The 72,089-nt window shown below is 38.4% G+C and overlaps 1 protein-coding gene and 1 long non-coding RNA gene across 2 annotated transcripts; both read right to left on the reverse strand.

The window, feature by feature from the left end:
* Positions 1 to 33,251: 33,251 nt before the first annotated feature.
* LOC141656143 (uncharacterized) lies at positions 33,252 to 34,768 on the reverse strand. Its single transcript, XR_012548384.1, has 2 exons — positions 34,371 to 34,768; positions 33,252 to 33,499 (listed from the first exon to the last, which is right to left on the reverse strand). It is a non-coding gene; the product is annotated as an uncharacterized LOC141656143 (long non-coding RNA).
* An 11,863-nt stretch (positions 34,769 to 46,631) lies between these two features.
* LOC141657508 (protein TRANSPORT INHIBITOR RESPONSE 1-like) lies at positions 46,632 to 51,593 on the reverse strand. Its single transcript, XM_074464769.1, has 3 exons — positions 50,962 to 51,593; positions 48,140 to 48,632; positions 46,632 to 47,965 (listed from the first exon to the last, which is right to left on the reverse strand). Exons 1-3 carry the CDS (start codon positions 51,477 to 51,479, stop codon positions 47,156 to 47,158), a joined length of 1,821 nt encoding a protein of 606 aa, XP_074320870.1. The 5' UTR covers positions 51,480 to 51,593; the 3' UTR covers positions 46,632 to 47,155.
* Positions 51,594 to 72,089: the final 20,496 nt, after the last annotated feature.

Here is a 72,089-nt window from a genome sequence, read left to right on the forward strand (position 1 = left end):
GGAGATACCCGTCTATAGTTATAAACGGGTCAAGTATCCACCTATTTTAAGCATAAGATAAGCAACAAGTTGCATGGTAGAACCCAAAAATATCGCCACTTTAAGCATATTTGACCCGTCTTTCACTTTAGACGGATATATCCGTCTATAGTGAGACTAAAGTCCTGTTCTTTTGGACTGAACCGAACCGAACCGAACTGAACTGAACTTAATAGAGCTTAACTGAACTGAACCGAACTGAACTGCAATAATAATAAAAATATTATACTAATAATAATAATACCAATAATAATAAATATTATAATAACAATAATACCAATAATAATAATAATTAATATTATTATAATATTATTCATTAAGAATAATAATATATTAATATAATATAATAATAATAATCTAATAAGATATATAAAAAAATAAAATAGTAATATAACAATAAATACACTAATAATAATAATATATTAATAATATAAATGATACCATTATGAATAATAATAATAATAATAATAACTAAAAATTAAATAATATAATAATAATAATAGGTCTAATATAATAACTTATTAAATATAATAATATTAAATATAATAATAATAAATATGTGATTAATAATATTAATAATAATTAATATATTAATAAAATAATAAATATAATATAATAACATATTTATATAATAATATTATATATATAATAATAATAATAATAATAATAATAATAATAATAATAAATATGTTATGAATATTATTATTAATAATGAATATATAAGAGTAAAAAACAAGAGAGAGAATGACTTCAAGAGAGAGAAAATCCTCTCTAGAAAATTAGGGTTTCAGTTGCAACATGGCAAAGAAACCTCGATCTAAATCTTCTCTTAACAAAATTAAAAAATCCAAAGCTAAATTGCGACTTTCTTTTTCGAATCTAGAAAATTTACGACTTGATAATAGTGAGGAATCGATGGAACCTACTCATTTGGAGATGGCGGCATCCAGTTCACAATTAGCAACTATTCCGCAATCTGCTGATGCGAAGACTACGAGGCCGGTCAGTGAGATTGTGGGGATTCCTGTTATTAACTTGGATACTGTTGTGGAAGATGATGGTAAGTCAGTCGCGGAGGATGCCCCAGTAGTGGAAGATGATGTAGACTCAGTTGAGGAGGAAATCCCAGTTGTGGAGGTTGAAGAAGCAGCTTCTGATGAGGATAACCCTGTTGCTGGGGAAGCGGGATGGACTCAGGTTTCTGGTAAGTCTCTTCCTCGTTCTCCTACTAAAGACCAAAAAGAGTTACTTCAGATAACGCCTGAGGAAGTCCAACCTGAAATTGACTACTGGTCTACGGCCGTTATATGTTATGTTTTAGTGGGTAATCCTCCATGGGCGCGTCTGTTTGGGTTTATTAACACCTTGTGGGAGAAATATAAATATGAAAAAGTATCCTTTTTACCTAATGGCGCTTTTCTAGTACATTTTCCCACAATGGAGTGTCGAAACCTAGTCCTGAAACAAGGGTTCCCCATGTTTGACAACAAGCCTCTTGTTGTTAAACCCTGGTCTGAGAATGCTTCTCTCGCCAAAGAACCTGTCAAAGCTGTGCCTGTGTGAATCCGTTTGTGTGGTTTGGGACTGAAATTCTGGGGAGAGAAGACACTGGAAAAACTTGCTTCACTGATTGGGAAATACATGAGAGCTGACAGTGCTACACTTGAGAAAACCAGGATTGGCTATGCTAGACTTATGGTAGAAGTGCAAGTGGGGCAAGATTTCCCTGAGAGAATTTATTTTAAGAATGAAAAAGGCTTTGAAGTGAATGTTGGTGTGGAATACGAATGGAAACCATTGGTGTGTGGGTCTTGTAAAGGTATTGGCCATTCAAAGGTGGATTGTAAGAAGAAAGTGGCAGTTCCTAGACAAGTTCAGGTTTACAGGCCAGTGAGTAAACCCACTGGGAACAATGTAAAACCTACTCAAACTCAACCAGTGGTAGCACCTCCTGCTACTCCTCCTTTTGGTGGGATTACTATCCATAATTCTGCCAACATACCTACACCAGTGAGTCCAATTATACAGTTAGTCAGGCAGGAACATGCTCCAGTCTCACATCTTAGACCTCGTACTTCATATTTGGCAGCTGTTTCACCAGAACGTACTGCAAGCAAGGAACCTATTCCAGGCAAACAGGGGAGTGGAGTGCCTGTTACTAATGATAATGGATAAATTGGGGTTTTGGAATGTCAGGGGTATGAATAATCCAAATAAACAGCTAGATATTAAGCAGTTTCTCTATTACAATAAAGTAGGTTTATTTGGTTTGGTGGAGACAAAAATAAAGGAGCAGGATTTCCTTAATGTTCTTAATAACCTTGGACAACATTGGAATGGCATTAACAACAATTTACATCATCCTGGTGGTCGAGTCTGGATCATTTGGGTACCTCAGCTTTTTAGAATTCATCTTCTTTACAGTAATGATCAGCATATAACTGTTGAAGTCACTGATATCAGTTCTGGAGAGGTCTTTTGGTACACAGTGGTTTATGTAATACTACGGATTTTCTTTGGTGACTACTCGACCGAGTAGAGCCTACTCGGCCGAGTAGTGCTGTTGTCGTGAGTTGTTTTGGTTCTGCCGAGGAATACTCGGCCGAGTATAGTGAATACTCGACCGAGTAGAGGATACTCGGCCGAGTATACACTTACTCGACCGAGTATCCGGTCTGGCGAAGTGTTATTTCGACGGTTTGATTAGGGAATGTTTAGGGTTATTTTATATCCCGCGCCAGTTTCTAAAAGATCATTTCAAACTTCATCATTTCTACGTTAACCCTAATCTCTCCCTAATCACTTCCTAATCATTCCATAACATTGTTGTGTGTGTAATCTTTGGAGTTCTTGCGTATAATTCTTCATTCTACTGTTGGTAAGTTCTATCTCTATGTTAATCGTATTCTTTGGGGTACTGTATAGATATATGGAGTTGGGAATATGGGGGATTGTACAATGTGTAATCGTGTTACGTGATTATTGTATAGGAGAAGACTTCGTAGAGGAACCTTTCTGATTGTTCGAGTTTCATTCTACTGTTGATTGCTAAGGTAGGGTTTCCCTACTCAGTTTACTGTTCATTGTTAAGACATGTTTGTTGTGTGACTATTGTATCTGTTGATCATCGGAGTATGGGGATTGTTGTGACGACGTTGGTGTGAGGGTGTTGTGACGGCTGTGATGTCTTGTGATTGTGATTGTGGTGGAGTCACTTGCGGGAGTGGCTTCACACCCTAGTTCGCCCTCCGTGGAACCCGCCACAGAAGGGGATGTGCACATTAAGGGACAGGGATTGTTTGTCGCTCGTTGAGGAGCTGGACTAGGTGGGATCGGCTGCGGTCACCCACTGGCGGCGAGGATTACCTGTTGCGATGGGTAATCTGGCAGGGCTACACACTTTGGTGTGTAGTCGGTTACAGTGTGAGATAGAAAGATTGGGATTGGAAGATGATCAGTTGATTAATTCGTTTGTTTGTCTTATATTGTTGAGTAATACTGACCCCGTTGTTGTTTGTGGAATCTGCGGTGATCCATTCGGGGATGGTGAGCAGGCTTGACAGGTATTGCTAGTGATGAGCTTGGGACAGTCATGGGAGTGTGTCATCACCAGTCATAGCATCACCGTCCGAGTCTTAGCTTTGATTTCTTTAGTTGTCAGACATTAAAGTTGTATTTGTCGAATTAGTTTTGGATTTGGTTGATGTAAACTTTTATACGTTACAGAACTTTAATAAATGTGCTTAGTTCAGACGCTTTTAATATATACTAACCTCGGGCAACCGAGATGGTAACATACTTTCATGGCAGGGTGGTCCTGGTAAGGCACCTTGATATGAGAGGGTGTTACAAAGTGGTATCAGAGCCGAAGATTCCGGCACCTAAACAAATGAATCTAATGAACCTAGGGAGTCTAAATAAAATGAACCCAGGGAGAGTTGTTTGGAGCTACCGCAAAGACTCGGGAGACGTCCCGGAGTCGCAAATTGGCCCTCATTAACTCGAGCCGGTAACATGGGGGAAGTGTGCTGAGAGTTGGGTTTTGTATGTACATGTATGTGAAGTTGCATGTTGGTAATAGTTGATAGTTGAAAGGGTGTGTGTTGAAATTTATAAGTGTGGTGATTGGAGAAATGGTGGAGGTGACGGGTTTGTGAATGTTTGTTATGTTGGATTTAGCATATGCATGAATTGTATGCTGGTGTGATTATAACGTGGCATTTAAGTTCTTGATAGTGAGCATGATAGAGAATCTTATACTGTATACCCGTCTATAGTGTGACTCGGCCGAGCAGGGCAGGTACTCGACCGAGTAGGGAGCACTCGGCCGAGTAACCAAGCACTCGACCGAGTGTTGTTTGGCAGTGAGTAACAGAGGCTACTGTATGTGAGAACTCGACCGAGTAAGTAAGTATACTCGACCGAGTAGTGACTACTCGGTCGAGTGTTGTTTTACTCGACCGAGTGTTTTTTTTTTGAGTTTTTGACGTTTGCTTCTGGAGTCGATACTCGACCGAGTATCTGGGGACTACTCGACCGAGTAGTCGTTACTCGACCGAGTAAGGTTGTATACTCGGCCGAGTGTTCCTTTGGCGGAAGGTTGTTACATTTTGAGCCGTAGGCTTTTGTGCTTACGATTCCTTGTTTCTTGTCAGCTCAAAATGCTGCCCAAAAGAACTCCCGCGCAGATCCAAGCTTCTGAGATGACTCTTGATGAGGTTGCTCGCATGATTGAGCAACAAGAGGCTCTCCTTGAAGCTCTCGAAAATGTGGGAAAGGGGAATGAGAAGTTGATGGATGCTACTCAGCTCAGCATCATCATTGCTCGTTTCAACCCTCCCACATATGAGGGGGTAGGTGAACCAAAGCTACTCGAAAAGTGGCACCGTGAGATTGAAGCTCTCATGGAAATGGTTAAGTGTCCTGAAGACATGATCGTAGAACATGAAGTATACTATCTAAGAGGTGAAGCTGCAGTTTGGTGGCAAAACGTCAAGGAAGATGCTAGAGCTTTTTACCAGGCTGAAGGAGCTATTCCTTGGTCTGGGTTGAAGAGTGCTATGAGGGAGCAGTTTGTGCCGGAGCATATCCGACACAAGATGAGATCCGACTTTGATTCCTTCACCATGACTGAAGAGATGACAGTCACTGACTACTATCATCGGTTCCTGGAGCTATCTCGTTATGTTGAGGACATGCAGCTAGGACAGAGAGGTTTGGCTCTCCGTTTTGAGAGGGGTTTATCTGCTAAGATCGTGAGTCGTATGCCAGCCGGGGTTGCTACTGACCTCAAGGAAGTGTATCTGAGAGCGGGTCAAGCTGAGAGAATGGTAGATCTCTCAAGAGAGATCGATGAGAGGACTGCTGCGGAAAAGAGGAAGGCTGACAGTGGAAGCAACAGTCAGTCGGCCAACAAGAAAGGGAACTTCAACCATGCTAAGGCTTTTTCTGGTGGAGCTGGTTTCTCGGGAGGATCTCGTGGCTGGGGAAAGAATGGAGGTCGGAGTGTGAGTGACAACTCTAACCTTACATGCTTCAACTGTGGTGGGATAGGCCACAAAAGACGGGAATGCACGAGCTACAAGCCCGACACTGGTTCAGGAGCTCGGTCAGGGAATTTTTCTCAGGGGCCAACTCAGAGTTTTGCTAGTAACCGACCGGGAGGTTCATGGGGCAACAGAGGTGGACAGGGCAACCAGGGCGGTTACAACCGCGGTGGTGGTGGATCATATCAGCGCCAGAACAACAGCACCACCCAGGATTCGGCAGCCAAGCCAAGTACCTCCAATGCTTCAGTTCAGGGTGGAGGACAGAAAAACAGTGGGAAGCTTTTCATGATGGACAAGCAGGAAGCACAGGATGATGCTCATGTAGTTACCGGTACCTTTCTTGTTCATAATGTACCGTCCTTTGTTTTGTTTGATTCAGGGGCTACACATTCTTTTGTGTCTAAGAGTCATGCTGTGTCTATGGGTTTGGGAAAGTTTGAGGTTGTAAAAGATGATGTGTTCATACCTTCAGGGGAGTCTGTGTCGTGTCTCAAGTTGTATAAGGGAGTATCCATGGTAGTTGGAGGGGTAGATTTACCAGTAGACCTGTTAGAGTTTCCTATGGATGGGTTCGAGGTGATTGTCGGGATGGATTGGCTAGGTAAGTATGATGCCAGGATAGATTGTCGGCAAAAGAAAGTGTCCTTAAAGGGTCCTAAGGGTGTTAGGGTGTCCTATAGAGGATTTGTGGTAAAGCCTAAGTGTAGGTTCATAGCTGTGATGACTTTAAAGTCATGTTTGAGGAAGAAGTGTCCCTTGATTCTCTGTCATATGAGAGACCACCGAGTAGAGCCGCCGACAAACCGAGATATCCGTGGTGAGAGAGTTCGAAGATGTTTTTCCTGAGGAGATACCGAGTTTGCCTCCCAAGCGGGATGTTGATTTCAGCGTGGAGCTTAAGCCGGGAACGGGTCCTATATCTAAAGCACCTTACCGTATGGCACCTAAAGAGTTGGCAGAGTTGAAAAAGCAGATACATGAGTTGCTAGGCAAGGGTTATATCAGGCCTAGTGTGTCACCGTGGGGAGCTCCAGTTCTTTTTGTAAAGAAGAAAGATGGGAGTATGAGACTGTGCATTGATTACAGAGAGCTCAATCGTGTCACAGTGAAGAACAAGTATCCGTTGCCTAGGATTGATGATTTGTTTGACCAGCTAAGTGGAGCAGGTGTGTTTTCCAAGATTGATCTGAGGTCGGGATATCACCAGCTGAGGATAGCAGATGAGGATATTCCTAAGACAGCGTTCCGATCTCGATATGGTCACTACGAGTACGTGGTGATGCCTTTTGGGTTGACCAATGCACCAGCAGCTTTCATGGATTTGATGAATCGGATCTTTACACCGTTTTTGGACAGGTTTGTGGTTGTTTTTATCGACGACATCTTAGTCTATTCTAAGACTAAGGAAGAGCACGAGGAGCACTTGAGGATAGTCTTGCAGACCTTGAGAGAGAATCAACTATATGCCAAGCTATCTAAGTGCGAGTTCTGGTTAGAGGAAGTGGCTTTTCTAGGGCATGTGATATCTAAGAAGGGAGTATCTGTGGATCCTGGTAAGATTGAGGCCGTAACAAAGTGGGAATCGCCGAAGAATGTTGCTGAGATTCGGAGTTTCTTAGGCCTTGCTGGCTACTACAGAAGATTTGTGAAAGATTTCTCTACCATAGCACGGCCTATGACATCTTTGATGAGGAAGGAAGTTAGGTTTGTTTGGGATGAGAGTTGTGAGACGACGTTTCAGACCTTAAAGGAACGCTTGACCACAGCCCCTATCTTAGCCTTGCCAGAGGGATGTGAGAACTTTGAGGTATATACCGATGCTTCAAAGAATGGTCTTGGTTGTGTTTTGATGCAGGAAGGAAAAGTCATAGCTTATGCTTCGAGACAGCTGAAGCAATATGAGGAGAACTACCCTACTCATGACCTGGAGCTGGGTGCAGTTGTTTTCGCTCTTAAGATTTGGAGGCACTACCTTTATGGAGCAACTTTTAAGGTGTTTTCTGATCATAAGAGTCTAAAATATATCTACACTCAGAAGGAGCTTAACATGCGACAAAGACGGTGGATGGAGCTGATCGGAGATTACGATATGGAGATCATCTATCACGAGGGTAAGGCTAATGTTGTTGCAGATGCACTGAGTAGGAAGAGCGTTCATTCGCTATGTACAGCCATGTCTTTGCTGAAGTTGAGGGATGAGATGTCTAGGATGAGGATCTTTATGATAAGGAAGGGAGATACCATCGGGGATTTGACGATCGAGCCAGAGTTGTATGAGAACATCAAGAGTAAGCAAGAGCTTGATCCTAAGATTCAGGAGTGGAAGTCAAGGGTAGAGAGTGGAACGGTTTCCAGGTTTTCTATCCATACTGATGGGAGTGTTCGTTTTGATGGGAGATGGTGTGTTCCTGAGGATGAAGAGTTGCGGAGAGTGATCTTGACAGAGGCTCATTACACTCCTTATTCAGTTCACCCGGGTGGTGACAAGCTTTACAAAGACCTTAAGAAGACTTTTTGGTGGCCAAACATGAAAAGAGATGTAGCTGAGTTTGTGGCCAGATGTTTGACCTGTCAAAGGGTCAAGGGTGAGCAAAGGAGACCACAAGGTAAGATACAATCTTTGGAAGTACCTGAGTGGAAGTGGGAGTCGATCTCTATGGACTTCATTGTGGGGTTGCCTAGGTCACAACAAGGTAATAACATGATGTGGGTGATTGTTGATCGGTTAACCAAGTCAGCTCACTTTGTTCCCATGAAAGATGCTTGGTCTAAGATGCAGCTGGCACTGGGTTACAGGAGGCATGTGGTTCGGTTACATGGTATACCTAAAGATATCGTTTCTGATCGTGATGCGAGGTTCATATCCAAGTTTTGGCAAGAACTGCAAGAGTTGATGGGTACAACTTTGAATATGAGTACAGCCTTTCATCCGGCAATCGATGGTCAGACAGAACGGACCATCAAGACCTTAGAGGACATGTTGAGGGCATGTGTTATGGAGTTTGGGGGCAATTGGGAAGACAGGCTTGATCTGATCGAGTTTTCATACAACAACAGTTATCATACGAGCATCGGGATGACACCTTTTGAAGCTTTGTATGGCCGGAAGTGCCGAAGTCCAGTTTGTTGGGATGATAGTTCTGAGATAGTGGTTTTAGGGCCACAGCTGGTACAAGATATGGTTGAGCAAGTCCAGTTAATTCGGCAAAAGATGAGAGCAGTTCAAGATCGTCAGAAGAGCTATGCCGATTTACACCGCAGGGACATTGAGTTCGCAGTAGGTGACAAGGTCCTTTTGAAAGTGTCACCTATGCGAGGTGTTATGAGGTTTGGGAAGAAAGGTAAGCTAAGCCAACAGTTTATAGGTCCTTATGAGATTTTGGACCGTATAGGCAAAGTGGCTTACAGGTTAGCGTTGCCACCAGCTTTGGATAGGGTACACAATGTTTTTCATGTATCTCAACTTCGGAAGTATGTGAGCGATCCGTCGCATATCCTTGAGATGGAGAACATCGAGCTTGATGAATCCTTGTCCTACGCAGAGATTCCTAAGGAGATTCTTGATCGCAAGGTTCGTAAGACCCGGAATGGTGAGACGGTCTTACTCAAGGTCCTTTGGTCTAATCATAATGTGGAGGAAGCCACATGGGAACCCGAGGAAGCTATGCGAGAACGTTTTCCTAACCTTTTTGATCAGGTATGTTCGGTTACGGGGACGTAACCGTTGTCTTTTTAGGGGAGTAGGAGATGGTCGCTGTCGTGTTTTGTTGTTTTGTTTTGAGTCGGGGTAGTGAATTTTGTGGTGACTTGTGTAGTTCTTTGGCGTTGTTATATGTGGTTAGTATAGTCTTGTTTCGTTGTGTAGTGTCTTGTTTTAGAGTGGAGTGTGAACTTCGGGACGAAGTTCTTTTTAAGGGGGGAAGACTGTAATACTACGGATTTTCTTTGGTGACTACTCGACCGAGTAGAGCCTACTCGGCCGAGTAGTGCTGTTGTCGTGGGTTGTTTTGGTTCTGTCGAGGAATACTCGGCCGAGTATAGTGAATACTCGACCGAGTAGAGGATACTCGGCCGAGTATACACTTACTCGACTGAGTATCCGGTCTGGCGAAGTGTTATTTCGATGGTTTGATTAGGGAATGTTTAGGGTTATTTTATATCCCGCATCAGTTTCTAAAAGATCATTTCAAACTTCATCATTTCTACGTTAACCCTAATCTCTCCCTAATCACTTCCTAATCATTCCATAGCATTGTTGTGTGTGTAATCTTTAGAGTTCTTGCGTATAATTCTTTATTCTACTGTTGGTAAGTTCTATCTCTATGTTAATCGTATTCTTTGGGGTACTGTATACATATATGGAATTGGGAATATGGGGGATTGTACAATGTGTAATCGTGTTACGTGATTATTGTATAGGAGAAGACTTCGTAGAGGAGCCTTTCTGATTGTTCGAGTTTCATTCTACTATTTATTGCTAAGGTAGGGTTTCCCTACTCAGTTTACTGTTCATTGTTAAGACATGTTTGTTGTGTGACTATTGTATCTGTTGATCATCGGAGTATGGGGATTATTGTGACGACGTTGGTGTGAGTGTGTTGTGACGGCTGTGATGTCTTGTGATTGTGATTGTGGTGGAGTCACTTGCGGGAGTGGCTTCACACCCTAGTTCGCCCTCCGTGGAACCCGCCACGGGAGGGGATGTGCACATTAAGGGACAGGGATTGTTTGTCGCTCGTTGAGGAGCTGGACTAGGTGGGATCGGCCGCGGTCACCCATCGGCGGCGAGGATTACTGTTGCGATGGGTAATCTGGCGGGCTACACACTTTGGTGTGTAGTCGATTCTGATGTGAGATAGAAAGATTGGGATTGGAAGATGATCGATTGATTACTTCGTTTGTTTGTCTTATATTGTTGAGTAATCCGACCCCGTTGTTGTTTGTGGAATCTGCGGTGATCCATTCGGGGATGGTGAGCAGGCTTGACAGGTATTGCTAGTGATGAGCTTGGGACAGTCATGGGAGTGTGTCATCACCAGTCATAGCATCACCGTCCGAGTCTTAGCTTTGATTTCTTTAGTTGTCAGACATTAAAGTTGTATTTGTTGAATTAGTTTTGGATTTGGTTGATGTAAACATTTATACGTTACAGAACTTTAATAAATGTGCTCAGTTCAGACGCTTTTGATATATACTAACCTCGGGCAACCGAGATGGTAACATACTTTCATGGCAGGGTGGTTGATACCCGTCGTTGTGAGTACCAAAAATAAGATTTATAATTTCCTATTAAAACTAACCTAGGCTAGTGGTAACAGGGTCGAACCACAAGGAGGCGAATGTAATTAATAGCTGTCTAATTTAGTCTAAGGTAACGAAAGTGGGGGTTTAATTGATTTGGTCTACAGCTAACAGCAAATAAAGACAATAAACAAAATACGGATAAAAATAGATAATAAAAGGGGTGCAAGGATGGTCGGTTCGTTATAGTTTCGGCGGCAGCATACTAAACAGGTCTAAATCAAAACACATGAGGCGGGAAATAAAGAGGTCCTCTCGGTCCACTCTTAACAAATAGCATCTTTCGATCTCGCTATAAGTCCCTAATATCACTAATACTAACTTTCGTCCTGAAAAGTGACTTATAATCTAAACTTTACCTATCTTTCGATCTCAGCATAGTTTAGCCATTTTAATTGGTGATGTAACAAGTGTCCCTATCTCTCGATCTAATGGGTCAGTCATATCCTAAACATTCAACTAGTCGTGTGCACTCGATTCGTCGAATTAAGAATTAAAAAAATTAAAACGAAAATAAAAACCTCACGTGGTCAGTCGATCGACCAGGCATGGCGGTCGATCGACTGACATGCGAATTCAGTCCGTGTTCATTATTTTGCCGCCTACACTATAATTCCCCTACATCCTAGCACGAATAAATTAGCTACTCATACTAACGATGATAACAACAATGTAATTAACGAAATAGACGGAAGAATTCATGCTTAAAACAAAGGAATAAAAAGCTAACATTAAACGATAACTATGGTTTCGGGAAACTAACTAACAATTCTAAATCTATGAATGCAAATAAAATAATAAACTAGAATAAGAAGAATACCAAGATCGTAGAAGAATTGTAACGGAATGATTGAAAGCACAACGAAAATCCGATGCGAAATAGTTTCCCAAACCCTAATTATTTGATAAACTAAACTGATAAAGAACCTAATGAAAAACTGAATCCTTAAAGTTCTTAGTCAGGTTACGTTATATAGCAAACTAACGTAACTAAATCCCTAAACCTAATATAGCTTTGGGCTTTGTATTTCTCGATCTTTATGTTTAATCCGCGTATCGCTCAGAACTTGGTCGATCGACCATGTTGCTCAGTCGATCGACCAACCTATACTGAACAGTAGCTTCTGATCTCGTGCTCTGGTCGATCGACCATAAGCATCAGTCGATCGACCAAGGTTGCTGTACAGTAGTGCATTCTGACGAATTCTGCAGCGCGCACCGATCTTAAAACAGCTGCCATTTCTTCGTTCCTTGGTCAAATCAGGCGTTCTACATGGCGTTGGAAAGCTAAGAGGATAAGCTTTCACCTCCAATTAGAATCACTCGATTATCAGCTCTAGAACTCGAGATATTGCCATCTGAAGCAGGCTGCAATATTGTGAAGTGCTTCTTTGCATTTTAAACTCGTACGCACCCGTGCTTTTGCTATCTTTAGGCCTTAAAACGCGCACCAAGCTCATTCCTCGAGTCAATACTTCATGTCAAATGCAATGTCAATTACTTAGGGACGGATTCGGCTCGATTTCCGCTCAATTCTTCATATTTCTGCAATAATAGACAAAAACACGAAAGTAGAGGAAAATAGGGAAATAATGGCATATATTGCACATTTGAGCTCTGAAATGCGTGTAGAATAAAGTGTGAAACATCATATTTTAGACACGCATCAAATCTCCCCAAACCAAACCTTGCTTGTCCCCAAGCAAGAATTAGACTCGATCCTAAAACCTAATGGAACGAGTTCAATCTCAGAGCGAAATGCAAACCGAATAGCCTAAACCAATTTAATGCAACAACTAACAATCAATTAGTAATGTGAATCATGCAAACGAGTTATAAAGTCGTTAAAGACTGCTGAGCCGTCAACTGTAGAGACTTATCAAATTGGTCTCTCACGGGTCGCTCAAAACACTCAAATAAGCACAAGGTGAATATATGTAAAAGATAGAAAGAAGTAAAATTTGTAAAGACTCTCACCTAACTACGACCTATAAGAACATGCCTGCAATCTAATATGAAAGTGATCTCTATGACCGTACATATGCATTCCAACCAACAAATGACCATGACACATGCCGAGGTATATATGGATATGTGAGGCTATGGGTAAGAAGATGCAAAACATTTATGGGAAAGTGGAGGTACAGGTGATCAAGCTAGTACCAAAACGGAACCATATGACAACATCCAACTTCTTGCTCATAATCAAACTAAACGGTACTATAGCAAGCACAAATCTCACAAATCTCCAAACTAACAAATCAATAAACTCCCCATAAAATATGAATAAAACATGGGAGCAAAAATCGCCAAAAGATAAGGATTGAATTATGCGAATTGATTTCTTCCTCGAATCTTCAGTCGATCGACCAAAAGGGGCAGTCGATCGACTGCTTTGAACAGTACAGGACACTTTTTTTTTTCTTTTTCGAATCATTTTTTCTTCTTTTTTTTTCTTCTTTTCGTTTCTTTCTTTCCTCCTTTTCATCTTTCCATCAAAATCTCAAACATGAGCATATGCTACTAAAAACGAGTCACAATCCCAAAAACTAGGCTACTAGCTTGACAAAGGCAGGCTATGTGTAGGATGTAGTAATCGGGACAAAAAGGATATTTTTGGCAGTGTGGAGCTTATGGGTAAAATGAATAAAGGGAAACCTCTACCACATGTGTCGACAAACCACAAACCGAATGCATACAGGTATTAAGCAGATTAAGTTCATATTTATGCAAATTAATGTAACATGTCTCATAAGGAGTACTACTCACATTCCTAAATAAACTGGTCATAGATGTCACCAGTTATAGGCTCTAAATCTCAGAAATATGATGTAGGTTGCCAATTTTCAAAGTCAAGTTTCAAGTTCAGCAAATAATTTAACGAAAACTCGTAGATATACATTTACGATTCTACTAATAACATGTTGATCAAGCAAGGCTCAGGCAAAACAGGTGCAATTGCAGTATCATCCTTGAAATACTACCGTTCCGACTCGACCTATATGCTAAAATAAACGTGCATTTTATGGAATTTTTTTGAAGTTTTTTCAATTTTTTTGAATTTTTGTATAAATGGATGAAATGGAATAAAACAATGCAAAACAGAATTAAACGTGAATGCAAACAAATGAAATGCGACGCAAAACCCTTCCCCAAACCAAATCACACAATGTCCCCATTGTGCAAAATCATATAATGAAGAAAAGAGAAATGGGAATTTGCGAGAAATAAATAAATATGACATGAAGTGGAAATCGGGAACTCACAGGACTTTGAGCGCAGCAAAGGAAACCTCCCCAAACCAGCGTGAGCAAGGAGGTTTCAGTAGCCAGCAGTGCTACCAATAAGTACCTGAAAAGACAAATAAAGTACCACGCATAAAATCGAGAAAGCAATAAAGAAGCGGTATTATGTGCAAAATTGAGGAAAATAGAAGAAATAAATAATGACGGAAGATAAAGTGGAGTAGAAAACTCCCTCAATTCCGCAAATCGACCAAACATAGCAGGAGAGAGGTCGTGAACAAGTACAGCAGTGCAGGGTGGTCGATCGACCACATCACTCAGTCGATCGACCAAGTGAACAGGAACAGAAGCCCCTGGAAACCGCAGACCAGTCGATCGACCAACCAGACCAGTCGATCGACTGGAAATACAGCTGTAACTTCAGATTTCTTCGTATTTGCTCAATTACTAGTGAGCTAATGAGGTCTAAAAACCTGCAAGTGCACAATAATACGCGCCCAAAATTGCGCAAAACCCAAATGCAAAGTCTAAAGCATATAAAATCCTAAGCAACAAAATAAAATGCGAAGTCTCGCGCACACAAAAGCAATAAAAGAAAAGTCTAACAAAAAGCAATAAAAACAATGTTTTATGAGGAAGCAATTGATCAACTAATAGTTGATCAAGAACGGCCACGGAATGGCCCACTACTAGGCTTCGACTCAACGCAACGCGTGGCTTCGAAACTCATCAAATCTACCCCCGGCCTCCACAACATGGCAACGGAAGAACAACAACGTCTCGCAGCATCCGGATCCCAATCTTTTACCTTAGCGCACAGCTTCTTCTTAGACGGCATATCCTCATCAGGACCTCCTCCTGGATCATATATTCGGGCAGTGCCAGACTTCAAGCTAGGAACACCCAACTCACCTCCAGGGTCTTTGAGCTTGACAAGACCTGTAGAAAGTGAAAAGTGATGTTCCTCCAATTTTTCCCCAAACTGGGGCGGAGGCGTCAATTCTACAGCAGCAAATGGTTCAACAGAAGGAGTAGGAAGGTAAACATAATCGACTAAAGGAGTGGAATTACCTCTAATCGGATAGGAGTGGTCTTCATTTACCTTCTCATCGTCATCCGGAATAGGCGTTGGTGACGATTTAACAATTCCCAAGGCTGCAGGGGTTGATCGAACGGCATCACTACTCGATCGAGTAGTTTCCTCCTCCAAAGATAATCGGTCGATCGACCACTTTGGTTCCGGTCGATCGACCGCTCTTCCTTCGCAATGTCATTCGTTCGACCACACAAATCGCTTGATCGAATTCTTCATGTGGCACAAAGATTGAAGTCTTCAATTGACGCTTCATCTTCCTCCAAATCATCATCCTCCGAGTCATACACATCATCGTTTTGCTTTCGCTACTTGAGCCAAGAGAAGCTCAAGTCTTTTGAAAGAAGCTTCTCTCTGTTCAAATGATTTCTTGCATTTGGAGTTTAAGCATCTCCATCGTAGACTTCAATTCCGCACTCTCTTCGAAGGAAGAGGGTCTTCTTTGAGGTGGTGCAAAAGAATATGAAGGCTCTTGGAAGCCTGGCGATAGCACGGATGTGGCGGCGCATAATGATCTTGTTTATAATGCCAGTAAGCATAGACTTGGTCCATATCTGCTCGGCACATAACAGAAGCATGCCCCTCAGCGCCACATCTCCCACAAATCTCCACCTGCTGCTCCCAAGAATGGAACATGAGTGGACTCTCCTGAAGTACTGCAATTAAACAACACTAAAGAAGGAGATGAGAACTGCCTCAAGGTACTCAGTCTTCCCTTGAGGCGAAAAACAGACTAAAATAAAACAACTAAAAATTAGAACAATTGCCTCCCCGGCAACGGCGCCAAAATTTGATACCCGTCGTTGTGAGTACCAAAAATAAGATTTATAATTTCCTATTAAAACTAACCTAGGCTAGTGGTAACAGGGTCGAACCACAAGGAGGCGAATGTAATTAATAGCTGTCTAATTTAGTCTAAGGTAACGAAAGTGGGGGTTTAATTGATTTGGTCTACAAACTAATGAAAATAAAGACAATAAACAAAATACGGATAAAAATAGATAATAAAAAGGGTGCAAGGATGGTCGGTTCATTATAGTTTCAAGGCAAAGATACTAAACAGTCTAAATCAAAACACATGAGGCGGGAAATAAAGAGGTCCTCTCGGTCCACTCTTAACAAATAGCATCTTTCGATCTCGCTATAAGTCCCTAATATCACTAATACTAACTTTCGTCCTGAAAAGTGACTTATAATCTAAACTTTACCTATCTTTCGATCTCAAAGATAGTTTAGCCATTTTAATTGGTGATCTAACAACTGTCCCTATCTCTCGATCTAATGGGTCAGTCATATCCTAAACATTCAACTAGTCGTGTGCACTCGATTCGTCGAATTAAGAATTAAAACAATTAAAACGAAAATAAAAACCTCACGTGGTCAGTCGATCGACCAGGCATGGCGGTCGATCGACTGACATGCGAATTCAGTCCGTGTTCATTATTTTGCCGCCTACACTATAATTCCCCTACATCCTAGCACGAATAAATTAGCTACTCATACTAACGATGATAACAACAATGTAATTAACGAAATAGACGGAAGAATTCATGCTTAAAACAAAGGAATAAAAAGCTAACATTAAACGATAACTATGGTTTCGGGAAACTAACTAACAATTCTAAATCTATGAATGCAAATAAAATAATAAACTAGAATAAGAAGAATACCAAGATCGCAGAAGAATTGTAACGGAATGATTGAAAGCACAACGAAAATCCGATGCGAAATAGTTTCCCAAACCCTAATTATTTGATAAACTAAACTGATAAAGAACCTAATGAAAAACTGAATCCTTAAAGTTCTTAGTCAGGTTACGTTATATAGCAAACTAACGTAACTAAATCCCTAAACCTAATATAGCTTTGGGCTTTGTATTTCTCGATCTTTATGTTTAATCCGCGTATCGCTCGAACTTGGTCGATCGACCATGTTGCTCAGTCGATCGACCAACCTATACTGAACAGTAGCTTCTGATCTCGTGCTCGTCGATCGACCATAAGCATCGATCGATCGACCAAGGTTGCTTGTCAGACAAGAGTGCATTCTGACGAATTCTGCAGCGCGCACCGATCTTAAAACAGCTGCCATTTCTTCGTTCCTTGGTCAAATCAGGCGTTCTACATGGCGTTGGAAAGCTAAGAGGATAAGATTTCACCTCCAATTGGAATCACTCGATTATCAGCTCTAGAACTCGAGATATTTCCATATGAAGCAGGCTGCAATATTGTGAAGTGCTTCTTTGCATTTTAAACTCGTACGCACCCGTGCTTTTGCTATCTTTAGGCCTTAAAACGCGCACCAAGCTCATTCCTCGAGTCAATACTTCATGTCAAATGCAATGTCAATTACTTAGGGACGGATTCGGCTCGATTTCCGCTCAATTCTTCATATTTCTGCAATAATAGACAAAAACACGAAAGTAGAGGAAAATAGGGAAATAATGGCATATATTGCACATTTGAGCTCTGAAATGCGTGTAGAATAAAGTGTGAAACATCATATTTTAGACACGCATCAGTGGTCCTGGTAAGGCACCTTGATATGAGGGGGTGTTACAGTTTATGGATCCAACTCTGATGCTGATAGAATCAGATTGTGGGATCACCTGACCCAGATTAATAATCATTGTACTAAGCCTTGGTGTATTTGTGGAGATTTCAATTCTGTGATGAACTATAATGAAAGAATAGGCAGAGAGGTGGTCTGGAGTGAGATAAGGGACTTCAGACACTTTGTGGAAACTTGTGAGCTGACTGATATCCAAGCCCATGGTTCTTTCTTTACTTGGAACAACAAGCAAGATCCATCCTCCAGAGTTTTTTCTAGGATTGACAGATGTTTGATTAATTTGGACTGGATGCAATTATATCCAGAATGCTCTGCTTTTTTCATGAATGAGGGCACTTTTGATCATTGTCCCTGCATCTGTTCTAGAAGGAATGAGACACATATAAGACGTGCTCCTTTTAAATACTTCAATATGTGGAGCTTGGACCCTTATTATAAAGATGTAGTGACTGCAGAATGGCAAAAATCTATTCCTGGGGTTAGGATGTACCAGGTAGTTACTAAGCTTAGGAACCTGAAGAAACCTTTAAAAGAGCTTAATAGGAACAGGTTTTTTGATATAGAGAGGAGTACTGAAGTTGCTAAGCATCTCTTAGATGAGCTGCAGAATCAAATGCATATTAATCCCCAGGACCATCAGCTTTTGGCTTCTGAACTGGAAGCTGCAGACAACTATAGAACTTTAAATAAAGCTAGGTTCAGTTTTTTGCAGCAGAAAGCAAAGTTGGAGTGGCTAAAGGAAGGAGATGAAAATAATAGATTCTATCATAGTAGGATCAAAGCAAGACAAATTCATTCCAAGGTGGCTCATATTACTGATAGTACTGGAATTGTTCATCTGGATCCTCTGGCAATTGAGAATGCATTCCTACTTTATTACACTGATCTTTTGGGTACCAGCAAGTTGACTGCCAAGGTCCATAAGCCTACTGTGAGGACTGGAAACTTGATCAATGCATCTCATAACCAGCTTTTGTTTAGACCTGTTTCTGACAATGAAATCAAGCAGTGTATTTTTTCTATCCATGCTACCAAGAGCCCTGGACCTGATGGATACACGAGTCAGTTCTTTAGGGATTCCTGGGATATTGTGGGACAGGATGTGTGTGCTGCAGTTCATGATTTTTTCAATTCTGGTCAAATGCTGAAACAGATCAACACTACCAACATTACTTTAATCCCCAAAGTTAGTAACCCAACAACTGTAATGGAATTCAGACCTATTGCCTGTTGTAACATCCTCTACAAGTGCATTGCTAAGTTACTCTGCAATATATTGGGAGATGTGCTACCTGACATAGTGAGTATTAGTCAAGGGGGGTTTGTCCAAGGCAGAAATATTGTGGAGAATGTTCTGATATGTTAGGACATTGTCAGGCTTTACAACAGACAATCTGCCTCTCCTAGATGCTTGATAAAGATTGATTTGAAGAAAGCGTATGACAGTGTTGAATGGGATTTCTTGGATCAGATGCATAAGGCATTAAACTTCCCTGACAAATTCAGCAATTGGATTATGAAATGCATAACCTCACCATCATATTCCTTGTCCTTAAATGGCAGATCATTTGGTTTTTTTCAGGGTAAAAGAGGTCTCAGGAAAGGTGATCCCTTGTCACCTCTTTTATTTACTCTTTGTATGGACTATTTATCAAGAATCTTGGGGGTGATTGGCAGTCAAGAGAACTTCAAATTCCACCCTCTCTGTGGATCTTTGAAACTGAATCATCTTTTATTTGCTGATGACTTGCTACTTTTCTCCAAAGGGACTCCTGCTTCTATCATGTGGCTTCTTAGAGCCTTTGCCACTTTCTCAGCTGCATCTGGTCTTTGCCTCAACAAAGATAAAACTGAGATTTATTTTAATGGGGTAAGAAATGACGCAGTTGCTGATGTGCTACAAGTCTCTGGTTTTAAGAAGAGGGCCTTACCTTTTAAATATTTAGGGGTTCCAATATCTTCTAAAAGATTAACTAAGAATGAAGGAAGGAAGCTGACAGATAGGATTACAGCAAGAATTAGAGCTTGGGGGTCAAGGCATTTATCTTATGCTGGAAGACTCACTTTGGTTACCTCTGTTCTTCACACTTTGCATTCTTATTGGGCTACTATTTTCCTCATCCCCTCTGGAATAATGAACAATATTGATCGTATTTGTAGGAATTTCCTCTGGGGTGGGAAAGATACCTATCTCTGTGCTTCTGCAGTTGGATGGGATTCTTGTTGTATGCCAAAAGCAGAGGGTGGACTGGGTATTAAAAATGCAAAGATCTGGAATAAGGCTTTATTAGGGAAATATGTTTGGTGGGTGGCTTCTAAGAAGGATCATCTTTGGGTGCGTTGGGTTAACCATTATTTAAGGGGTAGACATTGGACCAACTATTCTCCTCCTACTGATTGTAGTTGGTCCTGGAAAAAAATCGCCCATATTATGTCTTTGTTCACTCTTGCATACACTGATGATCACTGGTTGGGTATGCCAGCTGATTATCCTGTTAAGGCAGGATATGACTGGCTTAGAAATCCTCAGGTCACTGTGGACTGGTGGAAAACAACTTGGAATGCCATGAACATCCCTAAATCTTCCTTCATTTACTGGGCAGTGAAGCACAAGAGGCTCCTTACTCGTGACAGACTGGCTAGAATGGGTGGCTCTGCTAATGTGGAGTGTTACTTATGCAATATGGAGGATGAAACTCATGAGCACCTGTTTTTTTTTATTGTGCTTTTAGTAGCAGGTGTTCTGCGTTGCTGCAGCAGTGGACTCATGTAAAACTCAATCCTAAAGATCTGGTTGGGTGGAACAATAGAGGGAGAAGACATAGTGTATTAAGAAGAAGGCTCATGTGTGCCTTTTTTTTGTGATGTTGGTGTACTTAATTTGGAAAGCAAGGAACAGAGCACGGGTTTTCTCTTATGTGACTCATCCTACAAGGATAGTACAGCAGGCCATTAAGGATGTGCTTAGCAGATTTTGGGCTAGAAATCAGAGGCAACTTACGCGGGAGGATGCAACATGGATTCAGAAGATTCATTATAACTAATTTTTGTTTTGAATATCTTCTTTGCTGAGGCTACTGTTTTTGTATGATTCTATACCGGATGATGTAATTTTGTTTTGTTAATATTAATATACTTACACTTTCCCAAAAATAAAAATAAAAATAATAATGAATATATTAGTAAAATAATAAATATAATGATAATAATAATAATAAATATATTAAATATAAATATAATAATATAAACAATATGAATTAGTTATTAAAAAATATAATAGTAATATAATAAATATAAAATAATATAATAATAATAGTAATTACAATAATAAATACATTAATATAATAATAATAATAATAATAATAATAATAATAATAATAATAATAATAATAATAATAATAATAATAATATAAAATAAGAATAATAATTTAATGTTGAAATAAACTAATATGAACTGAATTGAACTGGACTGAACTGAACTGAATAGAGATGAACTGAACTGAACTAAACTTAATGGAGCTGAACTGAACTGAACTGAAATTAAGGCCAAAAGAACATGGCCTAATTGTTGTTTTCAATAGGACAGTTGCACAAAACACAATGAGGTGGTACATTAAATGATTTTTGAGAAGCCTACCTTTCGTTGGAAGACCGTCAACACAGGCTTTCCAAAGAAAAAAATTTAACTTTGGAGGAATATTTAATTTTCAAATCCACTTGTATTACTTACACCTAGGCCTGTTGCGAGTAACGGTGGGCCTTGATCAATTTATTTTTCATCTTTAAAAAAATATTAAGTGGGAAAAATAAAATAAAATTAAGGGCTTGGTCAAAATTATAAACACACTTAAAAAAATATTAAATATTTAAACCTGATAACAATTTTCGTAATTATAATACTTAATATGTCGTCATATATAATCTTTTTCCTTTTCTTCGTACTTCAGCCTTTATTATCTTTTATCCGTTTGAGCACAATCTTTCATACATACACGCACTATGACGGAAGAAGCATGCAAACTTGAATATTTTTTGGGATATTCTACGGTGTCTCCTCACGTTTTTTGGTTTTCTATGTTTTTTTTTTACAATCACGAGAGAGCACTTATGCTCTTGTTGTAACACCCCCTTCTTACCCGGCAGAGATAATTAGGAAATGTTACCGTCTCGATTTCCCGAGACAGGGAAATCGGAATTACAATTAAGAATCTTCTTCAATTAAATAACAAGTTTAGTGATTACATAAACGCAAGCAAATGATAAATGCTAACTATACAAACTACAAGTCGACTACCATATATGTCATCTATACTATGCTACTCGACTTCGAGTCCAAGGCGCGGCCCAAATCCCTATACGTCAACAAGCAAAACCTGTACTTAACCTTCTCCCTATATGATTGGAAATATCATATGGATCGACACAGACCACCTCGAAAATAGGTGACAATTACACGGACACACAAACACCAGTTTCAATAAATAAAGTGTGACACAATGTGAGTATGCAACATGACTATAATATGAATGACACGCTATAAAACAATCACTACGCAACCACCACGGTACCGGAATAAGCTCAGACATACCGACAACCACACTGATACCAGGACACGTGACGCGTGCATTTTTTATAGGCATTTGTACTTTATTTGCACGCATTCCTATGCATATTTAGCAGTATTTAGCTATAAATGTCCCCCGAATTGTCTATTTTGGTTTCTCTTGTATTATTTGCAGGTATGAACCGGAGAGGAGCGTAATCAAGCCTAAAACATGTCCCTATGCATGCATTTAGGAGATGAATTACTACGGTTTTCTATGTCTGTGGGTACTCTATCGAGTGGGGCTTACTCTGTCGAGTAAGTAGTTTTTGACGCAAAACAGTTGACTGCCTGTAGGGTACTCGATCGAGTAAGTCACTTACTCGATCGAGTAAGTGAGTTTTACGGGTTTTGTTAATGATGCGAGATTAATATAAAAAGATGGCCGTCACTTTTCTTAATCTCTTTCAACATTCTAAAAAAACCAATTTGAGAAGAAGAGTAGTTACGTAAGTTGTTTTCGTCGCATTGTTAGCAAATCCCCAAGGCTAGGAGTGTCGGATCATCTTGTTCTTTACGTCGTTGTGATCCTTGTGTCGAGGGTAAGCTTTTTATATAATTTTTATAATGTTTTGTTAAAGTTGGTTAAACCCTAATTGGGTGTTATTTGGGGGTTTTGGGAGATTTGTATGAATGTGGTAGTAATTATATGTATGTATGTTATAGGAGGAGGTTTCGTTGAGGAAAGATTCTGATTAGTTGCTAAGACCGTCTGTGGTGTATGCATTTCAGGTAGGGTTTCCCTACTCAGTATTGATTACATAGCATTGTTGGTGTTGGTGTTGTTGTTGTTGATTGATTCCTTTATCGTATTGGCATCGGTTGTTGGTAATTGTTGTTGTATAAGATGATTGATTGATAACTGTCTGTGATCTTCGGGGTGCGTCCCTGGCTGAGTGGAGTCACTTGCGGGAGTGGCTTCACGCCCTTGATTCGCTTTCTGTGGAACCTGCCACAGAAGGGATGTGCACATTAATGAACATGGGTTTATCGCTCGATGAAGATGAGCGGGGCTTAGGTGGGAACGGCTGCGGTCCCCCACTGGCGGCGAGGAGTACATGTTGCGATGGGTACTCTGGCAGGGCTACACACTTCAGTGTGTAGTCAGATATGTGGAGATAGGGTGGAGTTGTGGAGATTGAGATTGTACTGTTTGAGTTGTTTACAATGTGGTTACATATCGGCTGTTGTTTTTGTGTAATTAGTACTGACCCCGTTTAAATGTTTTAAAAACTGTGGTGATCCATTCGGCGGTGGTGAGCAGTTATTGAGCAGGTATGAGACGATGCGCATGGGATAGCTGGGATGAGTCATCACGTTGCAGTTTTAGAAGTCTTCTGCTGTGTCGAACATTTTGTAGTTGTTTAGTAGTTGACAGTTTTGAGAACTTTGTATTTCCTTTTATCAGTTTGGGAGTTTGACTTGTATCACTTAAACTTTATTCTTATTTAAGTACGTTTCATTATTGTCATTTGATTATCATTGCCTCGGGTAACTGAGATGGTAGCATTCTCATATCTTAAGTGGTCTTGGTAAGGCACTTGGAGTATAGGGGTGTTACAAGACTACTATTTTGAGATGCGCATAGAAGTAAGGAAGCTAGGCGAACAAATGAAGAGTTTCATATTGCTAGTGCGTACTTTGAAGAGCCATATCTCGAGTTATACAACTGATTTTCAAGTGAATCCAATTGGAGATGAAAGCTTGTCCTCTTAACTTTCCAAATCCACTGGAAACGCTCTGTTTCCCCAAGTAACGAAGAAATGACGGCTGTTGAAATTCAGTGCGCGAAGCAAGAATTGTGCGCTGGAAAGTACTCGATTGAGTACTATCTTGTTCGATCGAGTACCTAATGTCCTCGATCGAGTACCTAAAGTCCTCGATCGAGAGTTTTGTTCTAGGATTTACTCGATCGAGGAGTTCTAAAGTCCTCGATCGAGTACTTTTCTATGGACGCGGGATTTTTATCCTATTATCCTGTCTTAGGTTTAATAAATATCTCTCCTATAAATAGGAGAGACGTCATTAGGTTTAGTAACTCTTTTTTATCTCTTTTTTTCTCTCCTTTTGGACCCTCTTTCAGACGGTGGTTTTGCTCTGCTATTTCTCCGGACCTAATTCTTTGTAACCTTTCTTCTCTCTTTTATTTTAATTATCTTTTGCTCATTTCTTCATCATGCTTAATCTTGCGCCTTATTTCTCGTTTTGTTTTATTTACTATTATGCTTAGCTAATCCCTTAATGCTAGGATTAGGGGAACCATGGTAATTTAATGATGATGCAATAGTTGTCTTAGAAGGTTTTGTTGTGAGAATTGTTTCATTAGCAATATAATATTATAAACGTTTGGTTGAATGCATGCAACTGAATTAGTTAATCTGGTTAAGTTCAGACTTAGATCGGAAGATTGGAATTAATAGAACTTTTATGAGCAATAGACTACACTAGTGAGGGTGGAAGATAAGCTAGTTGTATTTTAGGGCGGATAGCGGACCAGAAAGACCTTTCCTTTACCTTTCTCACATCAAACCGACTGACCTCATCTCTAGCTGATTTGTGTAATACCATGGTAACCCGACATCTTGGCATCTCTCTATTTATTTTATCTCTACCCTTGCTTTTATTAGTTTTGTTTATTCAACTCAAACCCCCCGTTTTGTGACCTTAGACAGACCGAATAACAAGTAGGTAGTGACCGCCTCCCTGTGCATACGATACCCGACTTACCTCTGCTGTATTAGTAGAGCCAGTTGGTTTTATTTTTGATAGGGTTGCGACAGCTGTGTCAAACTTTGGCGCCATTGCCGGGGAGGCAACTATTTTATTTACTTGTTTATTTTTGTCTGTCTTTAGCCTCAAGGGATTTATTCCTTGAGGCAGTTCGTATCTTTTCCTCTAGTGTTGTTTTGATAGGCCCTACAGGTCCTACCTAGACAGTTCTAGGTAAAAGATCATCAAAGGGAAGGCTTGAGTACCTTTGATCTTCCACCTATGTTCCATCCTATGGCGCAACATGTGGTTTACTGTGAGGGATGTGGTGCTGCTGGACGCAATGCCATTATTTGTTTAACAGGGATCGACGAAGTCTATGCGTTTAGGCAGCATAGACATGCCAGTCATTCTATTGCATATGTACCGCCACATCCATTTCAACAACGAGGCTATCAAAAGCCTCCTTTTGTTTGGCCACCGCAACAACAAACCCCTCCTCCCGTTACAAAGAATGAAGAAATTGCTGATTTGAAGTCTTTGGTGAAGGCACTTGCACTTCAAATGCAAGAAACCGAATCTAGAGAGGCTCACCTCAAGCTACTTGTATCTCAACTAGCTCAATTAGCTGCCGAGTCAGATTCTAGGGACTCAGAGACGGTATATGCTATTTTTCCCGACAACAGTCTTTCCCATGAAAGACCTAAGTTGTCTATTGATGATGAAGACATATATGACTCGGAAGTTGAAGGTGCTAACGAAGGTGAATCTTTTCTCGAATATTTCACCACGGTTCAGCATCAGGAGTTCGATCGAGCATATTCCACCCCTCGATCGAACAAATTGGAGGAGGATTTGCTCGATCGACCAGATGTGAGTGTTCGATTGAGTACTGCTGAGGAAGAACAACTCGAGCGAATGGTCAGTACTCCTTGATTGAGTATTTTTGAAGAAGAAACTCCTCGATCGAGCACTATGCATTCTCGATCGAGTGATATGGCCACATAGAGCAATGATATGTCACTTTGGTCCATTTTGGATGACGATTTTGACGAAGATAATGGTTATGGTGAATCTCCCCTTTTGAAAGCCGAGCTTGATGCTTTCGAGGCTGCGATTTACGGGTTAGAACCCACAAAGGAGGGGAATGAGAAGGTAGCTGAGTCCGGGAATGTTCCTAGCACGGTAGAGGTAATATATTCTTTTATCAATGATTCCAACGTTAGGAGCAACCGACCTGAGGTAATTAAAGATAACTTCATAATTATTGCTATGACTAATAGTAAATTACCTCATATAACTTATGCTTTATATTTCAATACTCCACCCCTCCCAGTTGGACAAATAAGGTAATAAAGTTTCACCGTATTTGTCATCGAAAATTTGTTAGGTTGAGACGGCACTTTAGTTTACTTTCATATGCTCCTTTTCTATTTTGGTACTACTTATGCTCTTATGTAGCACATGCGCAGGTTTATGATCTCATGCTAAGAGCTTTGAGTTGCTTTGATTGTGACCAACTGGAGCAACTGGATAAAGAAATGAAGGTCGAGCTGGGACCTGTCTGAAACTAGCGTTGTCCGGGAGGCAATCCGGAGTTTAAATTTTTTAATTGATTTACTTTTAAGTTTCTATTGTGTGTGTAATAATTGGTTTTTAAACCATAGACTGTGAACGATTTAGGATTGGTTTTTGGTCGTCATTTGTCTGCAGGTACCACTCGATCGAGCATTCTTTTTACTCGATCGAGTGCTTGAGCCCTTCAATCGAGCACTCATCTTCCTCGATCGAGTACCCACAGGAACAGACATCTCGATCGAGTAACCATTTTTCCTCAATCGAACACTTTTGCAGCTTCTGTTCCTTGATCGAGTACTTTATTCTTTTGACCGAGTAGGCTTGTTTGGATTCGCTTCCTGTGACGCTATTCTGGAGCTATTAGCGACCTCCCATGTTGCTGGCTGGTTTGGGGAGGTCCCAACTTCGCGTGGTTTTGTGAGTTTTTCCGCATCTACACTATCTCCTTTTTAGTTTGCATTTCCTTTCCCTATTTTTGGGTACAATGAGGGCATTGTACGGTTTGGTTTGGGGAGGTTATGAATCCATATTGTGTCTGCATGTTTTTTTTATTACATTTCTGTTGTCATGTTTAATTTCTGTATGCATTGTTGTTTATTTTTATAAAAATAAAAAATCTCATAAAAATCTCATAAAAATATATAAAAAATATATAAAAAAAATAGAAAAATTCAACAATTCAAAGAATATCCACGTTTATTTTTGCATTGAGGTCGAGTCGGAATGGTAGATTTATGCGATGATATTGCACTATAAATTGTCACTTTGCTTATGCCTTGCATTAAACTGTTATCTTTTAGCATTGTTTTATTGCATATCTACGAGTTAATGTTAAAATACAGATGAACAAATAGACTTGACTTGAAATTTTTGGTAAACTACTTATAATTTCTAAGGTTTTAGAGCCGTATAAACGGGTGTCATCTATGACTAGTTTCATGTAGGATTGTGAGTAGTATACTCCTTGCATAACATGTTCATTAGTTTGCACATATATGAAATTCAATTGCTTTTTGTTTACGTACATTCGGGTTAGTGGTTGGTGTCACATGCAGGGAGGTGCTTACATTCCCCTTTTTCTTTCATTTTTACCCAATTAATTCTACATTTAGCCAAATTTGCCTTTTGACCCATAACTACACCCAAATTTAGCCTGTCAGGTCAAGCTAGTTTAGTGTATGCTTTTGCAGTATTTTGTCTATTGATCCGAGTTTGGTTGTATTATATTGATTTGGAGTTGGTAGAAAAGGAAGAAGGAGGATGAGGAAATTGAAAAAAGGAAGTTGAGGAAGAAAAAAGAATTCGAAAAAAAGAAGTTGAAAAAGAAAAAAAAAGAACGTGAAGAAAAGAATGAAAAAAATGAATGATGAAAAAAAAGGAAGTTCGATTGTTGACGGTTTCACTCCTATGCTTTATTTATATCTGTTGAGGAGTATGTTCGGTTTGGTGAGTTTGTATGCCGAGTTAAGGGCACTATGCTTAATTTTGATGGATAAAGAATCGGATATGGTTCGTTTGGTTTTATTTAGGTAGCTAGCTTGGCTATTAACCTCACATTTCCAAAAATGTTTTGCCTTTTCTTACCCATTACCTCACTTTACCATATTTTTGTAAGCCCTCGGCTGTGACAGACCTTGTTTGGTTGGAATGTATGTGTACCGTAGCTAGAATTGTCTATCATATTAGCTGCATGCATGTTTATGTGGGTCGTAGTTTAGGTGAGTGACTATCTTTATTTCGCTCTTACATTTAATTGCTTACCCTTTGCTTCATGAGAGAAGAGTGACCCGCGAGAGTCCATCATTAAAGGTCTTTTTTTTTGTAAAGGGTAAGTATATATTAATAAAAAATAGTATATACAATGTTCTGATTATACATTTTTGCCAAGCTACATCAAAATACTAAGTAATGAGTGCCAACCATTGTGCATCATCAGCTCTCAAAGTGGTTATATTCCTCTTTTCCCATCTTTCTAATACCTCCTTCCATACTTGTTGAACTAGTACACTTGGATGAATGACCTGATGATATATCCTAGCTCGATTTCTTGCCGTCCAAATAGCATACAGAAGACCTACATAACAGGCACCAGCCAAAAGTTTCTACAAAACACTCTTACACCTCCCAGAAGAGTACCATATCTAATCATCATGTCATTAGAAGGGAACTTTATCTGAATCCTTTGCTGCATTAACGTTATACATTTCCTGCTGAATTCACATGTCTGGAAAATATGTTCACGAGTTTCTGGAGCAGCTGCACAGAGACAGCAAGAAATATCTTGGCATATACCCATTCTAAGCAATCTGTCACGAGTAAGTAACCTTTTATGCAGATAAGCCCAGTAGATAAAAGAGATCCTAGGCACATTTAAAGAATTCCAGCATAAGAATCTCCATGGAACCTTAGGAGAAGGATTCCTAAGCCACTGGTAACCTGCTGCAATGGTGTAACTAGATGCTGAGCTCAACCAAACATTATTCAGATATCCTGCCTTAAACTGATCCTTAACTTGAACTATTTTCTTCCAAGACCAACTGCAATCCGGAGGAGCTTGATAATTTGTCCAATCAGTGCCCTTCAGATATCTGGTCCTATTGTGTTGGCCTTCGTATACATCATTAAAGGTCTTGCAAGGTCGACGGTTCAACTTTATTATAAACATCTTACAACTCGTTTGCATTTGACGGTTTTTGCTATAAGTGTTAGTTTGCTGCATTAAATTGGTTTAAGTGGACAATTTGTACTCCATGCATTATTTAATTGGCAAATTGTACTTCCCATAACATATTAAATTCCAATTATTAGCAATAATACAACTTTGCATTTATTGCTTTTCAGTTCATCTCCTCTCATGCTTAACCCTACTTCCATTTTCACCATTATTTTCCACATTTTCCTTACATTTTTCTCTGCACTTTCTATAGTTTTACAATTGAAATGGCGTAAAAATTGTATATTATCATTCACATAATTCGAAAAAAATGGCGGATCTTCAACAATCTTTCACAGAAATGTTAGTTGATGGTGCCCTAATCGTTCAAACACCAATGGATGACGAAAATAATCATGGTGGCATAATTCATTAACCTTCAATGGAAAACACGAAGAATAAAGGTATGTATTCTTAGGGCGTTTTTATTGTTGAGAACGTAGAGCAAATTATTGTTAGTATTAATATTACTATAGAACATCTTAACAAGAAGCAAATAACAAGTTTCTATTTCATTATATTGATGTGTTTGTGATATTTATTGCATGTTAGTGATGTTGTCATCTCATGGAGTATAATGTTTGATTTGTGTTCAATTTTATCATCATGAACTTGAATAATAGTTTTTAGGTTTGAAGTGTACCATATATGTTTGATTTTACGCCATATATAATGGATGTTTACATTTATCGTATTAATGTCTGTACTGTTGGTCCAAATGTTACCCTGACAATTCATTAACTTGATTATTATTTTTTAGGTTATCAGTGTAGCATATATGTATGATTATAATGGATGTTTTAAAATAATGGATGTTTACAGTTTTTGTGTTAATGTATGTACTGTTAGACCTAATGTCACCCTGTCAACTATAATGTATAGACATATATAATATCTATTTAATGTTAAGGCTTATGGTGTCGTATATCACATTAATATATGTACTTTTTCCCTAAGGTCACTCTGTCTACTATACTGCATGTTGTTATTTATCTATTTAATGTGTGCATTTTTCTACATAATGTCACCCCGTCAACTACAGTGGGTCACATTACTTGAAAACAGATTCTGTATATCTAACCAATGTGTCTAATTTTTGTCCTAATGTAACCTTGTAACTGGAGTAGAAACTTAGGGCATAATATCACTATTATTAGAATAAGATTTTCTATGCTATTAATGTTGTTAATGAGTGAAATTTTTATTGTCATCTTATAGAGTATGGTGTTTGATTATTCTTAAGTTGAATATTATTGTATAGGTTTGAAGTGTAGTAAATATGTTTGAATCTTATGGAATATAGTTTTTGGTGCTAATGTCAGCTTGTTAACTAGTTGTCATTACATGTTGTTGAATATCTAATGAATGTTTATATTTTTAATTCTAATGTCACCCTGTCAATTAGAGTAGAGCACATTAGTTGTCGTATATCTAATATTTCTGTATGCTTTCATATGTTATCGTATATCTAATGAATGTTCGTATTTTTGGTCCTAATGTCGCCCTGTCAAGTTGCGTAGTTAAATCATTGTCACATGTTCTCGTATATCTAAATCATGTCTTTAATTTTGGCCATAATGTCACCTTGTTAACTTGCGTAATTAATTCAAAGTCCCATGTGTTAGAAATCTATATCTCATTGCTTTACATATTCATATATGTGATGAATAAATTTAGTCATAAAATTAAATATTGATCTTATGCATGCAAACAATAATAAGGATAAAGAAGAAATCGTCATTCTTACATTGGAAATTTCGGATTAAAGGGCACAAATGAGTTCTCCTACTCACTTGTTCTTGAGCTTCCTAAAATAGATGAACAAGGATTCAAGTATAGAATCTCTCCCAAGGAATAATACCCAAGATAACCTCTTAATAAAATTAATATTATTAATACTAGAACAATATTAATTTAAATAAAATTGACCCAAAAATATTTATTTTGGTCTCTTAATTTCGGTTAAGAGAAGGGAGAAGAAGAAGTAATTTTATCTCTCTAAAATCTATATTTTTGATGTTGTATGAAATGAATAATATTACACTACCTTTTAAGTAGTGTATAAGGTAAATTATAGAGAAAAACCCATGGTTTTTCTCTATGACAAAACCGGGTAGGGGGAGGGGTGGTGATGGCCAATGCATGAGCAAGGTGTTCTTCACAAGAGTAAATAGGTATGCATGGCTAGATTTAGGTAAAATGATTATGTTTTCCACTTAATTAATCAACACAATATTTATCCTAAATCACCCCATATTTCGGTCCATTTAAGATAAAATGGATTCCATTTTATCTTTGTCAATTTGTCACAAGTCATGTAAAATTGTTATGCATTTTTAACATATTAAAAATCAACGCATTAATAAAATACGTCATGTACAAAATCGACTTAGTAATTCATAATTACTTGTACCAAAATAATTTATCAATTATAAATCACAACATCTTGTATTTATAATAAATAATTCATTCAAATGCAATTGTTTCTTTAAACAATAATTCATCTAAGTAATAAAACAATTCGATCACTTAGACCGTATCTTATTTAATCAAATTATAATGAGATACGTAAATATTACTTCCAAAATCGTCCGTCAATTTTAAGTAATTTAATTAACCCGTATCGTCATACGATTAATTAAATAATCAATTAAGAGTGTTACCCTTTAGGTATGACCTAAGGGGATCAACTGATCACTACCATCGCACGACAGTAATGTCAAACTCTAGTCAGCCAATCATTACTGATATGTGTGGAGCAGTTGACATTAAAATATTACTTCCTAAATGTATTCTTAAAATGAGACTTAAACATGTGATCATCATGATCGACAGTTGTGATCGCATTATTGTCGTAGGACACATATTCCAACACCATGTTCTCATATATCTGATGAATGTTTCTACTTTTGGCCCTAATGTCATCATGTCAACTTGCTTGTCTAGGTACAAATTATTCAAAGTCACTATTGGGGATGAAAGCAGAAAAATGGGGACTTATTTACAAGATGTATATGAAACAATCATAGGCCGTGGGTTTCAGTATTAGGAAAGCAACATCTCCCACAATATGTTAATGAATGCTTTCCTTTTTGCTCAATATGTTACCATATTAAATTTTGTAACATAATAGATAAATATGTAAGTAAATAATTGACATTCTTGGTGTATTTCTTATATGGGAGTGTAATTTACAAGTAATATTTTCATTATTGCACAATATATCGATATATACAATTTGATACCATAATGGGTAAATATGTAAACAATTGACATTCTTAGTGTAATTCTTACGGCAGTGTATTTTCCAAGTAATATTTTCATTCTTACAAAATATATTTGATAACATACTGAGTAAATAAGTGAACATTTGATATTCTTGGTGTATCTCTTATGTCAGTATATTTTACAAGTAATGTTATCATTTTTACACAAACTGTTAGCATAGAGAAGTTGGTCACATTATATTTAAACATGTAGACATAACGGATAAACATGTAAACAAATTGTCGTCATTCCTGCTGTATTTCATCTAGCAATGTATATCCATTATGTTCACACTTTCTGTAAAATATATTATCATTCTAAAGCAGTTTACATATTGAGAAAATTTAGAAAGTGTTCAACTAAAAAAGGGAATTAACTATGGCATCGTATATTTTAAGTAATGTTCCAAAGTGTAAAATCAATTATCATATTGAAGTTGGTAACCAATGACAATGTATATGCCTATAATGTTCACATCCTTATTATCGAATATGTTACCATTCTGTAATAGGTAACATATTGGCAAATTGTGCGAATATTTTTTAGGGACTATGCCACCTTAAAGAACATGTCCAAAATAAAGTTCTTAAAAATCAAACACAAGTCATAGTTTTATTTCAAACAACATGAACAATGTTTTATGACAACCATAAAACATGACCAAAATAAGCATTCTTTTTCGCCGCCCACACTTCATCAACGCTTCTTAGCTTCACAATCTCCCTTTGCGGCTTCAACACCTTCATCGCCTGCGACACCCTTTCTCATCGTAACTCTAGTGTAAGTATAACGCTGGATGATCTTGCCATTTAAAAGTGTTGCCTCTTCATTCTTCAACACCCATCGACGACAAACAAACACCCAAAATCAATATGTCAATATTTCTTCTTAATATGTAGCATTTCATAACAATATTCACCACTGAAGTTACATATTTTACACATACACTCATATTGTAAAATAGCTACATATCCTGATTGAGTTGGTAACATTTTACACACATACACCCATGTCACCTTTTGTATGCTTACATGTTACTATTTTAATCAAATCTAATCAAAACATATCTAAAATCATTACATTAATCGCCTAATATGGTTACACTTTGACTAATATGGTTACATATTGTAATTCATATTGTAAAACAGTAACAAATTCTAACTACAATGGTAACATTATATACACACTCTCACATTTCACCATTATATTATATGATATTTCGTAGTATGTTGCAGATATGTCACCATTTGTATCATGCTATGTTATCATTTTATACACATATTACCATGTTACCATTTTGCTCACATATGAGATGGACATATGTTACCATATTGTTGTGAAATGTCACCATTTTAAAACATGTTCGAAAATCGATAAAATCTGTTAACATTCATAGCAATGAAACACCAAATCCAAAAAGGATGAACCAAAAATTTTGTACATTCAACAAAAAACATTCTCAATGTCCGTGGCTCTAGTGGAAGATCTAAAAAATCAATGAAAATGAAAATACCTACTCCCACATAAATAAACCAATTTTAATCCAACAAAAGAAAAACAAACAAATAAACTGAAACCATCATGGATTACTAGCATGTGTCCATTATATACCCACATGGATCACTTGCATGTGTCCATTATTAAACAAAAAACGATTACCATAACAAAAGAAAATGAAAAAAATCTATGAAAATGAGAATACCTCCTCCGACATCACCGTTCACATTTGTCCCTCTAGTATTCTTCTTAGGTAGTTGCATTTTTGCTATTATTTTCTTCCCCACCATCTTGGTTGATTTGTATAAAAATAAGAATATTTATGTTTATATTTTTTTATTTTGGATGATTTGTATGAAGAAGGAGAATTTGAGGGAGAGAAGATGAACTAGTGAAAAAAACAGGAGAGTTTGAGGAGAATTTGGCATTATTATGATAATGTTTTGACCTTTGGTTGAATTGTGAGTAGGTTAGGCGTTTTTGTTGTGACAAGAGGAAGAGAGAAGATGAAGAGAGAATATGAAGGGGAGATGAAGAAGAAAAATTGTGTCGGTAAATGGAAAAATAATGAGGTTTAGGGTTGGTTTTCAAAATATGTGGACAGTAAATAGTATTGGGAAGGGCGAATTATTTAATAATTTTTTTTTCATAATTGTTGTCATTCCCAATGAACAACTGCGCATCAGTCACCCATCAACTCTCAACCCGTTTTCACACAAAACGCTACTATTCGCCCCGTCGCAAGCTTGTGACGGATAACCTGTCACAGCAAGACTTATTGATAAATAAAAGAGAAATAGGATAAAGTTCTAAAATGTGTGGGAGCGGTTTTTTTATTGACATAAGTTAATAATCTTATAGGGTATGATCTTCTTAAATTTGATTAATTGTGAGATTAAATCTCTTTTGATTATTTTAATTAGATACCTTTATCCCGAAGTAAAGTACAATCTGACCTAAAATTTTCAGTTAATAGACTATGCAATCAGTTGTAGTACAATTGGTAATATAGAATCCGAGCTTTATATTAAAGTTTCAGTGTTTTGTTGTAAAGAATCCGAGTTATATCCAGGGCTATCTCGGCGATTTAGGTGGCCCCATGCGAAATTTAAATATGGGGCCCATGTAATGTTAAAAAAAAGTTATTATTACAAAATGCATCATATATTTTTATATATTCAATGCAAAATATTACATGGGTTCTTAAAGATTTTCTAAAGTTTCATTAGTTCCTGCTAAAAGTAAAGCTCGGGTTGTGTTCTCAGAAGCAAAATCCTCAATTAGCTCATCATAAATAACTTTCTCCAAAAGATTATGCTCGAAAGATATCATTGCCAATCCATTAAGTCGATCTTGCAACATTGTTGAGCGCAAATATGACTTCAACAACTTCAACTTGGAAAAACTTCTTTCAGCGGATTGCAACAGTTACGGGAATTGTCAGCAAAATTCAATAAGCAATCAGTCATTAGGAAAACAACCACCCATCTGTTTCATGTAATTCAAAATAGCAATAAGACCTATTTGTTTCATAGGCATGAACTCTCTAAAACCCTGCATTAGGAAAACAGTCATCCACCCGTGTTATGTAATTCAAAATAGCAATAGGATCCATTCAGGGGCATCTCAAAACTATCGAAGGCCCGGTGCAAAGAAAAAAATGAGGCCCAAAAAACTACACTCGAAAGTCGAAACTTTATAGACTTTGAACTTCGTCGATTCTTCATTTGCTTAACAAATAAAAGTACACAGGTAAACTAACTAAATTTGATCAACAAAACGACCTACAACAAGTATACATCATAAATAATTTAGTGAAATGAACCAAAATAATCATGAATATGTACATAATTATGAAACGCTCAAGTAAATCTAATATAACGAATTAGCGAGGAGCGGATTTTGGTCAGAATCGTCAGATTAACTAAATTTTCAGACCAATACAACGAATTAACCAAAATAATCATGAATTACAAACGAATTTCGGGTTGGAACCGTCATGTTAAAAATTTGACCGAATAGTATCATGAATTAACCAAATAATCATGAATTACGAAAAAATTACTCCTACCTTATTTTCAGATTATATTTTCTCCTTGGTAAACCATTTGACTTGAAATTCATGAATTTGGGACGCCTTCTTTATAAATTTAGAGATTAGATCAATTTGAAATTGAGTAATTATAAATTTGTATGATGATTTAAAGATATATAATCAGAGATTAGATGACGGATTGATTATTTGGGAATTTGGGTGTTGAAATCTCAAACGCTACATTGGGAAAGATATTGGAGAAGATCAAACGTTTAATTGCTGTAGATTTTATTTTGTTTTTTTTTAACATTGAAAATTATGGACTTGGGCCCGAAAATTTGGAGGCCCGGTTCACTGGCCCTGGGTGGCCCTGGGCCTTAGACGCTCCTGGATTCATTTGTTTCTTAGGCATGAACTCTCTAAAACACTGCATTAGGAAAACAGACACCCACCTATTTCATATAAATAAAAGGGTTATTTCATAACAATAATCCATCCTATTGGTGGTCTGCAATAATCACTCCATCCTATCAATAATCTCAATTAAATCCAACCTAAACACCATACCTTCTAATAACGAACCATCTGATATTTTATGATGTTTATGTGTATCAAATAAACCAAGTTCTTGATTCATCACTTGAAAATATTACACATAAACATCACATATACCAGCTAGGTTGTCCAAAAACTATCAAATATTCCAACATAAACTTAAAAAAATGTCAGCTGGATCGTTAGTAGAAGGTATGGTGTTTAGGTTGGATTTAATTGGGATTATTTATAGGATGAAGTGATTATTGCAGACCACCAATAGGATGGATTATTGTTATGAAATAACCCTAAATAAAAATAGTAATAGGATCCATTTGTTTCTTAGGCAGCATGAACTCTCTAAAAAAACATAATACTTTTCCATCAATATCAGACCCATCATTATTCTTAAGCATATTCTCAAGATTAACACAACAAGACTCTAATTCCAAATTATCCAAAGAATATAACTTATCTGTTGTGAACATAAATCCAAATATATTTTCATACTCTTGATATTGTTCAAACCTTCTCTTAAGCGAGATATTGCTTGAAACAATAAGATATAAGAAATAATTAACCCGAAATGATTCTTCTTCAGATAATGGTGGATAATCATCCGAATTCTCATCAAAATGCTTTTTTTCTTCGAATTTCACGCCTTTTAGGAAAAACAGGATCAATATTTATATCTTTTGCAACATTCCTTGCCGTATCTAATGCCTTATAAAAACCATATTCTTTATATTTCTCAAAACATGAAATTAATGCCTTTACTTGTAAAATAGCAACATCAATAAGCATATCTTTTGTTTGTAGATGTTTACTAACCTCATTAATAAAAGACAATATTTCATACCAAATAATTATTGATACTAAAAATTCAAAATCACCGAGTTCGTTAAGGGCCAAGGATTTGGCTTCACTTCTAATCTTAGAATCATTATCAACCTCCGCAACTTCTAGTAAAGGTTCTTGTATTTCTTGCATTTGAAATTTTATGACTTTTACACTATCAACATGATTTTCCCAACGGGTTGCTGAGAACGGTTTAAGAGTCAAACCTTGTACATTACTCTTCAAAATATCTCATCTCTTTATAGAATTGACAAATATTGTATATATGCACTGTATAATTCCAAAAAAGTCTCTAGCCTTACCACAAGTATTAGATATGTCACATAACATCAGATTTAAACTATGACAACCACAAGGAGTATAAACGGCTCTAGAATTTAAATCTAACAATATTTTTTGTACACTTTGATTTTTAGGTTTCATGTTAGAACCATTATCATAACCTTGACCTCCAACATTATCTATATTAAGACCAAGTGTTTTTTTTTTTTTCCATTTTCTAAAGTATCAAAAAGTCCTAAACCACTAGTATCACACACACACACACACATTCAAAAACCCCAAGAACGATTCTTTAATTACATATTCACCAGAAGATGTATCCACATAACGCAAAATCATAGCCATTTGCTCTTTGTGGGTAATGTCAGGTGTACAATAAAAAATGACAGAGAAATATTTCGCACACTGAATTTTCATAATGATTTTAGATTTTATTTTAGAAGCAAGCAAACGTATCAGTTCATTTTGGATATTATGACCAAGATAGTGAACATGAGTATCTTTATTTACTATGCGGCTAACATGTTCTTGCATAATAGGATCAAAGTCGACTAACATTTCAACTAGTCCCAAAATCTTCCCATTACTATTCTCATACAATTTACTACTGGAGCCATGAAATGCTAGATTATGCTTTCCAAGGAATTTAACGATTGAAATAATTTGCAATAATACATATTTCCAAGGTTCTTTCTCTTTCCGAAATTTGCCTTGGGCTTTTTCATCAATCGTTGTATTTTTTTTAACCTTAAACGCAATTCGTACCATATCGTCATATTCTTTAGATGTCGAGCGCTCACTTCATGTTCCTTAAGTCTTTCGCAAAGATGAGCCCAATCATTGTATCCTTTTGTTATTAAAACATTCCTTCCTTGACATGTTCCAAACAATTTACAGCAAAAATAGAAAATCTTATCAAGATCAGTTGAGTAAGTAAGCCATACTCTATCCCATTTTTCCCCATTAGGCAATTTTCTAGTGTAAAATTTTGACGAAAAATGTCTTTATGATTGATCGTAGGGACCTTTTTCAATTGTTAAATCTCTTTTTGGACCGTTAACTAATAATCTACCTTTCGATTTCGCATTCAAATTGTCCTAGTTTCTAGGATCATATATATCTATGACAATATCAGACTCTACATTATCACTATAAGGTAGAGGATCTACACTAACATTAACTTCAATTGTTTCATTAACCAAGTCGTCAAAATTTTTGCTGGATAAATTTTCAGCATTGTCATGAGACGCCTCAGTAACATTTTCAATAGGTACGTCATTCACATTATCATCAACATTAACATCAAGATTAACATCAACATTATCAAGATTTTCATCCAAACCCACATTATTACCACTATCATAATTATCAACTTTTCTTATTACAAATTTATCAAGAGCTCCTTTTTGAGTCAGAGTTAATTCTTCAATTTTTTTTCTTACGTTTTTCATAACCGGAATCATATTTTCTAAATGAAGACATGACTCTCCAAAATTGAAATAAAAAATCAGAAAACAAGCAATACAGCAAATAAAAAAAATCGATCAACCATATATCAATAAGTAAGATGTTAAGAAACCACCTATTTGATAGTTGAACAATAATTTCGTAAATTACTGTTCGAATTTGATTTCTGTTTCTGAAAAAAAAAATAAGCAAAATTAGTTGATATTGTGACAAACTTATACAAATAATTAAATAAACACTATAACAGTTTACTAAAGATCGAAAATCGGCCGAATTTCTTCACAAAAATCAAACTATAACAAGAATTGAAAAAAGTTGAATCTTTGACAAGGTTGAAAAGGAAAAAATTACCTCAAATTCCAGTAGTAGATGGGTGTAATTGAGTTTGAGAATTAAAACCATTGATGTTATATACACAAGAATTGCACCGCTAATAATGAAGATTGAAAGATTGGAAATGAGATATTTTAGGAATATTGACTATCATGATTGATTCTAGGGGAAGAAAAAAAGAATTAAAAGAGGAAGTTGGAAGGGATATGGTAATTCTTCCCTAAATCGTAGACTGTGATTGATATTTACTCAATTTTTTTTTTAAATTAATGACTTACCCGATTTTTACCAACTTTGGGCCCAAAATTTTGGGGACCTGTGCGGCGGCACGGGCTGCACAGGCCCAAAGACGGCCCTGGTTATATCATAAACTTTCTAAACTCACCCACTTAATCATAAAAAAACAAATTAAAATAATGTTCAAAAATATTACACGTAAACTCGGTTGAATATATCTTGGTTGTACGATGCTAATATACAAATGGCTGTAAGATAGTGTTTGTTCAAATTTTCTTGGTTGGATTCCAAAGTTAAAAGACTTATTTACCACTAAGAGGTTTAATCTCACAATTGACTGAACTTGGAGGTGTAAAAAATCAGCATTATATTTAGTGATATGTTAAATTCAACACACCATTTTACTTAATCCTACACAAATTATTGACTTATTCCAATTTCCCCCTCTTATTTCTTACCCACAAATATCCCAAAGAAGAAAGAAATCCTTCGCCGCCGCTAATTTCGCAATATCTGGCGCCTCTCCTCCCACCACTCCGCTCCTCATCTCATCCCTACTATCCACTACACCACCATCGGCGAAATGGCCCTACCGCGCACCACCCTTCGTAAGCGAACCTGTGCCCCTTATTTATCTCCGATTATCTTGGTTCACATATCGCAATACCCAAATATCATCAAAAATCCTAGAAATTTGACAAGTTCAATTCAACACAATAATTGAACAATCAAATAATCAGACTTGTTGATGGCAATCAAGCAACATCTTTAACCTCCACTAGATCTAGTCGAAAAGTACTTACACGATGTGTTCGACGAGGATAGCCGGAGGGATGCACCCCGAAAAGGGAACTCACGGCGGCGGGGGTCATTCGACGGCGCATGGGGTTGGTCGAGTTAAGAGATAGGAGGTCAGGGCTAATTGGTGTCGTTTAAATTTTAGGTTTGTTTTTATTTATTTTTTTAATTTTTTTGAAGATGAAGGGTAGTGATGGATAAAAGAGACAAAATGTGTATGAGATTTAGCAATTGCGTATATTTAAACTCATTTCTCTTCTTTCAATAGAGGTCAGAGGATATTGTAATTTCTCAGATTTGTCAATCCAACCTAGACTTTGATATTATTGAGTAATTTTTATCCAAAAGATCCTCCTCTCTCAATTTAAAATACAAATATCTTTTATCGAGTTTTGTTTTAATACTACTATTATTTTTTTCCCTACAACTTTTAGTATATAATCCTATATAACTTTCTTGAATATCTTTTGGAAATTTTATAATGTACTCCGAGTTTTTTCGTTTTCCATGTTGTACCCCTAATCCCCTACTTTTTATATTTCACAGTAGACCTCTGAACTCCTTATTTCGTCTATATAATGACCCTGTCCAACTCTGTCTTCACTCGTTCTCTCTTCAACAAACGTGTTTTAACCTCAAATCTCACTAATTAACATCATGTCATCTTGGTTTATGTTAATCAACACAAACTAAATTTAACCCAATTATAATTTACCTTTAGTACCTCGTTAAAGAAGCCTAAAACTATAATGAAAGTTTTGTGCATTTTTGAAAATGTTAATTGTATTAAGCGAGTTAGTGGATAATTGGATGAGCTAATAAGTATGCGAATGTGTTAATGAGTGATTGATGACCGAATGAGTGGAGTAATCGGTCAAATAACGAGTTAAGTTAACAAAGACAATCAATAAGGTCATGCTATAGACTATAGTATAAAATTCAGGGGTACAACATATAATTTCTAAAAGGCTTGGGTACAACTTAAAAAAATCAAAAACTTAGGGATACACCGTATAATAGTTGGGTTAAAACCAATCATCCAACTCAAGAAGGTTTTAATTGGCTAAGAGTTACATGTATGCATTGATGATATACATGTTACTTTTAGTGATGTTAAATGAATGTTAAAACATTTGTTTAACATTACGTGTGAAAAAAGAGAAAACATATGAATTGGTTTAATTTATGTGTTTGTAACGTGAAGTGATTTATGATTTAAAATCTAATGTCACTTTCACGTGGTTATATAAAGGACGGTAAATCCTTTGAAAAAAAATATCTCACAACAAATATCAAACAAGGTGACTTAGCTTGGTAGAAAATAACAAGTAGGGTTTGAGGGTGAGAGGCAGTACAACGGATGTTTTTATACAATAATTTAGGAGGTTACTCTAGGGGTGATATTAGTGGCATTGACTAATATTACTGGAGGGCTAGAGGTTATTATCTTATATTATTGTGGGTTTCGAATTGGTATTTAATTCGAGACGGTTACGTTGTACTGGTACTATATTACTATAGTGGATTCTAGTCTATTTGGCTAGTGGGTTTTACTTTCGGTTTGGAAGGTTTTGCCCTGGGTTTGACCCTAAATATTGTCTCATCTTATTATTGCTTACATTTATTTACTTTTGCGGTTTACTTGTCGATTGGTTGCTTCCGTTGCGCGTGAGAGATTGGCGCTAATTTCCCAACAGTGGTGTCAGAGCCACTAGGCTCGGTCTGGTGGCTGGTTTATAATTGGCAAGGATGTCAAATATGGGGTCTCAATTTGCAGTACCAAAATTTGATGGTAAAAGTAGTTTCAACCTTTGACAAAGAAGGATGAAGGATCTCCCGGTTCATCTTGGCTTGGCTAGAGCCTTGAAAGGAGTTGACGGTAAGTCGGAGAAGATGAGGGATGCCGACTGGGAAGAGGTTTGCACTAAGTGTGCAATTACTATAAGGTTGTACATCTCGGATTCAGTCATCAATTGTGTTCTTGATGACGACTCTCCATCAGTGATATGGGAAAAGTTGGAGAAGCTCTATATGGCGAAGAGTTTGACCAACAAGTTGCTTTTGAAGCGACGGTAGTATCGGTTAAGGATGGAGGAGGATGAAATTTAATTGGGCACGTAAATGTGTTCAATGGACTGTTAGACGAGTTAAAGAAGATCGAGGTGAAGCTTGAGGAGGAAGATAAGGCATTACTACTCCTTAATTCTCTCCCGGACACATATGAGACTTATGTGGATACTATTCTGTGCGGGAAAGACACCATCACGAATTCATGATGGAGCAAGCAAAGACAGCTTTATTGTCCTTTGATGCGAGGAAGAAGGATAAGGCTGGAATACGGAGTGACAGTACGAGTACAATTGCAGTTGCTCGGGATGGGAGAGGTCGATCGTTTAACAGGGAGGATGGGTCGAAGCATTGCAGGTCTCGGTCCAGGAACGCTTCTAGGAATAATGATGTGAAGTGTTTCAAGTGTGGTGACCTTGGGCATATTAGGCGGTTCTGTCCTAACAAATGCGGGAATGAAGAAAACAAGGGCGACACCAACTTGGTTGCCGGTGAAGGAAGTAGTGGTTGTTTCCTTACCGATGATAGTGACATATTTGCGGTCACGGATGTGAACGACGTGTCTTCCAAGGAAGAATGGATATTAGATTCTGGTTGTGTCAACCATGTTTGCACCCGGAAATATAATTTTGATGAGCTCCAAGAAGGCGTGGCTAGGAAGTTGAGTTTGGCTGATAACTCAACAGTTAATGTCATGGGTGTTGGGGTGGTAAAAATCAAATTGTCAAATGGGGTGGTGCACACTTTGGGCAAGGTTGCCTATGTTCCAAAGTTGCGGCAGAATTTAATTTCACTTAGTCAACTAGACTCCGAGGGTTATGGGTGTAAAGCTCATGGAGGAGTAATAAAAGTTACTAAGGGATCTATGGTCCTCATGAAGGGAGAGCTACGTCGTGTTTATACCGTCTGGATGGATATGCAATGAAAACCTCACAGAATAGCTGGAAACGGAAAAGTCGTGCACGTGTTTCGTTCGCGGAAGAGGCGACGAAGGTAGATTGTTTTCAGGTTACAGACGGATGCAAAGGTAAAATTCCTGCTGGTAGAAAGGTGGAGAGCAAGAGGTTTCTCTCTGGAGTCAAGTAACGTCATTGACTGGGTTTAGGCTGTACACGGTGCATTGGCCGTGATAGTGAGTTAGGGTGAGGACCGGATACTAACTCGGGTGTGCAGCTGGTGATTTCAAAAGGCCAATGGTTGATTCCTCGGTTATGTTCTCTTGTGTTGGAGGGGGAGAATTGTTGGGTTAAAACCAATCATCCAACTCAAGAAGGTTTTAATTGGCTAAGAGTTACATGTATGCATTGATGATAAACATATTACTTTTAGTGATGTTAAATGAATGTTAAAACATTTGTTTAACATTACGTGTGAAAAAAGAGAAAACATATGAATTGGTTTAATTTATGTGTTTGTAACGTGAAGTGATTTATGATTTAAAATCTAATGTCACTTTCACGTGGTTATATAAAGGACGGTAAATTCTTTGAAAAAAAATATCTCACAACAAATATCAAACAAGGTGACTTAGCTTAGTAGAAAATAGCAAGTCGGGTTTGAAGGTGAGAGGCAGTACAACGGGTGTTTTTATACAATAATTTAGGAGGTTACTCTAGGGGTGATATTAGTGGCATTGACTAATATTACTGGAGGGCTAGAAGTTGTTATCTTATATTATTGTGGGTTTCGAATTGGTATTTAATTCGAGACGGTTACGTTGTACTGGTACTATATTATTATAGTGGATTCTAGTCTATTTGGCTAGTGGGTTTTACTTTCGGTTTGGAAGGTTTTGCCTTGGGTTTGACCCTAAATATTGTCTCATCTTATTATTGCTTACATTTATTTACTTTTACGGTATACTTGTCGATTGGCTGCTTCCGTTACGCGTGGGAGATTGGCGCTATGTTCGCGAGAAGCGACCTGGTCTCACGGCGTTGAAACAGGGCCGTCCAAGAGAAGATCGTCAGCGACTCGGCGAGGTGGGCTGAGGCTTAATGGAGGCAACAAAAGCGGTACATGGTAAGTCCAAAAAGGCGGTCTGGTGTGACGTGCTGAGGCGGTGGATTCGGACTCAGTCCAGGGTATATTGGATGCAGAGGAGTTTGGTACGCAAGTGTAGCACAAACCCCATGAGACACATGGTGTGTCGTTTAAGGGGAGGTTATCAAGACTTGGTGATGCGAGGGTCTAGAAATTGGGGCTGTAGAGTGTGGGAGTCCTCCATAGAGGTCAAGGTCCGAGTAAAGATAATGGTCCTTGGTTTGAGGGGAGGATTGTTAGGGTGCAAACCCATGTCCCATATCGCTAGAATAAAGATGAAAACTCATCTTTATAAGTGTTCACAAAATATAATAATACGAGATATTTTGGGAAGGAGCCCAAGAGTAAAACCGTGAGGACTTGGCCCAAAACGGACAATATCATACTATTATGGGTTGTGGACACAGCCGCAGCAGAGGCCCAACACGGAATATTCACGCTTCCGCACAACAAGAATCCAATATCTTTTTAGTTTTTTGAGATAACAAATTCATAATTTTTATGAACACTAGATCCAAAATCTAACTGATAATTTTTTTTTGACTTGATTCCTATTACTATTATTATATACTCCATATTAATTACTGCTTTTACGTCCAACACCTGTTAATTCTACTACTAAAAGTAGTTCACTTTAGTGTGTTTAACAAGGGGTTAAATAAAAACAAAATTGCTATATCACGCCCTCTGTTTTACTTGTTACGCCCCCTACTTTTTCATTTATTCCTATTTTACCCTTGGAGTATGTAACTAATTAAAGTAAAAAAATATTTCTCGTTTTTTAGTTTATAATTTTCGGAGACGGGTTTTACAAAATTATAATCGGAGACGTTTTTTAAATTATTGTTTTATAATTATTTGATTTTGGTAATATCTTTTACAATAACTAATAATTGTATTATAGTAAATGATTTTTGTTGAACTTTTCATTTTTGATTTAATTATCGCTTTGTCGTAACTGAGTTTGGGGCAATTTTTAGAGTAATTAATTTAATATGTACCCGGTCTTAAAAAGACGTATTTTCCACCAACTATTCCATTTACTTAAAATTTCACTAAAAAAAAAAAAAAAAAAAAAAAAAAAAAAAAAAAAAGTGGCCTTGTCTTGTGAATTACAAGACGCGGCCATGGTGGTGTCATGTGAATTACAAGACGGTGCCATGGCCATGTCGTGTGGTTTACACGACATAACCATGGGTGTGTCATGTGGTTTACATGACAGGTCCATGGCCATGTCTTGTAAGCCACATGACAGTGCCATGGCCGTGTCTTGTAATTCACACGACATGTCCTTGGCCATGTCTTGTAATCCACATGACGGGTCCTTGATTGTGTCTTGTAAGCTACATGACGAGGCCAATTTTCGTATTTTTTTAAATCGTGTTATGTGTGCCGCTAAATTTTATTTTATTTTTTAAATCTTGTAATCATTATTCTTGAAACGATATAATTTTTTCATTCATTCATTCTAGACGATTTTTTGTAACGATTTAATATCGTCTTGAATGAATGAGTACGATTTAATTTTATTTAATTTTATAAAAAACCGTCTCAAAAAAATCATAAAATAAAAAACTAGAAATATTTTACATAACTAAATACATAGTTTAAGGGCAAAATAGGAATAAATGAAAAAATAGGGGGCGTAACAAGTAAAACAGGGGCCGTGATATAGCAAATCTCAATAAAAATTCTAGTATCAAGAATTAACTCAAGTGGTAAGAGCTCTCTTACTCCAACAATAAAGTTAGGGGTTCGATTATCAGCCGCGATATAGTGCGCTTATTTGAACCAAAAAAAAAAATTCCAGTATCACATTGAAAATTTGAAATGCAGTATTTATTGAAAATTGGATCATATTGTTACAACAAATAATGAAATGAATGTATAAGAGATTAACCATCTTTAACCTAATAGTGTACATGCCTTGGAAGATCTGAGAGTAGAGCAGACATCACTCTACCTAGATACAGTACAATTGTACAACAACCCAAGCAACGACCCTCACCTCCAAGATCGAAAACCACCACCGCGCTTTCCAATGAAATAGCGACCATGTTGGAGCTGCCATTCAGTACAATGGCCTCAAGAGTCAAGACTGTATTCTTATTTTCACTCTTATTTTTCCGCTTCTAAAAAACAGGCGCAAGCCTATGTCCATTTGAAGCACTTGCTGGTTAGAACTAATTATTGGTCGTCTAGGGGCCCGTCCCATTGAACCTTTTCAATGAGTTTGAATGAGTGTTTCGAAACAAAATTTTGGAAGAAAAAGGCTCAAAACTTAAGCATTGGTGATGAATCAAATTCTGAAAAATCTCCCAACTTCATTGTAGTTTTCATTCATTGACTATCCTTGGTTCGGATGCTGCATTTTCATTTATTGTCCACACAAACGCTGGAGAGTCAACCCTCGGCCCGACAAGTGAGCGGTAGATATAAAGCTTCTCAACTGGGCAGTCATCAGACCTAGAATCTGGAAGCCCCCTCTCGTCCATAACTTCTACATTGAGCCTCGGCATCTTCTTGCCAAGCATCTTACACTCCCCGTAGCTCACTTGGCACGAAGACATCCAAAGGGATCGCATTGTCTCCAGCTTCCCTGCATTTACCAAAAGTGCCCTTCCACTAAAAGGGCAGTCCCTAATCTCAAGCTTCCGAAGGTTCTTGCATCCCGACATAACACAATGGAGACCCAAATCAGTCTCTCCGGCAAATGCAAGAGAGAGCATCTCGAGTTTCTTGGCATGTGTGCCAATGTACTCAAATACACGGTCTGTGAGGAGGCCTGACAAGGAAAGACGTCTCAAATCCTTGCAGTTCTCAACAATGGCTCCGAAACCGTCATCCAATGGCTCATTGGTTTGGTAGTCAGGGCACTGAGGCTCAATAATGCAGAGCCTGAAGCGGGTTAGGTTGGGCCGATACTTGGCTATGGTAAACAAGGCTTCATTGGAAAATTGTCGACAGAAGTACAGAACAGATTGGAGTTTAGGGCAACCCATGGCAACAGAGACAAGCCCATGTTCCGTCAAGCAAACATTTGGTTCTTGAATGTATGGTTCAGATGGGAAAACCCGTAACTCTCGAAGGTCTTTGCAAGACTGAGCAAGCATTTCAAGGCCATTGTCTTCAATGTAGTCAAGTACCTGCAAGGATCATGATTCATAAATAAGACTATAATTTACACATTATTCAGCTAATTAAGTAGAGATACACTACCAGTTGCATCAGTTCCAAGTTAAATCAATTACCCGAGTCATGGAGAGATCTTTGAATTTTTGGGATGGTAATAATTAACAGGCAAAAAATTAGATACATACCCAGAGACGCTGGAGACTGGGACAGTGACATAGAAGCTCAATCAAATCCGGGGAGTGAATGGCGGCATAACTCAGATTTAAAGAAGTAAGCCCAGAGCACACAGGATAGAGTGCTGGAAGATAATGTGCAACCACATCATAAAGGCCGGAAAGGCCTTTCAAGCCTTTGCATCCTGAAAAAGCCTTTGCGAGCTTTGAATGGGCTTCGGTACTTAGCTCTGTCACAAATGAACCTGTACCAAAGTCGGTTAATTGAGGAACCTTCTCCAAAAGACCAGCCAGCTTCTCCAGTGGGACACCCCGGTTAACTCTAAGTGATTTAAGGTTCGGGCATCTGCCGACCAAACGTTCCAGAGAACAGAATCTTAGCTCCGAGCTAAGGCAGGCAATGTTAAGAGATTCTAGGGATGTGTAGGAGTCTGGAAAATCGTTTATCCAATTCCCACTTCGGTCGTCGACTTCGCTCTCGCATAAGTCAAGAGTCCTCAAGTTCCTGTTTTGAGTAAAAAAAAACGAAAGAAGGAAAATATGAGGCATGGGAATAATGTAAAATAAAATATTTCGATATATTTAGAGAGGAGGCATTGGGTTAAGTTAGACTTGTAAAGTAATTCTCAAATGACTCACAAATAATAATGAATTAGAGCTAGGATCTAAATTATATAAATAAAACTTTTACGACGAATGATAAGAAATTTCATCAATGGCAATACAAGACCTTAATACAAGATAAAGACCAAACCCTCACTGTAGTGACTAGTGGCTTGTAACCTTGACAAAATGAACCCGTAACTTCAAAAGGTTTTGACAGACATTTTCATTACCAATGGAATGGAAGACCCGCCTTTTATTAGCCTTGCAAATACAGTGCAAAGCAAAATAACTCATAACATTTTATTGGCTTCTTCTACAGAGATTTGTAGAGTAGCGGTTAGTCTGTAAAATTCTCAACAAAATTTTAACCATTTGTCATTTGAAAATAGTGTCTGTGTTTTCACCAATAGGATAAAGTAGGCAAGTAGTGTACACGTAATCTCTACCCCACTATTTCTAGGAGCGCCTTTGAGACATCGAATGATATTGTTATTGTTTGTGCTAACCATATGCAAACAGTTAGTTTTAAACACAGGGCGAGGGCTTTTAAGTTATGACAAGAGGGGATATTCATCTTTAGGAATCGGTAATAGAATCATGTAGATGATTCAGCAAGTAAATCACAAAGATAAAAAGCAAGCGACTAATAATCTCATTGGAAAGTAAGAGAACTTGAATAAATAAAAAATAACCTAGCATCTCAAAAGGGCCTACTTTGTCAAAAATACTAAAAATAGTGGTCCACAGGACTCCATAAAAAGAGAAAGAAGCCAAAGTGAAGGCAACATCAGATAATCATGCAGATTGCAGACCCGACTCAGAAACCAAGTTTGAACACAACTTGAAAAGACTCATTTCTTGTCATAGTCAGTTGTCAGTGCTGAGGCGAGGGGGCTAAAGAGGATGTTGCCCCCTAAGCAATGAAAAAAATAATTATATGATTCACGATTTTTCCTTCAAGTTAATCCATTGCAATACTAATTCGCCCCCAGATATTCAATCTACATTTGAGACTCCCGACTTGAATGTCCATTATTAGTCGTACTCGATTACCACAGTAAAATAAAGAAAATCTCATGCCTGCTAATCCACCAAAATTACTATCAGAAGTTCAGAACCATATGAGATAACATCATGCCTGCTAAATTCATATTCATAGATTTATCAATTACTTAAACCAATATGAAAAGCAACTAAGCTAGCCCTCAGATATATTCTGTGGTCCAGTACCATATGTCCAAATCTTTTGTCCCGCCATTTATCCAAGGACACCACAATAGACAATGATACCAGTGAATCATGCAATTAATGCTAGAATTTAATACAACATACCAAATTTTATAGGATATATTTTATTAGAAATTGATGAGAGGAATCTGAAGATTGTAATACAAAAATGCGACACAAATTAAATAACCGAAATGCATATGTATGCATTTTGCAAAAAGCATCATATTTTAGACAAAATCCAGGGTACTAACCAACTATGGCCAAAATAAACATTAGCACGGTTTTAATTAACACGATGTAAGCAGCAAAATGCTTGATTAAACTTCTCTACAAGAGGTACAAAAGCTAAATAAGAGATTGGCAGCAAAGTCGAAGTGTTGAGATGGGAGATCGGCATCTTACTGTGAATCGATATTTAGTCAATGCAAGTCCTAACCAAGTTCACTCATAAATGGTACTCCATCTTGGTGAAATTTCATCAAATTCACAGAGGACCCCGAATCTAGAGCTTTCATCGGCTTTATAATCGTCACATCAAACATACATTAACTCAAAAGTCAAACCACCTTAAATCAATCCACCTCGAAGCAAATAGAAATCAACTAACTACACCTAAAGATCACATCTTCAATCATAACATCACACAACTAGAAATCAATTACGTTAACAGTCAAAATTCAAATTTATCTCACCCAATTTAAAAAAAAAAAAAATCAAATATAAAATCACAAATTCACCCTTGAATTAAGTCAACACTCCAAAAAAAAAAAACTTTGTCCCGATTAATAGTTATCTATTGTGGTTTTTGCAAAGAGGATTTCAAACATAGATAACTATTGACTGCGACGGAGTATTAAATTAAGAAACTCACTTCAATTAAGTCAACACTCAAACAACGCAAGAAACTAAATATCAAAATTTCAATCACAAAACACCAATTTTATACATGAGCTAAATCAATCATACGTAAACAAAAGTTGATGAAATGAAAAACCCACCTGCAATTAGCAGCAATAGAGGCCAAACCATTAGTAGAAAATCCATCACAAGAAGACAACACAATAACTTTAAAATTCTTCAATTTTTTAGCAATCAGCTCAAGACCTTCATCAGTAACAACCATCCTCTTAAATCTAAACTCCTCCAACAACGGAAACCCGTGACAAAGCGCCGATATCCAAGGGAAAGCGTGAGCTCCCCAACCATCAGGTACAAGGTTGAAGTCAGCAAAATGAGGCTTTCCTTTTATAGTAACCGACCGAACATCCTTAAACCTGCGCAACACATTATTCGGCGACACAGCGTAGCAGTTTCCGATGAATATACGGCGACGAGACCACCTGTCAACGTCGTACCATGACTTGCAGACGAGTGAGACTGAGTTGAGGTCCGAGTGTGACTCGATGAAGGAGAGCACGTGTTCTAAGGCTTCTTCTGGAAATGAGGTTGTTGTTGTGGGTTGTTGATACGGTGTCGTTTTGAGGGGTTTGTGGGATTTTGAGGATTGGAGCTCCATTTTTGTGATGGGGGAGAGATTGGATCTGAGAAAGGAGGGAAAAGAAGGAAGGAAAGAAGGAATGGGATAAGAGAGGAAAGATGATTGGGTGAGAGATGGTTTGTGTCAAATGTTGGGGTCAATCTTTTTGTCTATTTATGTACTTATTACTCCAATTGGTTGGTGATTGTTTTTTGGGGTTGTACAATTTTACGGTAATATAAAGTCGTTTTTTTATGCGATGTTGAAAGCCGGGTAGAGATAAAAGTGGGTACGTAGGTTGTTGGGCGGGCACGTTTTGATACGGTCTATGACCCAATTTAGAACGATACGGGGTTGACCGTGGGTCGTATCTGGGCTTAAATTTGAGGAAAAAAAAATAGAGACAGTGTCTAGCCGTGCACGATGCGACTCACTTGGGTGAAATTAATATGGGAAAAGCACTAGAGTGTCATGGGTGATCAAATGGTACATCCAAAGAGTATGAGTTTGGCTTGTTCAAGGTAAAGGTATAGTAGAGCCGAAACTTTTGGTCATGCGGCTCATAGGTCGAGTCGGGTTAGCTTCCGCATACACACCCGGTCTTCCCACTAACTTAGTGCATGGTCTAACAATTCCCGAGGCTTCCGATCTTACGGGTCTTGTTGATTAGGTCGAGAATCATGCTAGGATGTAGGCTAGAACTTACAACAACAATTTAATCAACCAAATTAACTAGTGAAGTATGGATCCACCTTTTAATCATTCCCCCTAACCCACCATTAACCCTAGCTAGAAAACTACTCACTCATTATCATGTTGATCATGCAAATAATATTGTCAAGCATCATAGCAATATTGAACATGATGAACAGTAAGTAAGTAACAAGGATTAACAAGAAATAAAGTAAAGATTAAGGAATTATACCAAACTTAAGGAGATGAACAATAATGATGAATAAAATAGAAGAAGCCTTTTGATTAATGAAAAATTACCACCTTTTTCAATTACAACCCAAGAATTCTTCAATAACAAGACTAGATCTAAGAATGATTGTGGAAAGATTAAGCTAATTGAATGATTAAGATGCTAATTAAAGTAGTAGTTCATAATTATCTCTCTAATAATGCCTATAAACCCTAACGGAATTAAGGGTATTTAGACTAACTACAAGATTACAAGGCTAATTAAGTAAATATACTTATAATCCGAAGACGAAGAAACAGTTCCCCGCCCGGGTTGTGGCTCAACCCGCCCGGGTTGGTAGTTGAACTTGGCAACTCTGATTGAGAACCCGCCCGGGTTGGTCTCTTGCTCGCCGGGGTTGATGGTCAACCCACCCGGGTTGCTCTGGTGCTCGCCCGGGCTGCTCTGCAAATTCTTCCCTTTCTCAATTGCCGCCCCATAATCCGTAGGGCATGGCCCTAGGTCGTAGGGGTTGACTTCTTTAACCTCAAAATCTTGCTACGGCCTTTTAGTTTACGTCTCCTCTTCATGCTTGGTCATTAGTATCGTTAATTTAGCTCCTAAATGCTCCATTTATGCGTGATTTCTGCCTATTTTGCTTCCTTTCCTACAAATGCGCTAAAATCTCAGAAAATCAAATAGGAAGCTAAAGACGTCGAAATGACCCTAATATGTGCGAAAAAGCATGCGAAACGGGGTTCAAAATTGGATTAAAAGTGCACTTATTTGAACCGCATCAGCCCCAAATCAGTATCTGTAATACCCATACTTTTAGAGACCCGTTGACCGTCGCTGACTGACCTTAGACACCTATCTAGACCTTCGGAAACCTTACAAGCTAACCTTGAGACGTTATAACCCTTTGGAGTTTTGGCTACTCGATCTAGCGAAGGCTACTCGATCGAGTAGCTTAGTCACTTGATCGAGTAGAGGGCACTCGATCGAGTAAGTTGCTTACTCGATCGAGTAATGGGAGTTCAGCGGGGAATTATAAATTGTAATATCGTGAAACCCAAATCATTTCTTCCTCTTCTCTCCTAAACCTAGATGTCGTCATATCACTTCTCCTTCACTATGGTTCATCTCCTTGAGGCCTTTGAGAGTGGTTACACCATAGGGATGTGATAGTTAAGTCGGGTAGCGGTCTTGACACCGGATTGCTTGGTATAGGTATGTTATCATCATCATCATCATCGTCTCCCTTGTTTTCAGTTGTGGTTATGGTAGTTGTAATAGGTGGTTATGCTGGTTGTTATAGGTGGTTATGCTGGTTGTTATAGGTGGTTATGGTGGCTGCTTGTTGTCTTATGGTCGTGCGCGGAATCGCTGCGGTTTGCTAAAGGTAGGTTTTCCTACTCAAGACTTCTGATTGTCTAGAGAGTCGATTTTTGTTGAATAATTGGTTTAATGTCGTCATTGGTGGTGTAGATTGATTATTGCTGACCGTTGTTGTTGTATAATGTGGTTGGTGGTGATCGTTTGTCTGTGGTTCACGAGGTGCGTCCTCGGCTGAGTTGAATCACTTGCGGGAGTGGCTTCACGCCCTTGATTCGCCCTCTGTGGAAACCGCCACATAAGTAGATGTGCACATTAAGGAACATGGGTTATCGCTCGGATTAGATGAGCGGGGCTTAGGTGGGAACGGCTGCGGTCCCTCACTGGCGGTGTGGGTTACTGGTTGCGATTGGTAATTTGGCAGGACTGGACCTTCGGGCAGTCAGTGGTGTGTGGGTTATTGGAGGAGGTGGTGTGTGTGTATTACTGTGTTTGTTTGTCTGTCTTTGCTTTGTCTCTTTAGTTATTGACCTTGTGTGGTGTTGTTGTATTGTCTTCTTGTGTTGTGTCTGCCGTGATACACTATGGTGAGCAGTCAGTCTTAGCAAGTTGATGTTTGGATCATAGCTGGGTGCTTGAAGGGACGAGTCTACCACGAGTCATGGCATAAACAGTTTTACATAGTTGATAGTAGTCACGAGTTGTACCTTTGTTTTGGTTAAATCACTTGTAATTTAATATTACTGTTCTTTTATCGACATTTGGTCATTACTGATCTCGGGCAACCGAGATGGTAACTCCATTATCTGCTGGGGAAGGTCTTGTTCAGGCTCCTTGGTAGATGGGGGTGTTACAAAGTGGTATCAGAGAGATGATTTTGGAACCTGTAACTAATGAGCCTAATGAACGTAGCGAGTCTAATAAAATGAACCTGGTGTATGTATGTTGGGAGCCCCGGCTGATGCTTGATTTTGGGTGAGAAGGCACCCTCATTTCAAAATCATGGCCCCAATATGCTTAAGCCAGTCACGAGTATGGGGATATCGAGTCGGGAATTGTGTGCATATATGTGTATGATCAATAGGTTAGAAATAGTTGTGATGGAATCTATGGTAATGTTTAGTGCGTGCAAATAGTAACAATGAACTGTGAAGGTTTGTGAATTGTTGGAAGTGTGTGTGTGGATGCGGTAAAGATGGTGTATAAGCTAGGAGTTGCATGCGAGTATTGGATGTTGTGGTGATGATAATGAGCTGTGAGTCTTTTTATGCGTTTTAGTTAATAAAAGTTGTCAAGAAATATTGGAATTGCAATGGATGAATTGTTGTGACATGTTTGAAATTTTCAGCAAACTTGAGTAGTATATGATAGTTTATTGTCAGATGGATGCTTAATGTAGTGTAAACATAAGTCGGATAATTGAATTTACAAATGCATAAGCAAATGTGGAATAATGTGTTGATTGTATATATGTATGAGCTGATATCATAGCGAATTGTCTTGTATAATGTTTGATATAGGATGGAATGATATGTGTAATGTCGGATGAAATAGTGGTGTTACATTTGAGTTGGTATTAATGTGTCGTGATTGGATGAAATAATCAGTGACGAATTCCAAATATACTTTGGAATCGACCCGAGTTATTGTTTTGCAGGAATCGTTAACTAAATGCGTAACTTTTGACCTCGTTCCTAATCTTGCTCGACCGAGTACAAGTGCCTACTCTACTGAGTAGACCTTACTTGATCTAGTCGTGGAGTTATTAGATCGAAAAAGTTGGAATTGCCAGCGAAGACTCGATCGAGTAGCTTCAACTCGATCGAGTAGAGGCCACTCGATCGAGTACCCAGCTACAGTACCCGGACTTACGCGGGATTCTTATACCTTTCCAATTTTCTTTATTCTCTTATTTCTTCATACTCTAAACCCTAAACTTTATATCAAGATCTTTTCTCTTATATCTTGGTAAAAGTGTGCTTGGTTTCCTTTGTTTTCATCTTGTTACTTCGTCTTACTCTTTAGCTAATCATTCAAGGTAAGAATGCTCATCCTTTTCCTTTGTTTTAATTGATTGGAACTATATAAAAGTGTTAGATTTTTCTGAAAATTCGATTTATACTCATGTATTGTTGTTATAATTGTGGTAATATGGTATAATTGCTCTAGATTGTTGATTATTGATGCTAGAAGTAGAAAAATCAAATCAATATGGGGGTATACGTGGACCGAAATTTCTAGGGTTTGGGTTACAAATTGAATTTTTGGTTGTCTTTTGAGTATGGAAGGGGGAAAATCGAGTCATGTATATTGTGGGTGTCATGTTTGGTGTTGATTTTGACTAGTTTTACCCAAAATTTTGTCTTAAAACTCCGTCTTGAAAGTGCCCCAAACTGAAATTCGCCCAAATTCTTTATGATGGTTATCTATTTGTGAAACTATTTTGAAAGGATTAATACCTTAACTTGGTAATTGATTTGTTAATTGATGTTACAATTTTCATATTTTGAAAGCTATTAAGACCGTCTGTTATGAATTGTGGAAGTAGCATGTTTAAAACTTTTGATTGTTTTGGTGAAAGTGTGTTTACATAGTTATTTCTTCCTCCATACGTATGCATGAAAAGTTATTTTCTTAAAGTAAGTGTCCGTTTGTGTGCCCAAATGTATATTTGAACAGATGTCGAGACCTATAGTTGGTACCCGTCAGAGTAAGAGGGGAAGGGCTTCTGAGCCCGAGGTTGGTGAGGGGAGTCAGGGACCCACTGTTCCACCCGTGCCTGAGTATCCTACCATTGTCTTTGCTGATTTCAAGCAAAGAGATGCTTTTGTTGAGTTACAAAAACGCCGTATGAAACCAACTCGTTGTATCGACACCACCATCTTAGAGGACCTTAAGGTAGAGACGGATGTGAGGCATATATTTGAGACTTTGGGTTTGACTGGTTTGTATCGCCTTAGGAAGCATTCCTACTCTTTCTTGACCTTGGAGTTCATGAGATCTTTCACCTATGATGCGGCGGCTAAGACCGTACAGTTTCGCCTCATAAACACCAGTTTCCTCTTGACTATGGACATGTTTGCTACCCATCTTAGCCTTGCCCGACCGGAGAAGGAAGCCCTTAGGGATATCCCGACTGAGTGTGGAGCTAGTAGTTACATGCCTTGTTTTACCGGCAAGAACACCCCTACTTCGAGTAACATGTTGATAAATGACATTCAACATGTCACTTTGAAGATCTTCCTTCGTGCCTTGACTTGTCTGCTCTATGAACGAAAGGATGTGAGTAAGTTGAACTCACATGAGGTGATGTTGCTAGTTGCCTATCTCAACCCCACCTGAGCCCGAGAGTTTCTTACAGTGCCCCGGCCATAGTCTGTGCTAGCCTAGCTTTGATGGCCACCTCTGGGACCCGATACTTGAGTTGTGGTACCATTGCCACACGGTTAGCAGAGTAGTTGACCACCTTTGAGGCCTTCTCGGCCCTTACACCTATGGCTCTGATGTGTGCATTTTACATAGTCTTTATAGGCCATTTATGCACACATTTCTATGCTATTTTAGTAGTAATTTGCTACGAATATGCCCCGAATAGTCTACTTTGGGTTCTCTTGTCATATTTGCAGGTATGAGCCAGAAAGGAGTAAATCAAGCCTAAAACATGTCCCTAGGCATGCATTTAGGAGATGAGTTGAATTGGAGCTTGGGAACTATTGATTTGAGATGCGCACGGAAGCAAAGAAGCTAGGCGAGCAAAACAAGAACTCCAAATTACGAGTGCTTAATTCAAAGAGCCATATCTCGAGTTCTACAACTGATATTCAGGTGATACGAATTGGAAATGAAAGCTTATCCTCTTAGCTTTCCAACGCCACAAAAATCGCTTGATTCAGACAAGTAACGAAGAAATGGCAGCCGTTTGAAGTTCAGTGCGCGAAGCAGGAATTACGCGCTGAGAAGTGCTCGATCGAGAACTATTTCTATTCGATCGAGAGCCCATTTGCTCGATCGAGAGCTACTTCTTCTCGATCGAGTGATTAAAGGGAAAGAAGTCCTCGATCGAGAGGAATTGTTCTCGATCGAGAGGAATGCTAAGGAATATCACTCGATCGAGAGCCTTAAGTGCTCGATCGAGCAACAATCCTTGACGGGCTTGGCCTGTTTTGTTATTTAGGTTTAGCAAGTCATTATTTTGTTATAAATAGGCTTGCACGCCAAACACATGATATACACAGACGGGACTGGAGCTCTTCTCCAGTTTCGACCCTTTCTTATTCCGGATCTTGAAACTCTATTCTATTCTTAATTCATTTCGGTGTTTTCTTCCCCTTCTCTTATGCTTTATTCATTAATTATGCATTGCTAATTCCTTGCTAGGACATTAGGGGATCCGTGATTATATTAGATTAGCAATCGATTTTATTATGATAATGCTCATATGATTTTTGTTGTTTTCGCTGCAATTAATTGTTATAGTCTAATTGAGTCGACGCAGTTAGTCTATAGATCTTAGTAAACCTTGACCTGGACCGAAAGGTTGGAAGGGGTGAGACTCGTAGCGATACATTAGGACGCGGTAGTGAGGGCGAGAGCTAGGCTATTTGTGTTTTAGGGCGAATTAAGGACCGAAAGGTGACGTTCGTTACCCCTTAAATCTATTTGCTTGACCTTAGACCTAGATTGCTAAACTGATTAATCATGGTGAACCGACTGTTTTAGCTATCCCTCTTCCCTTGCTTTTCTCTTACTCTCTCGAACTCGTAGTTTAGAAAACCAATTATATAAAACCCCCACTTGTGACCGAATAAACGAACCGTTAAAACAGATATCTTGCCTCCCTGCGGATCGACCCTTATTACTACCTTTTAGTAATTTGGTTTTATAAATATTATTTTTGATACTAAAACGACGGTATCAAATTTTGGCGCCGTTGCCGGGGAGGCAATTGCCCTATTTGTTTTTTTTTTTGTTTCGTTTATTTCCCCTCCGTCTCAGGGAATTTTATTTCCTGAGACAGTTCTTATCTTCCTTGCTAGTGTTGTTTGATAGGTCCTACAGGTCCTATGGCGATGCTTCAGGAGGTATTTTGTGAGAGATGCGGTACTGTGGGACACGATGCAGTTCACTGCCTTGCAGATCGTGACCAAGTTTATGCTTATCGACAGTATAAACAAAGTCACTATGTTTCGTCCCCACCTCGCAGTTATGCACCACCGCATCCGTACTATCAACGAGGCTTCCGAGAGCCCTCCTATTCTTTTTCACCACCGCAACAACCAACCCCTCCCGCTGTCAACAATGAAGAGTTTGACGAGTTGAAATCGCTATTAGCGTCACTCACTCTTCAATCGCAACAAATGGAACAATCGAGGAATGCCTCAATTGAAAGTCTTACGCACCAGGTCGCTCAGGTAACAGTCGAGACGGATTTTGATGTGTACAACTCGGACTTCGAGGACGATTACTTTATTGCGACATTTGACAAGGAAATCCCAGCGAGAAAATTGGTCGATCGAGCTCCTCAAAGCTCTCGATCGACAATATTATGAAGAATCGGTCGATCGAGCTCCTCAAAGCTCTCGATCGATCACGTGGGAAAATTTGGTCGATCGAGCTCCTCAAAGCTCTCGATCGATCACAGTGGGGAAAATTTGGTCGATCGAGTACATTACCATTGCTCGATCGAGTGGATTTGGTGAAGAAGAGTCTCGATCGAGTGATTTAGTTGCTCGATCGAGCACAATAGCTGCGGCAAATTGAGTTAGCATCCGACTCTGTCCCGTTTGGCGATGAGAAGGTGAACGAAGACCATACCGCTTCAATGAAAGGTAGTATCAGTCCTTTTGTTGACATTAGTACGACTACTTTTCATCCTTCCGTCAATTCATATACTGCCTTTGAATTGACGCCTCCGCCCCGACTCGGGAGCAATTTGGAGGAAAATCGCTATATTTCTTCTTATGCAGGTCTAACGAGTTGTGACCCGGGAAAGGGATCGAAAGATTCTATCCCGCCTAGGAAGAAAGCACGACAAAGAGCTGATAGAGTCGTGATGGATGCTATGATAGGCCGCTGCCTTGCTACTGCTATACTATGGAGGACGGTAGTGAAGTCACGATGGTCAAATAATCGCTTTCAAAAAAGCCTCGAGGAGGGGCGATTTATTTCGTTATTCGTTAAGCCGGGTCTGCAACCCCGTGCAATTTGTAATAAATTATATACTTAAAACCATTTCTGTTTTTGTTAGGCAATTCTAAGACAATGTTTTGCGTGAAACAATTTTTTGGTATTTGGATATATTTTTATGTTTAGTTTTGCAGGTAGCTGATAAAAGATTTGGTCGAGTAGTTTACTACTCGATCGAGGGGAAATTGGAAAGTCAAGACCTCGATCGAAAGGCCATTCTGGTCGATCGAGGAAGCAGACCTTAGTGAAGGCTCGATCGAGTAACTTTGTTACTCGATCGAGAGGATTATGGAGAAAGAACATCTCGATCGAGAAGATAGGGGAGTTTTCGACTTTTCTTATTTCTTTTCGCCTTATTTCCTCCTCTTGTTACTTCCCAATTTCGTGCACCCCCTCTCCCTTAATTTTCTATCTATTTATATTAGCCCAGAAAATACCAAATCGGACTACGGACCCTGCTGTTGCCGTAGCCACCTCTTCTGCTGTGCTTTTGACTCGTGCGCGCTTCTTCGAGTAGTACGCTGGCTACTCGTCCCCTTAGTTTGATGCTGGTTTGGGGAAGCCGTCCTGTGAGTACCGCCTTCCCTTGTTTTTCCATCTCATTTACTGTATTTTAGGAACATGTATTAGGTTTGCGTACCCCATCTCCCTTTTTGCTGCTGTTGGTTAGCTGTGAAGACAATGAGGACATTGTCTGTTTTGGTTTGGGGAGGGTATTTGCATCCTTTTAAGTCTGCATTTGCATTCGTTTTGCATTCATATTTCTTGCATTTCCGTATGCATTGCACTTAATTTCGAAAAATTTTTAAACCCATAAAAACTTAAAAATTTCACAAAAATTCAAAAAAAAAAATCACGTTTAATTTTGCATTTAGGTTGTGTCGGAATGGAACATTTCTATGCTAGAATTGTTTTCACTTAAGCCTTGCAAATTTCTCACGACTTTTAGTAATTTTCAAAGCAATTTCTCGAATTTCGTTTCTAAATATGTTGAACAATTAGACTTGACTTGAAATTTTGGCAAACTACAATAACTTTCTGAGGTTTAGAGCTTTATAAACTGGTGACATCTATGACCAGTTTCATATAGGAATTGAGAGTAGTACTCCTTGCATATCATGTATCATCAATTTGCACATTTATGAAATCCAATTGCTTATTGCCTACATACATTCGGGTTAGTGGTTGGTGTCACATGCAAGGAGATGCTTACATTACCTTTTCTTTCATTTTTACCCATATAACTCCACATTTGGCCAAATTTGCCTTTTGTCCTTTAACTACATCCAAATTTAGCCTGCCCTGTCAAGCTAGTTTAGATTGTTTTGTGGTATATTATTTATTGTGCCAAGTTTGGTCTTATATCTAAAGTTGTGGGAGTTGGTAATTTATGAAGGAAATGAGGAAAAAATGAAAAAATCAAAAGAAAAAAAAATCGAAAAAGAAAAGAAAAAAGAAGAAAAGAAAAAAAAAAAGAAAGATGTTTCACTCTTATGCTTTATTATAATCATATGAGGAGTATTTTCAGTGAGTTTTGTGCCAAATAAAGAGCACTTCTGCTTAATTTTGATGGATAAGAGATGGATATGTTCCATTTGGTTCTGTTAGGGTGCTAGCTTGATCACCTATACCTTCACATTTCCGAAAAATGTTTTGCCTATTCTTACCCATTGCCTCACTTTACCATAATTTTGTAAGCTCTCGGCTGTGACGGACCTCGTTTGGTTGGAATGTATGTGTACGGTAGCTAGAATTATCTATCATATTAGTTGCATGCATGTTTATGTGGGTTGTAGTTTAGGTGAGCGTCTATTTTTCTTTCTCTCTTACATATAATGCTTACCTTGTGCTCAATTGAGAGAGAGTGGCCCGGGGAGTCCAATTTTGAAAGTCTTGCAAGGTCAAAAGTTCAACTATTTATGAGATATGTATAAATTCGTTTGCTTTGTTATTGCGCTATTAGTAGTTGACTCTTTTGCATTAAATCGGTTTGAGTAAACGGTTTCAGCTTGTCCTAGTTTTTGTTCCTTTCCATTTAGCTCATTAGTTAGTTGCATTTAGCTTGCTTGAGGACAAGCAAAGGTTTGGTTTGGGGAAGTTTGATGTGTGCATTTTACATAGTCTTTATAGGCCATTTATGCACACATTTCTATGCTATTTTAGTAGTAATTTGCTACGAATATGCCCCGAATAGTCTACTTTGGGTTCTCTTGTCATATTTGCAGGTATGAGCCAGAAAGGAGTAAATCAAGCCTAAAACATGTCCCTAGGCATGCATTTAGGAGATGAGTTGAATTGGAGCTTGGGAACTATTGATTTGAGATGCGCACGGAAGCAAAGAAGCTAGGCGAGCAAAACAAGAACTCCAAATTACGAGTGCTTAATTCAAAGAGCCATATCTCGAGTTCTACAACTGATATTCAGGTGATACGAATTGGAAATGAAAGCTTATCCTCTTAGCTTTCCAACGCCACAAAAATCGCTTGATTCGGACAAGTAACGAAGAAATGGCAGCCGTTTGAAGTTCAGTGCGCGAAGCAGGAATTACGCGCTGAGAAGTGCTCGATCGAGAACTATTTCTATTCGATTGAGAGCCCATTTGCTCGATCGAGAGCTACTTCTTCTCGATCGAGTGATTAAAGGGAAAGAAGTCCTCGATCGAGAGGAATTGTTCTCGATCGAGAGGAATGCTAAGGAATATCACTCGATCGAGAGCCTTAAGTGCTCGATCGAGCAACAATCCTTGACGGGCTTGGCCTGTTTTGTTATTTAGGTTTAGCAAGTCATTATTTTGTTATAAATAGGCTTGCACGCCAAACACATGATATACACAGACGGATCGGAGCTCTTCTCCGCCAACCCTTTCTTATTCTGGATCTTGAAACTCTATTCTATTCTTAATTCATTTCGGTATTTTCTTCCCCTTCTCTTATGCTTTATTCATTAATTATGCATTGCTAATTCCTTGCTAGGACATTAGGGGATCCGTGATTATATTAGATTAGCAATCGATTTTATTATGATAATGCTCATATGATTTTTGTTGTTTTTTCACGCAATTAATTGTTATAGTCTAATTGAGTCGACGCAGTTAGTCTATAGATCTTAGTAAACCTTGACCTGGACCGAAAGGTTGGAAAGGGTGAGACTCGTAGCGATACATTAGGACGCGGTAGTGAGGGCGAGAGCTAGGCTATTTGTGTTTTAGGGCGAATTAAGGACCGAAAGGTGACGTTCGTTACCCCTTAAATCTATTTGCTTGACCTTAGACCTAGATTGCTAAACTGATTAATCATGGTGAACCGACTGTCTTAGCTATCCCTCTTCCCTTGCTTTTCTCTTACTCTCTCGAACTCGTAGTTTAGAAAACCAATTATATAAAACCCCCACTTGTGACCGAATAAACGAACCGTTAAAACAGATATCTTGCCTCCCTGCGGATCGACCCTTATTACTACCTTTTAGTAATTTGGTTTTATAAATATTATTTTTGATACTAAAACGACGGTATCAGGCTCCATCTGTGCCCACCTTGGACCGAGACTACTTCCTCGACCATAAATGGTTGAGAACTTTGGAGGTTGGTGGGTTGGCTTGGAGAGTGTAGGGTATGAGCTGGATGAAACTACCTGACCCCGAGCACCTTCCTGTGACTGAACCTTTGACGGCAGCGGTAGTGGCATCAGATTCCGATGATGATGAGGAGACTCCTACTCGGCAGTACTACCTCATTGATCCAGATATTTTGGAGGTGATGCAAGAGCCGACTAAGGGGGATCAGGTTAGACCCGAGGATCGGCAACCTAGAGTAGAGAGGGGTCCGAGACGGGTGAAGGAGAGAGTTGCTGAGACCTAGCCAGAGCAGCCCGTGCCTCCACAGCATCAGTTTCCCAGCTACCCTTCGTTCTTTAGTCCTGAGATGAGGGTGAGTGAGCTCATGGAAAGGGTATCTGCCACTCTGACGCTCCGGAATCTACACGAGATGGCATATATGCAGGGCATTGGGACCGTCTCGGCCCAACCGGTGTGGTGGAGAGGTGTTGGAGATGATAGTGGAGTCTTCCACTCTTTTGGGGTGGATCCGACTACTTGGGGAGAGCCTCAGAGTTACTGATATAGGGATTTGCCGTCACTTCCCAATCAAAAACAATTTATAAAACCAAATAAAAGTAGTATTTATTCGGGTGTCGAACACGAAGATGGCGGGGGTTAGATACTTGGTTTGTTTAAGTCTTTAGTTTAGTCAAACAAAATAAGATGTTGATTTATCTAAAACTAAGATGCGAACAAGTTAAATTAAACTAAATGGGATTGTATTCAATTGATGGAAGGCTAAGGTCTTTGGGTTCACAAAGGGCAATTAGGGGGAGAAACAAGGTCTAACAAGAAAATGGTAATAATGGTGGTCAAGGGTTTAAGACTAATTTCTTAGTCACCTTAAGCTCCTCAATAAGTTGTCACTTGATCGAGATGAACTAAATACAAATTAAGCATAGAGACTACCCAATAGCATGAGCACCAAGACGGATCGAATGCATCAAAGAGATGTTCTAACTTTCATTAAAACTCATCTATAAGCACTTCTAAAACTATCTAATAGCACAATGCACCAAGGTAAGCCAAACATGTTAATGAAATGTCCAATTTTCATTGAGGCATTTTCACAAACACTTCAAATGCATTAAGAGTAGAAACCACATAATCACCCAATTCAAAAGGTTAACAACCCAAATTCATCCCCTTAATTACCCAAATTCCCCCTATGACCTTAGATAAGACTACTCACTCATGTTCATGGGTGAGAAATTACCAACAATTTCCAACAAAACACAAGTAAACATTGCAAACATGATAAAGACTAATACTTTTGATGAATAACAATTAAACAACATAAGAAATGTAAACAAATGAAAATAATGTAAACAAAAGATGAGAATTGTACCAACAAAGAGGAAAGTAACAATCTTGGATAATAATGGAAGAATGAATTTCTTCTAATCTTCAAATACAACCCATAATACTAATTGTATACTAATGAGAGATGAGGAACTTGAATGAACAAAGGAAGAATTAAACTAATAATTAAAGAAAGATTGCAAATTTTATTGAATGAAAAAGGAGAGAGTAAATATTAGGGTTCTTGAGTTACAATAAGAGAGACTAAAGACTAATCTAATTTTCTATCTAATGTAGTGGTTCTAATGTAAGGTAATGGTAGTCTTTTTATACTAGTCTAATTATAATACTACTAATACAACTAATAATAATATTAATAATCTAATAATAATAATAATAACTACTCTAATTACATCAAAAACCATCGACACTTTAAAACAAGGGAAATTTAACAAAAATAACCCAACCTTTAATATGTCTTCCTGAAATAACCCAACCTTTTAACTTCAACAATAATAATCCAACCTTTGTATTTTTGTCACAAAAATATCGTCCCAAAATCTCACCTAAAGTAATTTCTACCTAATATTGAGAAATGATATTTTGTAAAATAGTTTCATAAATCTTTATATAAAATTTATTTTGCGATATCATACTTAAAAAAAATCATAACCAAAAAAATTGAAACATTATAATTTCCTTAGTTATAAATGGAAAACTAATAAATAAAACAAATATATAATTTTTTGAAAAAAAAAATAGTTTGGAAAAGATTGCAAGTTTCAAACTTTTTTAATGTTAGCGAAAATTTGTAGAGTTGATAAGCCATGTTTGTGATTTCTCAATGAATAAAAGTTTGGTGAAGATGAAAGTTTGGATCTTTTTAATTTTCTACTTGATTATTTGATTTTATGTAGTGTTAATAAACTTTATATAAAGATTTATGAAACTATTTTATAAAATATCATTTCTCAATATTAGGTAGAAATTAGTTTAGGTGAGATTTTGAGATATTTTTGTGACAAAAATACAAAGGTTGGATTATTATTGTTTAAGTTAAAAGGTTGGGTTATTTCTGGAAGACATATCAAAGGTTGGGTTATTTTTGTTAAATTTGCCTTAAAACAATTGAAAGGGGGAACACGGGAAAAAGACGACAAAAACGCAAAGAAAGGGGGGTTTCACGGCCACCATGGTCGGTGCGAGTGCCTGCAGCCGTAGCTTGAAGAAAGGGGTTGAATTAAATGGGGTGTAGTCTATGCGGCATTTATCACGGCAACCGCATAGAGCACAAACTTGATGCGAGATTTGAATTGCGTGTTGCGTGCCGGTAGCCCGGCTGCCGGCGGCTATGGCCGGTAGCGAGAACTTCACAAAAGGAGGAAAAATTGATGTTGTGGCTACCGGTTGAAGGAGTCGGCTGCCGGTTGACCGGTATGAAGAATGAAGGTAGTTGTCGATTGATGCGTAATGGTGATTGACTGTTGATGTTACGGGTTAGTGATGGTGAATGCGAGGCAGAGGACACGGGGAGTTGTTGGAGATGAAGGAGCGGAGCTCGGTGGTGATTGAATGGAGATGACTGGTGATGAAAATGCAGGGAGTCGTGGTTGATGATGATGAAGTTCTGGGCTGCTATGGTGAGGCGAAAACGAAGATGGTGATGTCGGGTTTAATGGTGGCCGAGTATGGTTCTGGAACGAATTTATGCTGGTGTGAAATTGGTTCGTTGGTGTAGCTCCGGTGTCGGTGATGATGATGGTGGTCATTGCTTTGCGAGTCTTAGTCGGAGGTGAATTGAACTTGATGATGATGGAAGGTTTATTTGATGATATAAATGGATGGTGGTGAATGTGGTATGTTAATGGTGGAATAGTGGTTGAGGATGATGAAGATGATGTCGGTGATTGGTACGGAAATGGAGATGGTGGCTGTTATTGTGAAATGGAGGAGGTGAAGGAGCAGTGAAGGTGGATTAATGGTGAATTGACGATGATGACGCAGATTGATGATGAAGGTGTGTATCAATGGTGACGAATTGGTGAATGGTTGAATTTGTAGTGGACGAAAATGATGAGGGACGAAATGGTGATGAAGCTGATGGTAGAAAAAGGAACGCAGGGAACTGAGTTGATGACGGGTCAACTAATTGACAAAAGTCAATCTTAACTTCTTGCCTCTTTGTTTGATTTTCTTCTCGACCTCGGATTTCTGCCTTGTCATTCCGCCTCACCTTTGACTTCATCAATCCTTGCTTGTTTCGCCTTTGACCCGCTTTGCTTATTTAATCGTCTCACTCCTTGATTCTCCTTGTTTATTCCGTCTCACCTACGCATCATATAAATATAAATATAAATATAAATAAAATAATAATAATAATAATAATAATACAAATACAAATATTATATAAAACCAACTAATTACTAAATATAACTACGAGAACTAATTATTATAAATTAGTAAATAAATGAGCTAATTAATCAATTAGGCACACAAAATCGAGTCGGAATAAGGTATAAATGCGGGGTAAAAGCTACCAAATTACTACTCATCAGTTACCCTTTTGGTTGCTTGGCACCTTGGCGAGTGAGAGGGAGACTCAGGGGTTGGAGCCACCGCAAGCGGGGAGACAGGAGGAGCTGGCACATCCGGAGGAGGAGGTGGAGATGAGGAGATGGAGGAGCCGACCTTGAAGTGATGATGTTTCTTTTGTTTTATCTTCGTGTCCATGATATTGTAATTAGTCGGTACTTGTTTTGGTTGGTACAGTTGTTATACTTTGGTTTGTATTTGGCCATAAGGCAGTATTTTGGATGATTTTAGGACTTGTTATGCAGGTGGTTGGTGTCGGAAATGAAATTCTGACTTATATATGTTTCCTTGGTTATGCAACATGCTCATTTGGTGGATTTTGACCTGTGGCTACTCGATCGAGTGCCCCTCACTCGATCGAGTAACTGCAAGAGTGATTTAGAAATGCCCTCTGGACTCGACGTACTCGATCGAGTAGCTGATGAACTCGATCGAGTAACTTCTCAGCTCGATCGAGTTCCCCTGTATATTGGTTATTTCGTTCAAAATTGTTTTGGGTTTTCGTGCTTCTGAATCTTATTGATAAATGTTCCCCTGTCTGGGTTGGTGATAGCATAGACGTGTCTCAAGTATGGTTCATAAGGTTATATGTACGTGGTTTATACAATATAAGTATGACTTATACACTTTTGCATGCTATATTGAATTGCCTCAAGTAACATGTTGAATGGCGGTTTTAATCTTGTTGCATGTTTTGTAATGCCGCTTAAGGAGTTAATCGATGTCGTATATAATAACAGGATAACGGAATGTGTAATTATCTTCTCCACTTTTCATATGGTCTTAGTATGCAAAGTTCATATCTATGTAATGTCAATGAAGTACCATGTTCGTGGTGAGTCTCAACGTATAGTATAATTTGTTCGTAATGTCAATGTGGAATAAAAGTTAACGTCTCGTGTAATAGTTATAGTTGTATTGAAGGTGAACTTCGGGGACGAAATTCCTTTTAAGAGGGGAAGAGTAATGTCGCATGGGAAATAACAAAATTATGACAATCTCATAGTATTTTGAACAGTTGTTTGAGTAATTATTAGTGATTGTTGTATAATTGTTGGCAATTGTTGATTAAATTTATCATGTTGTTGTATTTCGTTTCCAAGTAATTGTTCACAAAGTTGTTTAATAATTGAGTTGTTGCTGCATGGTTGAGTAATAGAAATGATTTAAAGGAATTAATTTAAAATGAATGTTATTTTGTTGTTGTCTAAGTGATCGATAATCTACTGCTTTTGGGTGATTGATAACTAATGATTGTTGACAAGTAATTGATGGAGGAATAAACAGATAATCGTGTTGGTCTATGCTTGAGTAATGACATGAGATAGGTGGAGGTGATGGTTGAGTTGGTTGTTCTTGTGTGTAACGTATGTTTGACGACTCGATAGAAAGTGATATCGGATGTTGTGTGCTAGGGTAGATGATGATTATGAGTGGTAGATACGAACGGTTGTATTTGTCCTTGTCGGGATGGATAGTTGTAGGTTGCCTTAGTTCCTTTTGCTTTGTGTCATTGGGAAGGATGATTTGAACTTCGGGGACAAAGTTATTTTTAAGGGGGGAAGACTGTAATACCCGCCCTTTTAGAAATCCGTTGACTGTCGCTGACTGACCTTAGACACCTATCTAGACCTTCGGAAATCTTACGAACTAACCTTGATACGTTATAACCCTTTGGAGTTTTGGCTACTCGATCTATCGAAGGCTACTCGATCGAGTAGCTTAGTCACTCGATCGAGTAGAGGCCCCTCGATCGAGTAAGTTGCTTACTCGATTGAGTAACGAGAGTTCAGCGGGGAGTTATAAATAGTAATATCGTGAAACCCAAATCATTTCTTCCTCTTCTCTCCTAAATCTAGATGCCGTCATATCACTTCTTATTCACCATGGTTCATCTCCTTGAGGCCTTTGAGAGTGGTTACACCATAGGGATGGGATACTTGAGTCGGGTAGCGGTCTTGACGCCGGATTGCTTGGTATAGGTATGTTGTCATCATCATCATCATCATCATCATCATCCTAGAGGCCTTAGATGTGTGAATGGGTTTGTGTTGTTCATTGGTGACATTATTCCAAATAGAAATGAAATGTTGCGCAATTTTAATGAGATTAAGAATGTGTGTAACATTCCGTTTTAATGGTTGATCTTGTTCGGTGGATTGTCTTGGTATTGAGTGTGCTAGCGAGCGTTATAGAAGTGAGACAGAGTTGGCAACACTTATGTTATGGTCGTTCGATGGTATTATGGAGTTAGTATTGAGAGACTATGCTGTAGTTGGGACGATATTGTGAGTCATGTTGTGGAAGTAAGTGTGGTTGGTAGACTTAGCGTTAGGTGTCCAGGTTTTATAGGTTGGGTTGGAACTTCGGGGACAAAGTTCTTTTTAAGGAGGGAAGACTGTAATACTACGGATTTTATAGGCTGGTACTCGACCGAGTATGGCCTATTCGGTCGAGTAAAGTACGTTGAGTATTCTGTTTGGCTACTGCCCAGGAATACTCGGCCGAGTATGGGTAATACTCGACCGAGTAGAGGGTACTCGGCCGAGTATACTCTATACTCGACCGAGTATCCGGTCTGTCGAGTGTTATTTCCGCTGTTCGATTTGGAAATGGTTAGGGCAATATATATAATACGCTAATCAATTTCTAAACACGTTTTAAAAAACCTAAAACGACATACGACGCTCTAATCATCTCTAAATCTCTCTTTTGTGTGTGGGTGATCATAGCAATTGCATTCATTCCTTTGATTCTTCATCGGTGAGTCTTTATCTTCATATTCAAATGGTTCATATTTTAGGGGTTGTCTTTGATTATGAATTGGGGGAAATGGGGTTTTGCATATAGTGATTGTGTTATGTGATTGTTGATTATCATTGTTGTAGGTGACGATGTGGTATTTGTTATGCATATTGTATGATTGATTGCAGCATAGCGGATTGCGAAAAGGTAGGGTTTCCCTACTCAGTTCCTGTTTAATTGACTTGAGATATATTGTTATACTGTGTATGATTGTTGTCTGCTGATCATCATTGGAGTGTTGGTGTGGTGGTGGTATGGTGGTTGTGATGGTGTTGTGATGATTGTGGTGGAGTCACTTGCGGGAGTTACTTCACGCCCTAGTTCACCCTCCGTGGAACCCGTCACGGGAGGGGATGTGCACATTAAAGGGACAGGGTTATCGCTCGTTGATGAGCGGGACTTAGGTGGGGATTGGCTACGGTCCCCCACTGACGGCGAGGATTACCTGTTGCGATGGGTAATCTGGCAGGGCTACACACTTTTGTGTGTAGTCGGTTACTGTGTGAGATCGGGAGACTGGGGTTGGAGGATGATCAGCTGGTTACTTTATGCACTTGTCTTATTTTGATTATTCAGTAACTGACCCCGTTGTTATTTTATAAAATCTGTGGTGATCCATTCGGGGATGGTGAGCAGATTGTGACAGGTGATGCAGATGTTTAGCTATGGGACAGTCATGGAGAGTCATCACCTCGAGTCTAGCTTCCGCTGTTACGAGTTTAGTTGTCTTTGATTTCAGTTGTAATGATATCCTTATACTTTTATTTAGAGTTGGTCTGAGATAATGTAATCGCTAACTCTTTATACTTTAATAAATGTTGTTTGGAATTGGTCACTTTGATATACTAACCTCGGAAAACCGAGATGGTAACAGCCTTTCATGCTAGGGTAGTCCTTGGTAAGGTACCTTGGTATGAGGGGGTGTTATAATGTGCTTAAGACTCTAACTACCCCATGAGAAGATCGATGTATGTCCTTCTGCATGTATGTTTATCTGGGAGGAGAATGTTAATCTTGAGGAATGTACAAATGTTAATCTTGAGTGTACAAAGTATCATGCAACTCGGTATAAAGGTAAAAAGAATTCAAGTGGGAGGCGAATTCCTTGTAAACCGTTAACTTATTTCTCGATTGCGCCAAGGTTACAACTACCATATGCAACCAAGCACATAGCAGGTGAGATGAGTTGACACCATAGAAACTCCCGATTAAGAGAAAGGGGGAAATGGCACACCTAAGTGATGGAGAAGTGTGGAAACACTTTGATAGAGAGCATCCATAGTTTGCAAGTGAGCCTCGCAATGTTCGGCTGGGTTTGTGTACATATGGATTTCAACCTTATGGGCAATTCGGAAACAATTACTCATGTTGGCCCGTGATTGTCACTCCTTACAACTTACCTCCTTGGTTATGCATGAAGAGACAATTTATGTTCTTATCTCTTCTCGTTCTAGGTCCTAAGAAACCTAAGACAAATTTGGATGTCTACCTCCAACCATTGACCAAAGAGTTGAAAGAACCTTGGAAAACTGGCTTGTATATCTATGATGTCTCTAAGAAACAAAATTTTCAATTAAAGGCTGCATTCCGGTTGGTCTACATCTGTGTACCGTGCTTGTCCTTATTGTCAATAAAAAGACCATAAATATTTTTGGCATAAAAATAGCAAAAAGGTTTGTTGGTTCGATTGTCACCGTGAGTTCTTGAGACCTGATCATCCTTTCCGCAACAATTGTAAGCATTCTAAAGAACAGGAAAACTGATAATCATATAGCCGCAGCGAAATTAACCGGTGATGAGGTGTGGGATTCGGTAAAAGATTTGCCGAAAATAGTTGATGCTTTTAATCAAGAATTAAAAAGATTGAAAGACAAGAATGAAGGTTGGTGGAAACAAAGCATGTTCTGCGAACTTCCTTATTGGAAAACGTT

Source organism: Silene latifolia, chromosome 5 (assembly GCF_048544455.1).
Source record: "Silene latifolia isolate original U9 population chromosome 5, ASM4854445v1, whole genome shotgun sequence".
In the NCBI taxonomy this organism is placed as follows: domain Eukaryota; kingdom Viridiplantae; phylum Streptophyta; class Magnoliopsida; order Caryophyllales; family Caryophyllaceae; genus Silene; species Silene latifolia.

Coding starts and splice junctions, on each gene's coding strand:
- LOC141657508 (XM_074464769.1), bottom strand. CDS start 51,479: ATGGAGCTCCAATCCTCAAAATCCCACAAACCCCTCAAAACGACACCG. Junction 48,633..50,961: donor TCTATTGCTGCTAATTGCAG/GTGGGTTTTTCA, acceptor TACTCAAAACAG/GAACTTGAGGACTCTTGACT. Junction 47,966..48,139: donor CCAGTCTCCAGCGTCTCTGG/GTATGTATCTAA, acceptor TGATCCTTGCAG/GTACTTGACTACATTGAAGA.